This window comes from Talpa occidentalis, unplaced genomic scaffold (assembly GCF_014898055.3).
Source record: "Talpa occidentalis isolate TD23 unplaced genomic scaffold, MPIMG_talOcc4v2.1 talOcc4.10, whole genome shotgun sequence".
In the NCBI taxonomy this organism is placed as follows: Eukaryota; Metazoa; Chordata; class Mammalia; order Eulipotyphla; family Talpidae; genus Talpa; species Talpa occidentalis.
Window position 1 is genome coordinate 12244533 of NW_023600993.1, and position 62775 is coordinate 12307307.

General features: G+C 49.2%; 1 protein-coding gene across 2 annotated transcripts; it reads right to left on the reverse strand.

Moving 5' to 3' along the window:
• Positions 1 to 284: 284 nt before the first annotated feature.
• SH3BP5 (SH3 domain binding protein 5) lies at positions 285 to 48234 on the reverse strand. 2 transcript variants are annotated; one of them, XM_054689996.1, is made up of 9 exons: positions 48064 to 48234; positions 45384 to 45446; positions 24589 to 24717; positions 6953 to 7117; positions 5179 to 5309; positions 4286 to 4328; positions 3421 to 3640; positions 1421 to 1681; positions 285 to 996 (listed from the first exon to the last, which is right to left on the reverse strand). In XM_054689996.1, the coding sequence occupies exons 1-9, from the start codon at positions 48091 to 48093 to the stop codon at positions 785 to 787; spliced, it is 1254 nt and encodes a 417-aa protein (XP_054545971.1). In that variant the 5' UTR covers positions 48094 to 48234; the 3' UTR covers positions 285 to 784. The 2 variants fall into 2 exon arrangements, with proteins under 2 accessions (XP_054545971.1, XP_037380461.1); XM_037524564.1 differs by lacking the exon at positions 48064 to 48234 and adding an exon at positions 47157 to 47441.
• Positions 48235 to 62775: the final 14541 nt, after the last annotated feature.

Genomic DNA, 62775 nt, shown 5'->3' on the forward strand with positions numbered 1-62775 from the left:
CACTTCTCTTAGAATAAGTCCCCTTGGCTGGTAGAACAAGGTTTATGCTATAGAACCTTCTCTCCACAGCCCCAAGTCCCCCTCTATGATCTAGCCCTGCTACCCTGCCCCCCACCCCCACACTGGCATTCACCTTTCCCACCCCAAAAAGTGCAGTTCATGGTAGGTAACCTTTGTAGAAAATGGTTTTAGTCAGTATCCCAGTATACACACCTCTTTTTAATTTTTTTTTTAGAAGCTCCTCTGAACACCAGAGATGACGAAAAGGAACTGTGTTCTTGGAGTTTTTAAGCCTTCGCTGCACCAAAAAGGGTGTTCTGAATACTTGAGTTTTGTCTTGTGGTTTTGTTTTTGTTTTTTATTTAGATCCCTTAGGATATAAGGGCGGGAACACCCCTCTTTTCCCAAACTGAGGGGGCGAGAAGGGGAAGAGAAGCAAGCCATTGGCTGCCGTCTGGCTCAGCTTCCCAGCCCCTGTCCCGGCTCAGGTTCTTTCACCAGAACTAGTTATTGCTTCCATGTCACAGGTCTAGGTAACACTCCACACAGGGTGTGAGCCTGGTCCCACTCCATCTGCAACAGCTCCTCTGCTCTGAAAAACACCAGCCCAAGAGCGCTTACCCAGAAGAAAATTCTTCAACACTCAAGGTCACTGAAACATCATTAGTGCAGTTGAGAGGAAACGCTTACGATTTGGCATATAGTAAATGATTATTGGCACAATGTTCCCCAGACAGTTTTATGTATAAATAGTGATATGCACTCGGGCAGGGCCTTGGCTGCATCAGCCGATCTGCACCATTTTTATGTCAGCAGTGATCCCATCTCTTCCCTTCGAGCACTGCAGGGACAGCTGCTTCATCCTGTTCTCCAAGGCCTGGCCCTCCGGGGAGGCGCTGTTCTGGCTCTTCCCACCATCGCTGCTGCTGCTGTTGAGGACCCGGTTGTTGTTGGCTTTGTCACTCCTTTTATTCTCTGCCCCTTCTGCCCTGTCTCCTGTAGAAACGTAAAGCGTATTAAGTGAGCACTGACGTTTCCAACAGTCACCGGGCCGAAGCCAGTCCTCCAGCTCAGCCCTCTGGATCTCCCAGCTTTGCCCAACCATGCAGATCACAGGTCAGATTGCATCGGGTAGCTGCCTCCTGGTTTTATCCCTCGAGGCCTTTTATATCCTTGTCTTATTCATTTGATAGCTGCAAAACCGCCCTCCCCAAGCACTCGGTTAGCGGACTCCCGTGATGGGACACAGCCCCAGCTCAGCTTTAAGGACACTGGTCAGGAGCGGAGCCAGAAGCCAACAGAACAGCAGCATCTTGTTCAGAGGCCCAGAAGCCAGCATGGGCAAAAGGTCTAGAACGGCACAGACTCAGCCACAAAGGCAGTGTGAGTCACTGGGCATGGCGGAGGGGGCTGCACTCACCTCGTTCTACCTCACACTCCGGGGAGGAGGCCCCACTGCATTCACTGCGAGGGCCCAACACCGGAAACATCATCCCAAACTCTGACAGGGACACGGGGCTGGGCAGGTCCAGGCTGCCAGGCCTGGCGACGGCAGGGAACTGGTCAGGTATCTCAGACGGGCTCATGGGTCCCGAACTAAAGCTGGACACGGACTGGGTTTCCGAGTCATCTTCAGATACAAAGTTGCTGCAGTTGTCATCTTCAAAAGCCTCGGAGGCCACTAGGATGAGAGAAAACACCAGTCAGACCGCAACTGCCTTCTTTACACCTCCAGAAGGTTCCCTGCTGGAGGGCACAGACACAGCTCGGGGATCGCTGAATCCCTGCTGCTGTGGGCGCCTAGTGGAGGGGGTGTGAGCCTCACGGGCCTGCGTGACCAGATTGGAAGCAGCTTGAACGGAAGAAGCAGGCGGGACCTGTGGAGACGCCGCGTCCGTACAATAGCTTTCTGGCCCTGCCCTGGAAGTCCGTGTTTCTAGAAACATGCCCAACAGTGGAAGACACGCTCAGCCACAGATGGGGGCTTCTCTCCACCCCAGGCCCAGCGGCCCACACACGCACAGAGAGAGCCGGGCTGGCCCTCTGTAGTGCGTCCCAACGAGCCAGCCAGGCTTTAGGGCTTGCTTCTTCCTCAGCACAAGCAGAAGCTACCGCAAGAAAGGGCCCTGCTCATCGCTGGGACCTCTGCCATCCTGGGTAGCGCAGCGCCCTGTCTCCTAAGAGGCACAAGGAGGCAGAGTGGATGCGGGCACAGGAGGTGGAAGGTGAGTAAGAGCAAAACTGTAACCCCCAAATTAAAAACTACACGCTCTGAGCCTACCTAGATCACTGTGTGCTGCAAAAGAACAAAGTCCCTCACAGTGTTCTCCAGCTCGTTTATTTTGGGGAACCACCGAGGCGCGGAGACCTGTCATCCCCGTGGTATGAAAGCGGCTTCAGCCTTGAGCTGTTGCCCCTCAGCCTGCACGCAGTCCTGCTGCTGCTCTGCTCTGCTCTTTCCAGTGCCACTCCCCTTTCCGCCTCCCTCATCTTCGAAAACAGCCCTGCAGAGCCCAGACGGGAGGCCCCAAAATGAGAAGGCTGTAACATGGCGACAGAAAAGGGACCCGAATTCAAACCCCAGCTCCACCCCGTGGCACGGAGCCTCGGGCCAGGTGGCCTGACCCGTTGTTGCTTCGCGGGGCTCTCGATCTGGGCCCACGAGACGACACCCACTCAAGCCCCTCACACATCTGGGCTGCCGAGTGGTTGTTCTCCTTTGCCCCGGGCCTGCCACTGAGACATCTGTCGACTGCAGACTCCTGGGGAAGGAGCCCAGGGAAAATGCCAACAGGGATTACCCCACAGAAAAGGCAAAGAAAGGAAGGCGTGCGGGGTCTTCTTGCTTGGCATGAAGGGAGCACGTCAGACTTCTAGCGGGCTGGGGTAAGGGAGAGATTGGGGGAGAGGCCATGCGTGATCAGACATCAGTGAGAACCGCCACTCGAGTTGTTACGGCGTAGCAGGGTGATGTCACTTAACTCTCAGTGTCACCCACAGTGGATAGTAGGTGCCAGCCCGCTCCCCATTTTCCAGGGGAAGGAGTGAAGCTATAACGTCACGCCCTTGCCTACTCCATGACTATCACGATGGAAGGCCAGGATGTGGGTCCAGTCGGCGTCCAAAGTCCTGTTAGAAAATCCCTTTCTTCTAGGACGTCCAGAGCCTCGACTGTTCCCACACACTTTGAATGTCAGAGAGAGGGGTGAGAGTATATCATGTTACCTGACCACGGAATCCAGACCCTGGAGACCACTGAGGAGCTTCCTGATTGGCACAAGCATCCCACAAAATGTGGGGCGCCGCCAGAAGTAGCCCTCAGGCCTACCCGACTCAGGCCCGCCGGTGTGGGCCAGACAGTCCTGGAGGCAGATCACACCAGCTGTCACCTCCCCTCTTGCTCACGAGCCCCCGACTCACCGGAGACGGCATCTGGCTCGGGTTTGCTCCCCGACAGGTCCTCCACGGACGTGCTGCTGCCCTCGGCCCCGACACCGCAGCCCCGCGGCCCCATGGCGCTGGAGCGCCGCCGCTCGTGGATCTCGTCCGAGATCATCTCCAGGTTCTTCAGGGCCGTCTTGTACTCGCCTTTCGCCAGGGCCAGTTTGGTCTGCAGATCGTCCACGGTCTTCTTTAGTAGCTGCTCAAGAGAAGGGGAGGCTCGTCAGGGAAGGCCGCCCTACCGCCTGGCAGAGCTTCTGGTCACGCGCGCTTCACGCCATCGCCCCACACACTTCCCCAGCCCACTCGCGGTCACCTCCCTGCCCGTGCTTCGGAGGGCAAAGCAGCCATCACCACCCCAGTCCCCTGTGGGCAAGACACGCAAGCTCTGACACCCGGAACTGCCCGCTGGGAAGCAACACGAGTGTCAGACTCACAGAAGGCTCCCATTTTAGCCTCAGGTCCCCCCCAGACTGCAGTTCTCAAAGGTGAGCCTGCATCGGCTTGTTACAGCGTGCGGGCTGGGCTCTCCCCCAGGCTTCCTGGCTCAGCAGGTCTGGAGGCGCCAAGAACCTGCATGTCTAACAGGCTCCCTGTGACACTGAGCTGCTGGTCCTGGGAGTGTCCCGAGCACCACCGGCCACTACTCGACAGGACGGGACAGGTTCCGAGGGAGTCGGAGCTCGCTGAGACCCACCCAGGGTTCCTGTGAGGCCTGAGCACTCAGCAAGGAATATGTCTTTCTCCCCTCTGCCCCATGGCAGCACGAGGCCACTGGGAAGTCTGCCACACAGATAAGTGGGGCCGAGTGCAAAAAGAATCCCACCAAAAAGGCTACACGTACCTCCAGCTGCACGTAGTACTTTGCCTTGAGTTCAAAATAAGGCCTGTGGAAGACAGGAAGAAAAACCACATGAGGAACATAACACCGCGACCCGGGGTGTAGAGGAGACAGTCGCTGCAGCTGGCCAGCTCAGCCTTCCAGCTCAGTCAGCCCTGACACGGCTGTGAGATGGGGCCGGATGGGTACGGACACCAGTCAGGGCCCCCAGCTTCCCTCAGGGCCCACGACAGAGGCGCCTCTCAAGCGATGGGAATCCCATACCTAAACACAGCCAGGAGCCCCTGTACCCCAGTCCACCTTCTCCCCAAGGATGAGGAGCAGACACACCAGAGAAGTTGCCTCAAACTGTTCACCTCTGTGAAGCTCCAGGTCTGCCTGTGGCTGCTGGGGCTAGGCCATCCCAAGTCATCTCTTTTGCTGGGAAGTCCAGCAAGTATGAGTGAAAAGCAGGGGGTCTGCCCCCAAGATCATTACTGAATAAAAATACACAGCAGTGGCAGCGAGATGACCTTGGGAGAGACTGCCATCTAAACCAGCTTGCAGCGTTTCCTCAGCTTCTGGTCCACAGATGACGCGTGTGTGTGTGTACATAGCTCGCTCCTGTTAAGCTAACAGGTAAACTGAGGGACTGTTAAGCACAGTCAAGGGCACAAACAAGTTCCCCAAAGCCCTGCCTCAGGTCCCACCCAATGGCTACACACAGTTTGCTCTTGAAACCCCTTTTTCTGTCTCTCCCAGGTCAGTTCCATCTGGACACCCCTGCCCACCTACTGCCTCTGGAGGGTCTATAAGCCTTGGGGACCTTGAGATGGGACCCTAAATACCTGGTATGAAAGGGTAAGAAGAGGAGGCAGAGGACACCACAGCACCCAGGGCCGCACGCCCGGACTCACTTGGACTTGTTGATGGCGCGCTTGAGCTTCTTCTCCAGCTGCCGCATGCGGCCCATGGCGGCGGTGTACCGGGCTGCTGTCTCCTTGTGCACCAGCTCGCTCCTCGTCTTGGTCTGCTCCGCCTCCATGACCTTCAAGCGACAGCAGAGGTCAGCAGGGCCAAGTCCAGAACAGTCCCTTGTTGGGGCGTGACTCAAGACATTTAAAAAATACTCTGAGGGGCCTCCCTGGTGGCGCAGCGGTTGAGCGCTGGGTTGCAAAGCTGCCCGCAGCCTCTGCAGCGCCGGTTCGATCCCCGGCTGCTCCCCGGCCACCGGAGGAGGGTCCCACATGGCGCGCAGACCTCTCCTGCCGCCCGCTGCTCCCCTCAGCAGTGTACTTCGGTCCTTCTGCCTGCTCTGCTCCCCGCTCTGGCTCTGGTGAATTCTCTCTCACCCTCCCGCGCTTCTGACTGTACCCAGTGCTTGTACAAATAATTAAAAAACAAATAAATAAATAAATAAATAAATAATACTCTGAGGATACTAGTGAGCACTGGGATTAAACTAACTGCAAGCACAGTAGGATTGCTTTTCCCTACTTAGCTCGGAAAAATCTTGTCAGATGAGATTAAGGAGCCAAATTGGCTAAAACAAGGAAAAACACAATCAAAGGAAAACGCGTCGCGTCCACCAGGGGGCACGTGTCCACCAGGGGGCAGAGGCCTGGGGCCCACACAACCCGGCCTTCCCAGTTTGGGCGGAGGGGAACTGGGAGTCATCTGTGTCAAGCTTTCTATTTCAGGAAGCACAAGGTCGTCCTTAATTGTCAGATCCCGCAGGACTGGAGCCAGTGACAGGGGACACTGAGGGGGCAGAGCTGCTGGAGGCTCTTCTAGTCCAGCCCCACGGGCAGCCTCTCAAAAGGAGCCACCACGAGCAGGTTCAAACTCTATCCCCACTCCCTCATCCCTCCATCCAGGCCTTATGGGGAGCTCACTCCCCACCCCCGACCCGAAGGAGGGGCAGGCATCCACAACACTCTGCTTGAGCCGTCCTCCTAGGAAACGCAGTGGAGTTAGTGAGGGGGAACGGCCTAGCCGAGCCAAGCAGCTATCCCTTCACTTCTGATTCCGAGCAGAGGACAGAGGGCAGCAAAGGGGAGCTGGTCAGGAGCCAACCAAGGTCAAGGATCACAAGAGCGCACCTCTTGCTCACATGCCTCCCTCTCCCACCCCCAGCCCTGTCTCATCAGAAGGCCAGGCCCCTGTGCCTGCAGATTCTGACCTCATCTCCAAAGCCCCTGCCCTCCCACCAGTCCGGCCCAGCATGGTTTGGGCCGTTCACAAGATCTTCCACCTGGGATTCGAAGTCCAGCCAGGCCCAGGACTCAGAGGATGGGCCCTGCAAACAACCCAGCCCTACTGGGGAGCCCCATCCACAGGCAAGACCTTCAGAGAGGATCCGAACCACACAGACCTCAAGGGACACTGGTAAGGAGCGGCCCTACGTCCATCGCGGAAGACGGTGTCCCTGAGCCTGGCTTAGCACGCAGCCCAGCAGAGCCCACCGGGAGGACAGCCCACAGGCTGTCCTGGGAGTCTGCTTTCTGCTTGGGGAAACTGCACACAGAACTCACCCGAACCAGAGGGGAGCTGGGTCAGATAGACAAGGGAGGTGTGAAGGCCCTCCCGTCCACAGTGCCGAGCACCCCCAGACCAGACGCTCACACATGACAGATCCTTGCAGGCAGACGCACGCACACGCCCCACCGCACACTCGGCCGTGACTCATACCCTCTGGGTGGCGTGATTCAGCATCTCCTGCCAGGCCGAGTCGAACTGCCGCTTGTCATCCTCCAGCAGCCGCTGCTCGGCCAGAGAGATGGTCTCCTTGGCGGCCCGGAGCACCTCCGTGGCCCGCTGGAAGTCCTGCGTGGCTTTCTGAGCTTCCAGCTGAGCCTGCGCGAGAAAGAAGCCCCCGTGAGATCTCAGGAGAAGGCGGGGCTCCCGCGACCCATTCACCCACCAAGAGGTGCGTGTCCAGAGGTCCAGGACGAGGCCCGTCCATCTCTGTCAACCCACTTTGGACCAGGCCTGGGAGCAGGGGGTCCTGGTTAGGGCAGGACGGGGAAGGGGCACTGGATAGGTGATTTGCACGATCCACATCTGCAAGCCAGCTCTTGGTCAGAGTCTGCAGACCGGCCCGTCTCCTGACAGGCGACGCTTCTGTTCCCTGATGATGCCAAGGAGGCTACCGTGGTCCTCAGCACTGTCCTTGTCCAGATCCATAGCTCAATTTATGGCAGGTTACCACCAGGAAGGCCCCCCATGCCCTCCATAGGTGGGGCCGTGGTTCTCAGAGGCCAGACTGTCCTCAGACTCAAAGCTGGCGAGCAGCAGGGATGGGACTGGACTCCCAGTCCTGGAGTCCTCGTCTGGGCTGTCACGCTGCCAGGCAGGCCTGGACTCACACTCGCCGACACCAGCAGCGGGTGAAGGCCCATCACACACAGTCCTGTGCTCAAGGAACCTCAAGGGGCGAATCACCAGCAGCTGAGGCTACATGAGTCCAGTGCCAGGCGCGTGTCGGAGTGGGCATCAGAAATGGCATCTGCCCAAATTGAGTGGAAACACCCCAGCTTTAAAGACATACCGCATGTAAGAATGCTACCTATCTCCCTAATAATTGTTATGCCATTACATGATGAAATGATATTCTGGGTACACTGGATTAAATAAAATATATTTTAAAATTAATTTCACCAAAAAAAAATTAATTTTGCCTTTTTTTCTACCATGACTGCTAGAAAACTTACAATTACATCACACATTTTTTGTGGGTAGCAGATATGCCTCTCCCAAAAGTGGGCCACGTGACTGCATCAAAAAACAGCCATAAAGCCTCTGGCCCCCACTCCTGGCAGGTCTGACTTTGACACCCCACCTCAGCACAGGCTCGCCACTGCCAGATGCGGGTGCAGCAGCACCCTCCCCCCGCCATCCATGGCTGACCAGATCCCCACGTCAGTTATAGAAGCCAGGGGGATGCCATGGGGCAGCCCCTGGGATGCACAGGCCCCAGCCACCTCACATGACTTAGAGGAAGTCTTCAGAAACCACAGGCGAGGACTTTTCAAAGGCAGTTAAGGGGACACAGCAGGCCCAGGCCCAGGCGCCTGGTGACCCCTGGGGCCACTGTGTCCTTAGTGAACATGAGCTGTGTGTAGGCCAGGCTGACCCTCGGGCCACGACGCCCTGGGCAGGGAGGGGAAGCGGGCACAGGTGGACTCTCAGATGCCTGTCACACAGAGCGAGACATGGGGATGTGAGAATTACCTCCTTGCCTCTCACAGCCAACATCACATGCGCGACTGGAAAGAATTCCTCCCCCGAGCAGGAGTTGTGAAAAATGTCCCAGTTTCCTTTCTGAGCATCTGAGAGAGATCAAAACCTTTGAGAGAAGGTTCTAAAACACTGCTAGCCTCAGGGAGGGAGGGGCGTCCAGGGCGGACATCAAGGTGGCCAACGGGCAGGGCATCCCTTCTGGCTCGGTTCAAGCTCTAATTTTCTGCCTGTTTCTGGCGATCCTCAGTGTCAGCAGTTGCCAGAGAGACAGAGTCTTTCAGTTCTGCAAAATTCTTACCTTCTATACCCCTTTCAACTACTGAGGTTAACTTGAAGAGAGGCCCGAGATGGGTACCAGGCATGTTGACGCCATTTTGTCCCTGAGAACATTTGGGTACAAACACTTTAATTAGAATTATCCCAGAACAGACACATCTTCATTTGAAAGCATAGAGAGAATTCCATTAAGCCCATTTGGTTCCTTATTTTTCATATCCCGGGTTCCTAAAATTTTTATCTTTATTTAATCAAAATTATTTCCATTAAAGGTAGTTCTTTTCTATTTCAAATCAAAAGCTTTGAGCCATTGCACCATTTCCTCCACATCAAATCTTTCTAATTAAGGTTTGTGCCATGAAGTTTCTCATTATTTCTATCAAATTCTAGTTTCCTGGTTCAATTTTTTCACAGATCTAAAAATGTGTGCAACATTTGAACATCAATTTTTACTCAGGTCCAAATGTTACCATGTACAGTTCAGTCATTAGCAATCAACATTAAACTGCGTAATACACAATAGACTTAATGATACATATCATAATAAATCAAAGATTCACTGTGGGTATTTATGAGCAATAGAAAACCTTGCACGGTCTTTAGAGGTGAGCACAGTTGCTCAGACGGCGCACAAGCTCTTCAATACATCAGTGTCAGCAGAGCCTCCAGGGACTAGGAAAGCCAGGGTTAAACAGAAAACGCTCTGAGGTTAAAGATGAGCTGTTTAAAAATAAAATTTAAAAAGCCCTTCTCTGCTTCAAATAATATAGCCAGAACAAAACGGTTAGCCGAGAGTAAGACTGTCGTGGGTACATGTTGTAGAAACAGGCTGACGAGCATTTAGAGCTCATTATACTAGGCTCTCTGCTCTGTATGTATTTGAAAGTTTCTGTAATAAAAAGGAAAAGCAGGGGCCTCCTGGGTGGCTCAGGCGGTTGAGTGCTGCACTGTGAAGCTGTCTGCAGCCTCTGCAGCGCGGGTTCGATCCAGGCAGGCTGGGGACAAACCCACATGGAGCAGCAGACCCCTCCTGTCTCGCCCGCTGCTCCCCTCAGCAGTGTATTTCAGTTAATTCACCTGTTCTGTTCCCCACTCTGTCTCTGGTGAATCCTCTCACCCTCCCGCGCATCTGGCCTGTACCCCAGTTCTTGTATAGAAATAAATATCTCGGGGCCTCCCTGATGGCGCAGCAGTTGAGCGCTGGGCTGCGAAGCTGCCTGTAGCCTCTGCAGCACCGGTTTGATCCCCAGCTGCCAGCGAGGGTCCCACATGGCACATAGACCTCTCCTGTCTCGCCCGCTGCTCCCCTCAGCAGTGTATTTCTTCATCAGTTTGCCTGTTCTGTTCCCCGCTCTGGCTCTGGTGAATTCTCTCACCCTCCCGCGCTTCTGACTGTACCCAGTGCTTATATAAATAAATAAATTAATCTTCTTAAAAATAAATAAATATCTCTTTAAAAAAAATAAAAATAAAAAGTAAAAGCAGAAAAAGGTATTATCACGTGCGGCTACCTACTCAGGCTTCTCCGAAGCAGCCCTGTCTCACACAGAAGCCCCAGGCACAGGGCTGTTCCCCTGGGTGTTCATCGCAATGAGATAAACCGCGCGCTCAGTCTCCCGTTGCCTCAGCCAAGGCCAGGGGCTCGGGGCACCCGTGGCGAGTGCAGACATGCGCTGCCCGCTCCGCTCCTCTCCTGCTCAAGTGGCCTGATGGGAGCAGCTGCAGAGCGACACATTGATGGGCGCCCCACCGCCAAACCTGGTCGCCCAGCCAACGGCATCAAATAGAGTCGTCTCTGGGCTCAAGAAGATGCAGAAGCACCATTTAAATTAAAATGAAAGTTGAACAGCCTCAGAAGTCCCGAGGCCTGCTCACGGGACACATCTGGGTGTTCCAGTAACCCCAAGCCCGGGCAGGGTTCCCTTCTGCCTTGTTGGGAGCAAGTCCTCCCCCACAACCCACCCCCCGCCCTTTTCTCCACCTGACAAGACACACGCCACACCCCATCTCTAAGTTCTTCAAGGATGTGCTAAGTCAGAGAGCTTCTCCGCTGCTGAGGTTCCCCCCAAATCCAGCAGGGTGGCACCTTCCTCTCTGCGTGGGCTCCCCATGCTGTCAGTCCCAGGACAAGGAAGTCGCAGTTTCTCCCAGACTCAAGGTCAGAAAACATCCACACCAATCAGGGAAGCCATGTCACCCTTCCTGAGACACAGGCTGTGGACCCAGGGCCCAGCGGGTGGCCTGGTCGTCACCCCCCTTTGAGGGAAGGGGAGAATGTGCTTACATTGCAGACCAGGGAGACCTGGAATAAGCCACAAGCTCTGTAATTACGCCTCGTGACAGCTTTGCAGCTAATGAATAGCTGCTGGTTTCCCATGAGGAAGATGCAGCATAGCAGCAGAGACGTAGGTGTATGAAGAACTAGGGAGCCTGGGAATAGCCCTTCCCGCCCCTCCATCACCACGGGGAATCAAGGACCAGAAGGCTCGGATCCCTTCCTTCTCTCCCTCCTCTCCAGTGGACGGGCCAGGGTGGCTCTCGCCCCTGGTTCTGCCTCTGGGGACAGCCCCCTCTACTGGGGACTGTGAGCAGGGTAGCCCACATTTTGGGGAATAGTTTTCCAGAGAGCACCCGCCCCCAGCACCATACGGAGAAAGAGACCCCCTTGTAGCTTTCCAGCCACCAAGGACCCCAGCTCTTCACACACCATAGTGCCAACAAATGAAAATTCCAGTGCCCCACACAGAAGTGGCATTGACAGACAGGACAATGGGCCACTGTGAGGCAGCGAGCTGTGTCCAGGACTGAGAGCAACAGGGCATATTCCTGGCACCAACAATGACCATTGTCTTGGGTCGACAGCCTTGAAAAAGTCACCAGACATCTCCACTGCGAATGCCAGGCCTCTGCTACACCCGGGTATCATGAAGACTGGAAGGGTAGGATGCAGATTCCACCTTCAAGAAGTTCACATTCCAGCACTGGCACGTTAGCTCCTGGTGCAGAGGTCAGATCACAGACCTGGAGCTCAGGCTGCTGGGTCAAATCCTGGGCAGGCCACACATGAGCTCTGCGACCCTAAAGACTTAAACTGCTCCGTACCTCAATTTCCCCATCTGCAAAATGCAGACAACATCAAAGCTACTTCATGGGGTTGTTGTGAATATGAAGTGAGGTAACACACGTAAGGGGCTTAGAACACATGCACAGAAAGCAGTGAGGAAGTGTTGGCCGCTGTAACGCAGCGTTAGCTCGTGGTGCACAACCCACTGGACGTGCGTGACCTCTGCGGGGAGCGGATGAGCACCCTGACATTGTGTTTACAATGCACAAACATGTGCGTCTTCAGAGGATAACATCCATCGCGTTCATCAAATTCTGAAAGCAGCAGAGTTGAAGGAAAGCTCAGGGAGGTGGGGGCTGCAGCAAGCCTACAGAACTCACACCTCTGCCCCCCACACCTTCATTTTAAGCAGCCAAAGAGTAACACAGTAACGCTCATCTGTGGTGTCCAGTAGTTTTCTGCCCGAATAGAAATGTTCTCTGTCTGCCCGTCCCAAGATAGTTGCCATCCACCACACGTGGCTAGTGAGGCTGAAGAATTCACTTTCTGTTTTGTTTTACTGATTCATATTTACACAGCCCCGGGTGCTAGTGACGACCTCTGTGGGCATCATAGCTCGTCCAACTGGGGAGGAAAGCATCACAGGTGGACGACAGAATACGTAGCCACGTGGGGCATTCCATAAGTGAATAAATGACTGTCTTACCTGGCAATTTGAAGCAGGGGTGGGGCAGGCACAGCACAGAGCAGACACCAGAGGATGAAAGGGGGCCAGGCCTGACTGTGAAGGCATGTGCGCTGCCTCAGATTTGGGCTTGCAACACAAAAGTGCACGGTCAGCATTCTCCAGAAAAACAGAACCAAGAGGATACGTATCAGCCAGGCACCACATGGTGGTTCGATTAACGGAAGACCCTATAGACAGCCTAGTGTGGCAGGCGATACCATCTAGGCTTGTGAGATTGCGCTCTGTGACATTCACACAATGACAAAATCACCTAACGAGGCATTTCTCAGTATGTATACCCATTGTTACGCAATGCATGCCTGTACAGAGAGAGTAAGGCTTATAAGGAATCAGCTCCTATGATTGTGGAGGTAGGCAAGTCCAAGATCTGCTGGTGGGCTGTCAGGCTAGACACGCAAGGAACAGCCAGTGATACAGTTGAAGTCCAAAGGCTGTTGGCTACAGGATTCCCTCTTACTTAGTGGAGGACAGTCATTTATTCTAATCAGCCCTTCAACTGATTAGACAAGGCCCACCCATGCGATGCCGGGCAATCTGCTGTACTTAAAGTCCACGGATTTAAACTTTCATCCAACAAAAACCCGCAAAGAAACATTCAGAATAATCTTGTCCACACACCAGGGTACTGTGGACCAGTTAAGTTGACAGGAACTCATCAGATATAACAAAAATTTTAAGGAGGACAGGCAGCAGAATTAACAAGATTCAGCTGTGAGGCCATGGGGAGACTCCAAAAGGGGGCACTAGGAGTCAGGAATACCATTTGAAAGGCTATTTCAATAATTCAGGCGAGACATGAGGGTTCACACCAAAGATGTGGGAAGGGGAAATGAGTCACTTCACCAGTGTTTGTTAGAAGAAAGTATGAATGGATGTCGTAACTTGACATCACATACACATACATTTCACAGGAAGCTAGCCTTTCCTCATAGGTCACCAACCGGATAGAAGGGAAAAGTTGTTGTCCACACACCACTAATTGAAGTCACAGAGCGATTCAGGATTTGCAGTGTTTCCATAGTCAAAGGAGTCCTATGCTCTTTTGTGGATCACCTATGCCTACCTCTAATTCTTTCCAACCCGGAGTCTTTTTAGAAGACAGAAAACCCACAGTACAGATGTATTAGCATCTGTTAACTGCCCTTGGAATATCACAGAGATCACTGGTGTGGAGAGGACAACATGACAGGCGGAGAACAGACTGCGCAGTGACCTACAGTGAAACACTCAGACTCTGTGAGTGAAACGTCATATCCTCCCCTTCTGTCGAAGCATCCCTGCTTTAAAGAAAAAAAAAAAAAAATCAAGCCTCCCTTGTAGCTACCCATGACTACGTGGCTAGGTTCTGGCAGTGAAATGGAAGCAGTGTATTGTCTGGGACCTCCACATACACACTTTAACGTACAAAAGGCACATGTCAGTCACTTCCTCTTCCCATTTTACCCCTTCTGCCCTGAAATGCAGATGTGCTGGCTGGCGCTCTGCAGCTATCTTGACTTTGAGGATAGGACTCAAGCCATGGAGCAGTGAACAGGCCAGCGGGTCTTGGATGGCTGCTTCCAGGCTGCCTGTGTCAGGTCTTTTAGGTGAGAAAAGGTCTTCCTGTGTGCTCAAGGCACTATTTCTTGCAAATAAATGCAACTCCTAGTTGATAAAAGATGAGGCCACTGTTTTGTGTACAAGGCAATGTGGATTTAGAATTTCAGGCTGCAAAACTTCATCTGCATATTTTCTGATGGCCTTGGGTGCCAACATGGGGCCAGAGAGAAGAGGAAACTGCATAAACAAGTGCACATTTTCTTCCCAGAATGGCTCTCAAAAGAACCCACCACAGATGCCTTCCCCCACCTTGCTGAGTGCCCAGCCTACCCAGGTACAGTCTTCTCAGTCTAAAGAGAAACTTCGCTCATAGTCCAGAGACTGCAATCAAGAGATTTACATTCAGAGGATGAAAGAACCTTAGCAGATTTCCACATGCCACCATTTTTCAAAATCAAAAAGGTCCAGCGCTTTCTCTTTTTCTGTAGCAGGGCTCTTTGCTGAAGGACTAGGGAATCCACTTGAGGCTGGTAACGAATTGATGACCGAATGGTCTCGTTTCTGTACTTCCATTTAAATCACTTCTTCAAAGTGAGGCTTCCCAAATACAGCTGATCGTTGCCTTGCCAAAAGCAAGGAAGCACTCCGTACTCTGAGAACACAAGCTCCCTGGTACGAGAAAGTTTCCACGGAAAAAATATGAATAAACAAGTGAATAAACGAGCAAACAGTCTAATAAAGGCACCCAAGAATGAGGAAGGGGGGAAGCTGGAAGGAGGCGAATGCCAGCAGAGGCCAGAGAAGTCAGGGGAAAGACAGCTGGGCCCACATTCTAGATGGTTTTCAGAAGAGATCCAGTTGGCGTGGCCTCCCACGGAGCCTGGCAGCGCTCCACAATCAAACGAGCGCGCGTTAGGGGTAAATAGAAAAGAAAAATCTTCAGACGCAAGTCACTTATCGTAGAAATCCCCTTTCTTCCTAGAAATACCAGGCTTAAGAGTGGCTTGCACAGTGGGGTGAGCATGCTGAATGCTCTTGAGATGTGGGGTATGTCTGTTCACTCAGACCGGCCCAAGGCCACGGGCTAAGGAATGTGAGAAATGAGGAAAGGAGGATGAGGGCCCCCCACAGCCAGGCACGCTAGGAATTCTGAGCAGGGACAGCTGACTCCAAAATGACTTTCTCCATTTCTCCATCTGGCTGGTGACTCGACTCCACCATTGCCTGCGCTTCTAGGGCTGCCAATTTAGCAAATAAAAATATATGATTCCCAGTTTCATTAGGATTTCAGGTTAACAGCAAAACATTTTTTAAATTTTTCGATATTTTACAGCATTGTTTATTTTTGTGCAATGCATGCTTGTATGCTTTCCCCTTGTATTCCCCATAAATTCCCATCACCAATTTACCCGTGAACCATCACCCTAGTCCCCTATCTTGATCTGTTTTCCTCTCCCTCCCTCACAGAATGTCTCTGATTTATGGTTGCCTGCTAATTCTTTTATTAGTATTATTGTTATTTTTTTTCGTGATCCGTTATTTGATACTCCTATATTCCTCCTATAAGTGAAATCATCTGGTATTTTTCTATTTCCTTCTGGCTTATTTCACTGAGCATCATCCCTCCCACTCCATCCATGTTGCTGCAAATGGCATGATTTTACCCTTTTTGATTGCTGAGTAATATTCCATTGTGTATGCAGACCACATCTTCTTGATCCAGTCATCTATTTATGGGCATTTGGGTTGTTTCCATAGCTCACCTATTGTAGATAGTGCTGCAATAAACATAGGGTTGCAGGTATCTTTTTGAATTAATGTTTTTGTGTCCTTTGGGTAGATCCTTAGGAGTGGAATTGCTGGATCATATGATAGTTCCATCTTTAGCAGGTTGAGGAATCTCCACACAGCTTTTCATAGTGGTTGGACTAGTTTGCACTCCCACCAGCAGTGCAGGAGAGTTCCTTTTTCTCCACATCCTCGCCAGTATATGTTGTTGCCTGTTTTTTCTAATTTGTACCATTCTCACTGGTGTGAGGTGGTGTCTCATTGTGGCTTTGATTTGCATTTCCCCAATTATGAGGGATGTTGAACATTTTTTCAAATACTTGTTGGCCATCTGCATTTCCTCCTTGCAGAAGTGTCTTTTTAGCCCTTCTGCCCAATTTTTGACTGGATTGTTTACTTTGTTTTTGTTGACTCATGTAAGTTCTTTGTAGATCTTTGTCATCAGTTCCTCATCAGTTGTACTGTGTGCAAAAATTTTTTCCAATCAGTAAGATGTCTCTTTGTTTAGGTCAATGTCTCTTTAACAGCAAAAAAAAAAATTTTCAGTTAATTAAATCTCATATATTTCATGAGACTGATACTAAAATAATTATCTGAAGTTCAAATGTAACCGGGTGTCCTGTAGTCTATCTGTGAGTCCCAACTTGGCTAAAACTCCACCAGGATATTTGACCACACAGAAGTGCAAATGGCCATGACCTGTACTTCCAGGCCTTCCTTTGGTGTGATGGGTGTTGCTCCTTCGCATATGCATCAAGAGGTTGCTCAGTCCCTGAAGTGGGACTAAGCAGCCCCACCAGGTGGGAGCAGAGGATCCCAAGCTACGGAAACCTTTTCAAAGCTGAACAACCTAGGTCCAGCGAGACCAGTGATCTGTAAACCTCGCCAGTCACCAGCTGCTTCTCAGTGTGAAGAATCCATCAGATACTTAAGGGGAGATTTGCACAGAGTGGAAGGGGGCAGAAAATGAAGTCACAGCCAGAGGGGCAGGGAAGCCTAAATGTGGAAGGAAAACAGGGTAGGCAGAGGGCAGCCCCAAGGTGAGGAAAGGGAACAGGAACGGAAACCAAAGAGCTCAAGAGAAATGTCGCCATTTGGCCAGGGCCCTAACCCTGTTGCCTGGCAACACACAAAGACTTATCCATGTTGACAAACCCGGAGCAAGAATACAGCCCTTATCTGATTTTCTTCAGCTGAGAAATCAATCAACCTGCCCCTTCCTTCCAGAGGGGCAACACTGGGGTCTCCCCGGTCAAGGCAGTAATTTTAGTGAAGATGGCAAGGAAAAGAAAACAGAAACCTCCAAGGAGCCACGTGGTTTCTGATGCAGTGTGAAGTCCACACCCTGCTTCCCCTTAAACTACGGTGTGGTGACAAACCACATCTGTCAGCTTCAGGCCGCAGGTTGCCACAGCAGCCCTGACCAGGGATCAGTCATGCCTCAGGGACAGGCAAAGAGGACAAGGAAATAGTCCCTGACCGAGCGCCACGGACAACATGAGGATGAGTAGCGCCGCCGCTTACTCCTCAGCCTCGCTGAGTCCCTGCGTGCAGCCAGTGCCCTCCCCGGGCTTCCACTCACCTCCCTGACAGGAAGGGTCAAGTGCAAGAGGCCACTGCACTCCAGAAGAGGAGACCAAGGTCAGCAACACCAGCTGCTGCAGCCCCAGCAGAGGAAACCTGAGACATGGTGGCTGAGCGGGAGCTGCAGGGCTCCCAAAGTGGAGTTCTGAAGCCTCAAGACCCCCTTTATGTATGGAATCCTCCCCTAGGCCAGAAGCTGCCCATCATCTCCCCAGTGACTCCACTGCATTCAACAGACCAGGCTTCCAAAATGCAGCTGCTGCTTCTCCAGAATGGCCAAGCGAGAGGGCAAAGCAGGGCACCCTCGTCGAGGCAGGGGAGAGTTAACAGTCTTCCTTTCCTGCCATCAATCACCAGGAGCTCGGCCCTGGGACAGGTGCCCTGACTTCGCCGCCTCGATGACGCAGTTCCCAGGAACTGGCCTGTGGCCTCTCGGTGGGAACATGAGCAGGGCCTCCGAGACGGACGTCACTGACCCAGACCTCCTCACCCAAACCCCATGGTATAAATCGCCACCCAGGCAGGAGAGCGGCTCAGGGGAAACAACAGTGACCAGGGAGAGGCAGGACCAAGCTGCACTGAAGTCTCAAGCCTGGCACTGTTTAAGTTCCCTGACTGCTTGAAGGAAGCGCGTCACAGTCACCCCAGGGCAGAAAAGGCAGGGCCATGCAAGTGGAGCTTGGTCTGCCTTCAGCCCAACAGGTCAACTATTTTTCTTCCCTGTTCCCCTAAGACATGTTGGGGTGTAGTACAGACTTTTCATCAGTCACGCGCCTCCCAAAAGTCAAACCCAAGCAGCAGCCTGCACGAGGTAGACGTGGGTTTATAAATCTTGCTCCTCTCCTGCGGAGGCGCGTGTGTGGACGTGACTTTCTGCCCTGTGTGTGGGGGCCTGCATCCCTGCTGTGAGGACTCCCGAGATCATGTACAAAGGCTGGAACCCAGGAGAACCCCTACTAAATGATGACCATGGGGTGGTTCTTCGGTCTCTTTTTTTGCAAAGATTCTTAAATTGCCTTCTGCATGCAGAAAAGTGCCTGGCAAACAACAGGTGTCCCAACAACCCTCCGCCCTGAGTCTCTGGCTCAGTCCCCTCCACACACTCTCGTCCACAGCAGACTCTCAGCCCCCCACTGTCACTCGGCCCATGTCCCTGCCAACGGCATCCCCCTAGACGCACCAGTCACCACTTCCACATTATTTTCTCCCTTTTTTTGGTCTAGTCTTTTATTATAGTAATTTGTGAGATACATATTAAATCAGGTATCTTTAAATAGAAGCATACAACAAGGCTATGTAAGGCTCTGTTGAAAAGGTGGCTGGAGGCTCCAAACAGCCCAACTATCACATGAACGACAATGGACTATAGTGACCTACACCTTAAAACCCTGCCTGTCTGGGATGGGGTTCCTGGAGGATGCAGGACAGGCGTTATGCTCCACAATAGCAGGTGCCGACAAAGAGAAGCTGAGAAAATACTCTGACTTTCCTATGCCCATCTGCTAACTCACTGTAATCCTCTCATAAGCCCCACCTCTGCAGAACCCGCTCCACGTAACAGTGGGTCTTCCACAAACACAGTCCAAACAAAATCAACATCCAGCATTTCCCCAGGAAGGCCTACAGCATTTTGTTTTTCTATAATTAACATAACAATTCAGGGGATTATTTCACTTCACCTATTTCATTTCCTAGGAATCCTGACTGCCCACCCACTCAGGACCCTCCCCTCAGAGCATCCCTTTGGGCTTAGTGTGCTTTTCATTGAAAGTCAGCTGCTCCCTCCCTCATCACTTTCTGTTCTCTGGCACCTTCTATCCTCAGGAGGACCCGGCATGTCCCCAGCCTGCCTGGGTCACCCTTGTGTCCTCACAGCCTCCACGTCTTACAGATGCTGCCAGCCCGCAGTGGTGCGCTGCATCTACCCATAGGATTTGGTGGTGGTGGGGATGGCCCTTTATTTCTTTGAAGGCAGATGATTCACCATAGAGACACAATAATTGATAGAAAAACACCCTTGGAATAATTTACATTTTTTAATCTCTGATCCAAGTGAACTGCAAAAACGGTTTCAATATTGTGCAGGTGAAATTGCTTTTCTCCTACCTCTTGGAGTTGGACCAGTCCTGGAACTGACTTTACCCAATCACCCATTACAAAGGTGAAGCATGCAGAGGCTTGAAAGGGCTTTCCCTTTTTGTTCCTGGAATCCAAGCGCCATGTGAAGAAACCCACATGAGCCTGTTGGATGAGATGCGTGTGGTCCAGTCACCCTGACGCCCCAGCTGACAACCAGTCAACTGTACGGCACGCAGTCATCCGAGAGCCGCCCCCCTCCCCTCCCCGACTGAACATGCATCGGATTAGCCCAGCCTGAGATCAGAAAAATTGCCCAGCAAAATCACGAGCCAAAGGACTGCTTGGGGCCACTAAGTGTAGGTTGTTTGTTTCACAGCAAAAATGAATCACTATATAATTCCATTTTACAGATGAAGGAATTAAGGCAGAGATTATGTAACTGGTAAGGTCCCACAGCGATTACATGCTGAGCTGAGACTCAAAGTCCAGCAGTCTGGCTCAGATCGAAGTTTGGCCAGAAGTCCCACAGCTAAGCCATGCTACAAGCCCCAATGCCTCCCAATCATCTGCTTCCCCAGAGGAGGTGAAGTACAGGATATGGACTTACACGCCCCTAAATACCAAACAAGCAACTTTCAGTGCAGAATAATCCTCATTATTTTGCATTTATACTGCTGTTCAGTTTTGCAACGTCTTCAAATACATCCCAACCTTTTAAAAATAACAAGAATTGCCCAAAATTCCATGGAAGGATAAGTGAATAAACCAGAGGTAGTTTAGCCAGGCAATGGAATATCATACAGCCTTGAAAAGAGATGAAATTCTGACACATGCCACAACATGGATGACTCTTGGAGACATGATGCTGAGTGAAACAAACCAGGCAACAAAGGACAAAAACTGCATCGTTCCACCTGTAGGAGGGGGTAGAATAGTCAAAATCAGAGACAGAAAGTAGAATGATGGTGTCAAGAGTCTCTAGGGGAACGAGACTGGGCAATTATTAATGAGTGCAAGAGTTGAGGCATTAAGTTGGTGAGGGTTGCAATGCGAATGGACTTAATGCCATTGGCCTTCAAATACTTTAGAATGGTGAATTTTGTGTTATAGGTAGTTTACCACCATTTTCCAAAAGGAAAAAAATAACCAGGTTTGGGATGGGCAGCAATAAAATAATAAGCCCAGGGTCACCGTGAAACCAGCTAGAACCCAGAGAGCAAAGCAAGCAGGAAACACCCCTGCCATTCAGGCTCACTGAATCACAGGGGCTCCACCCCTGGCCAGAACGTCCCCTGTCCCACACTGAAGGCCGGCAGATATGTCAAAGCAGCTTTTTAAACAAGCCCTGGCTCAAGGACAAAAATCCTGAAATAAATCTGAGCCAGTTCCCCGCCCTCACCCCAGCTGGGCGGGGGGAGGGGGTGTAGGAGCTTGGAGATAGCCACGTTCTTACATCTCTTAGCAGAATTTGGACTGAGTTTCAAAATCACAGGATTGGATGTGACTCATAGGTAGGAGAATGAGTTGACATCAGAAACAACAAAGTTAATGCGAATTTTTGAATTGGGTAACACAATTTCTACCAGCTTGACAACTACAAATCTTACAGAGTTTACATCCTTTGGACGCCCTCTGACAATCTATGCTGGTCCAGTGAGACTCTGCTGGGTAGACATGAGCTTTCCAACACATTATAAAATCACCACGGTAAGATTTATTTAAAAAAAAAAAAAGGATAGGAGATATATATCACTGTTAAAAGACGGTACGGGGGCTTATTTTCTCCATTTTGTCTATTTTCTAAATTTCTTGTGACTTTTTTCTTTTTTTAATGAAGTCAAAACCTAAGCTTGGCAGGGATTCTCTCGCCAAAGACACCATCTCATGTAAGACCTCCTGAGAGAGCTGGAGCCGGCCCTGGACTGTCCTGGCTCCAAGGATGAGGATGCAGAGGCTCCAGGAATGGGGGGCCTGTTTCTACGCCCTGGCAGGGTCAGGCGGGTGTGTAAATATAGAAAGGATGGGGGTAGGGAGAGGACCAGAGGAAAAAAACAGGAAGGCCCGCTTGGCAGCAGCCGAACCCTGCCCCCTTCACCACCATCAGAGGCCAGAGGAGCGAGGCATGAACGGTCCAGCCACCTGGCCACCACCGCCGCCACAGAGGCCAACGAGACATCTTGTGCTGGTCTCGGTTTTTGAGCATCCTTCCGGTTCTTCTACCACAGTCAACAAGGTCCCCTGGGGTGCGGGAGGGAAGGGTCTCTCTGAGCCTGCTCTGCCCTCTTCTTCCTGTGCCGCCTGCAGGGAAGCGGGGGAGGGCTGGCAGGCGCAAAGCCTGGGGGCTAGGGCTCTCCCTGGGTTCTGCTGGCTGAGCGAGTCAGCCAAGTCAGCCACCCCTTGGATCTGGGCACCAGCTGATGAGGCCTGGTGACTCAGGAGCTGGCCCACGGGACCCAGCGATCGTCACGGTCATTGTCCTTGCTGGCCAAGAGAAGGCATGAGAGGAAGGAGGTGCCACAATGCCCTGCTGCCCAGCAGGGGGCTCTCCCACCCAGCTCCCTCCCACCTCCTGTCCCATCAAAGGGGGTTGGGGCACAGAAGAGAAGATGGGATGAAATCTACTCCAGATGTGTCACAGCCCATTGGGGAACCACCCACCAAATTAGATTTGAATGAACCCAACCCAGGTGAAGCTGGATTTGTCACCAACTTTCTTCTTCTGCTGCTTATCTAAATTGAGAGTCAGGGGACAAAGGAGGAAAAGCTCAAAATCTCCCCGAGGGAGGGGCAAGGGGAAGGCCTGGTCACTGACGGTGAGCCCGGCTCACCATTCGCTCGTCGGCTCAGTTACCCATCTGTTCAATGCTTGGCCCCTTTGGCATGTGGGCATTGCAGACACGGCTATGAACCAGACAGAACAAACTCCCTGTCCCCAGGAGCTTCACTGCTGTAAACGAGAACAAGTCAGGGAGAGGAGTGCCATGGAGAAGCAGCAATTCAGGAACAGGGGCTGGGAGTTAACATTTAATGTCAGCCCAGGAAGATCTGGCTGGTAAGGTGACATCTGAGCAGAAAGCTAAAGGAGACGAGGGACCGGACCGCTGAGGGTTAAGACAATGACAGAGGGAAGGACAAACGGGGGGAGCTTTTGAAAGGCAATTTCAAAGGCTCAGAGAGGGAAGCCCACTGTCAGCACAGCCAAAGGTCAGCATCCATCAGCTGGGCACAGGGACTTGAGAGCCAACCTCCAGCACCCTGGGCACAAAGGTCCCTTTAGCCAGCTCTGCCCCAAAACCTGGCAGGCTCAGGGAGCAGGTGGAGAAACCCCAAGGCCTGGCTTTTCCTTCAAGCCAATGCTTTAGCAGACCACGCAAGCAACCCACCGCACAGGTGCAGGGGATGGAGCATTATGGGCTCAAAAGAATCAGAGGACAATAAATTCAGGTGTTGAAGCTTTTCTGAAATAGCTTTCATCACCTCCTTGGTACTGATCCAATGTTCATACTGAGTCACCAGAAATTTGCCCTCTCATGAGACCCAACTCCGGCAACAGTAGGTCAAGAATTCGAGCCACTGGCTCCCCATCTGCCACATGGGGGGCCCTGAAGGTTGGCTCACAAGGAGCTCTGGAGGGAGGGTGCTGGGGTCTGGAGCTTCTGGGATCTAGCAAGTAGCTTTAGGAGGTTTCTGCTCCTTGGAAATCTAGAGGCTTGGGTGGGGTCCAGAAGGAGGAGGAAAACGGGAGTGGCTGTTCAGGGCGTGTTAGAGGAGGAGTAGTTGGCACTTTGAGCTTGTTCTGGCCAGGGAGGGCGGGAAGCTTTCAGGCAGGCAGTTTATTCTGTCTAGGAATAAAAGCAACATAGCTGCCATCTCCCAGCCAGAAAGCTCAGCTTGGGGTTCAGGGTGTAAAACTCAATTCCACAATCAAGATCTCGGCAGAATTGCCCAAATATCAATAGTATCCCCTGACGAGACATTTGAGAGGTGCCTGGAGGCCCACCAAAGACAGGGAATGCGCAATTCTGGCCCTTTACCCTCTTTGGGTTCAATCTCAGCATGCTCCTAGATTTCTGGGTCCACCCTGCCGTGATCGTCTCGATTATGCCCAATACACTGTGCACACGGTAGGTGCTCAAGTACCTGCCACTCACTGAACATGTTCTCACACAGAGACTTTCGGAAGCAGCATCGTCCATCACGGAAACACAGCCCAGGGACAGGAACCGCGATTTGGACCAGCCATAGAGGCCTCAGGCCATGCTGGAGACACCCCAAAGCAAACCAGAGAGGGCCGAGGGGTGGGGTGACAAGCCCCCAGCCTAGGCCTGGCACACAGCAGGCACTGAAACATTGGGGTACCTTCCTGTCCCCATTCCCAGCTTGGGTTCTCAGCCGGAGGAGGTGACACCAGCAGTGCCTCTGTGCCCATCCAAGGAAGACACCCCCGAGCCCAGAACCCACTTCCATGAGTCCCAGCGGCTGCCTGGCCACAGCCCCCCTGCTCCCCTTCTCAGGCCTTGGCTCCTCAGTTGCTTCTTTGGGCCTCAGAGCAAGAAACTGATGTTTCCAGAGAAGCAAAGCAAACATCTAATTGTCGCCGCACACAGGGAGAATGGGGTGGGGTGAGGCGAACCTCCTCCTGCCCCCTGATGGGCGGTCACCAGGATGGCACGGGGGCAGCCTGCTGCTTCGGACACAGCCTCTCACACGCACCAGCGGGCCTCGCTGCCTGGGAAGGGGGCCTGGGCACCGCCTCGGGGGCAAGGCGGCCCTGCTCCCAGCCTCCTCCAGGTGCCAGCCCCACCCCTACTAATAGCATCAAGGCAGGAAGATTGTGGGGGAAGGCGTCTAAGAGGCCAGCTCCAAATGCCGCTGTTCACAAAGCCAGGGCTACCCTGCGCAGCGCAGGTCTGACCTCCGAAGCGTTCGCCGGGAACAGAAGTGAGGAGGTGTCTCCCGAACCCCCGGGGGGTTGGGCAGCCAGGGAGCCGGCTGCAGGGCTCCTACCTGCCTCGCCACCCTCCGCGCCTCCCAGTAGGGCTTCGAGTCTTCCACAGCTTTGCCGATCTTCTTCACCAGCTCGTCCAGCTTCACCGTGGCCTCCACCAGCACAGAGCGGAACTTCTGACGAGCGTCCTGCAGCCGGGGAGACCAGGAAACAGTTCAGGCTTCAGCAGCAAAAATCTACCCGAAACCCACGGAGGCCCCCACCATCTACAAGCCCCTGGTGGCACCTCCACAGGAGGGTCCCCAGCAGCACAGCCAGCCAGGCTTTCCATGATGCTGGACTGTTCTCTCCCCCGTGCTGGCCAGGCCAGCAGCCCCTGGCCACATGTGGCTACTAAGCACTTGAAATTGGCAAATGAGACTGAGTTTTCCATTTATTTAATTTGTATTCAGTATGTTTAAGTTTACAAGGTTAAGTCAGCCAGTGGCGACCATACCGGACAACGCAGGCTGGTTTTAAGAGCTCGTTCGGGTTCTAGGGGGGAGATGTCCAGTGTGGCAGCCCCGGCAGCTCCAGCCCAGAGGCACCGTTTCCTACACTCCTGCAAAGGCCTCACCGCGTGTTGGGGCTGACATGGAAAGGAGTGCAATCTCCTCGGGGCCAGGCCTGTGCTGCCAGACCCTGTGCTGGGCCTCGCATGGCCCTGCCTTCAGGGCGCTTCCAGTCTGGTGGGCCCATTCGAGAGATGTCAGAAGAGGGAGGGTGGACATGCCTTGGGACCCAGTGGTGGAGAGCTTAGCTGGCCAGGCCAGGCTGGGGTTTATTAGGAGACTACTGGAAACTTCCAGAGGGGCCATACCTAAACAGAAGCCGGAAGCATGAGCCAGCACTTGTTGGAGGGAGAGGAAATACCAAGTTCCAAACAGGCAGCAGAGCCGGGCTCAGCAAGAGGGGAGGGGAAGCGACCTATGTTTGTAAGAGACTGGAGGGAGCCGCAAGGCTGGAGTGTGGGGGTGACAAGGCGAAAGGGTGGCCATCCACTTGGAGATAGTGACAGCAAGGTCACCCAGGAGGCTGGGTCATGCCTGGCCTAACCACGCAGCACAAGTCAAAAAATCCGATCCACAAAGAGAAAAAAAATCAAAATTAGAAACTTAGGCCCGGGCCTTGGAGGACACATGGGAAGGCCAGGCACGTACTCACACCTGCTCTGCTCCCTTTTTCCTTTTTCCCTTTGCCTGCTGCAGCCACCCCTCGGGGTGCGTGTGCGTGCACGTACCTCTGAGAAAGGGGAACCAGATACTTCCTCGGAGAAGACGGAACAACACATGATCAGCAGCCGTGGGGCTGCCCAGAGACGGAATAGCCACTTGGGTGTGTCCAGAGGTGGCAAAGGGTCTGGCACACAGTAACGATCTAAAAGGCTGTTTTTAAGTATCAGTGACAGGGGCCTCTGGGTGGCGTGAGGTGGGGGGAGGGCGGCTCTGGCCTGCTGTCATGACCCTGGGCTCACCATATACCATACCATGGGCTCACCAGGTGGGTTTGGAAATGATGCCAGCAGCCCAGCCCACCAGGGTTTGGCCTTCGCCTTCTCTGGGAGTGCCTCACGCTGGGCCAGACCCTACTTCTGAGCCAAGCCGTGGTCCCACTCTCGTACCCTACCACAGTTTCCTCTGCCTTCTCTCCTCTCCGGCCAGGTCCACAGTCACCTGCCACAGCTTCCGAACAAGGCGAGGCTTGCTCTGCAATGAACTGCCGCAGGCAGACCCCAGGACCAGGAAAGTCCCACTGAGCTCTTGCCACACTTGACTTCAAGTATGAGGAAGGGAGTACGTTGTCCAAAGCCAGGGAATTCCAGCAGAGAAATGGCCCCCACCCTGGCTAAACCTTCTGTGAGAACCTAATCAGGGAGCTTCTCTAGGAATCACTCATCACCTATAAATGTCACTTTCCATCTCACAGGGAGGACACCTCATCTTTCCTGGGCACACAGTAGGTGCTCAGCAAACACACACACTTTTCCCAGCATGAAAAGGCACCTGTGACTGTCAGAAATCCCCGAGAGGTCTGTCGAGACTGGGTAACTGACATGACAGATGTAACCACCCATTAGGCTGTGTAGACAGCGGCTTTTGCAAATACACTCACACGCATGACCGAACCCTCCAAGTCACCCCCGTGGGAGGCAGCACCGGTTCTCACTATACCCAGACCGCAAACGAGAAAGCTAAGAGCCAGGTTAGGTCCCATGCGGTACAGGCAGGTCACACCCATGGGAAACTGGGCCACAAATGGGAACTGGGTCCCAAACCAGTGGCCTGTAGGTCAACAGGCTTAGTACCTTTGCCCTATATGCTGTGTACCAACTGCCAGGAAAATCCTTTTTTTTTTTAAATGGATTCTCAAATTTCTCATTAAAAAAAAATAAAAATCAGATAATTGGGCAATACTGGGCCCCCTTCCTACGTGGCCACAGCTGGCCAGAAGTAGAGAAGATGCCCCCATCAACAGGGATAGCCCTTCCTGGTCCCCTCACCCACCCCACACACACACCCAGTGCCTGAACCACACCAGCCCACTTCTCTCATTTAGGTTCCCTGCCCAGCCCCCGGGGGCTTCTGATTTGCCAGGAGCTATTCTGGGCACTGGTGACTATAACCCACCAACTCTGGAGCAGACGGACAGCTTACATTCTAAATGCTTTTATTGCATCAATGCATGCAACTGCCAAACAGCCTCAGCAGGGAGGTGCTACCGTCACTACATACGACACACAGAGAAATTGAGACACAGAGAGGGTAACCGCCCACGGTCCCAGAACGGAGAACAGGCACAGCCAAGATCCAAACTCAAGCAGCAAATAATTAAAGGCCATGTAGTGTGACCAGCAGACACACACACACACACACACACACGTAAGGCCACCCAAAGTGTCATCCAAGCCAGGCCTGGAAGAAAGGGGGATTTCACCAGACAGAGTCGAGAAGAGTCTTTAGAGGCTGAAGGACTTGGGAAGACATGGTGGATTTTATAAACGTGAATCTTGATGTACCGCCCATCAGAAACAGCTGAGGAGGCCGTTCTGCCCCAGAATGCCAAGGCGGTCCTGGTTTCCTGGATGGCTCCACTGTGAAGAGCTCGTCTACAGCCAGGGCACGTGAACGAAGGTCCTTGGGCAGAGAAGAAAGGGGGTGGGGAAGTGGGTGTGTAGTGGGGACAGAGAGGAAAGACTCTACAATTGCACCCAAGACTCTACAATCTTCTACAGCAGGACGTTGACAGGTTAGAGCTGAGATCAGGAAGCAGCCACACAAAGCACCATTCTTAGAGGCACAGAAGTAACTACGTAAACAAACAGTTAATAAGATGTGTTAATCTACTGAGCAGGAGAAAGTAAAGCTGGAGTGGGAGGATGGAATACTAGTGGCTTTGGTTTTCTCTTCCTTTTGGGGTAACTGTGGTCAAGCACAGTGGTGGATTTTTAAGCAGAGGTGTCACCTGATCAGCTTGGGGTTTCACTGAGCAATGGAACTGAGCTGCTCAGTGATTCTGATGGGCAGCCCAGCAGCCTGGGTAAGTGTGTGACCATCCAAAGGTAGTGAGCCCCAGAGACCGGATTCGACACCAGTGCTGCACTCAGTCAGTGGGGCTGTGCTGCCTGGATCAGCTCGACTGGCTGACATCCAGCCGCCACCAGGCCTCTTCACCCAAGACAAGTTACAAGTGCAAACCAAAGCTAGTCTTCTCCCCGATAAGAAGGACCCAGTTCTTTTCTTATTCCACAGAGGATCATGGCTAGTTGAGTAACAATTCTCCACTAATACTGAAGTACGGGAGCCTACAAATTAAAACCTTTCCTGCTGCCCAATATCATAGCTCCAGTTTCCTTCACCCTTGTCCCAGAAGTGGTAACATGCATCGGGTCTGGCCAATCAGACATGGATATTCCTAGCCTCAGTGATTACTGAGAGGTCATGTGACCCACCAGAACCAATGAAACTTCTGGGGCTTTTGTAAAATTTTTTGAAGAACTTTTCCCCATTGAGATGGCTGAGAGGATGGAATGAAAGCCTAGAGGAGTAGGCAGCCATCTTGGCATTATGAGGAGAGAGCCTGGCCAAGAGAGAGGAGAGGGGCAGGGAGGGACATCCCATTAACACCTGAGTTTCTGAACCAAGCAATGCTTCACTGCTTGTTCTAACCCCATACTACACTTTCCTGGATCCTGCACAGCACAACCCCCTCACCTATCACCACTGCTTTCTGGTTTATTGATACCAGCTGGAATTGGATTTCTATCACTTGCAATTGAATGAAGCCTTAAAAAACTGATTGAAAAAAGTCTGAAGGTATAGGAATGCAGATGGGGAGGGGAGAGTCAGCCCACAGTGCACCCCACGGGGAAGCGCCGTAGCTCACAGGTTAATGCTAGAGGGCCTTTGCCCCTGCCAACCACGCCACATTTGCAAGGCGTAGAGACCACGGAACTTAATTCAGCCAAACCTACAAAACCCATTTCTTTGAATCCATCTTAAAGCCAGTTTGCCACAGCTTAAAGTCAGTTTACCTCAATTGATCCTGTGCTTTTTGCCTTATTTCCTAGTTTAGGGAAATATTTGACCACAGTTCTAGGTCTCCTACAAACACAAGCAAATATGTCTCCCAAGATTAGAGTGCAGGTTGCTTCCAGGGATGTCTGGGGCAGAGAAAACCAACTGTTATCTCTGCAGTCAATGACCCATGGAGGGGAGCAGTTTAGAAGTACAAACTCACCTTGGGAGAACAAGCAGATCTTTTACTAGTCAGGAAAAACAAGCCATTTTCCATCCAAGGCTGTTTACCAGAATTTTTTTTGGATCAGCACTTGAAGGCGTTCTAAAAGAGCTCCCTCTGCTTGCATGATGCCTCAGATGTTCAAATCAGAAAACTGTGTCGCATCCATTAGGTGACTCAGACTGAGGGCAACGTATTCAAGTAAAGAAAGGCTGAATGTAGCATAGTCTCCCATTTGAATGTGTCAGTGTGTCAAAAATACAGGCCTGGATCTGATACGCAGCCCAGATAAGCCAAAGCCACCAGCACACCGTGGAAACACCCAGTGTCACCACATGGGGGGCAAGTGTCTCTCTTTAGGGTTTTCTGGTCAATCAGTCACCCAAGTGTCCATGATCTCCCTTGGAAGCGGAGCAAGATGGCCTGTCCCTTCACAGAGACCACCCCAGAAGCAAGGGAGATTAGAACAGGGTGTCAGTTTTTTAAATAACTTCCCTACAAATTAAAGATGACGCCATACTTCAAAAGCCCTTGCAAAGCACCGTGCTTTCGGTCTGCAGAAAGATCTCACAGGTACAACCTGGGCCGCCTAACAACCCCGTGAGACAGGCTCAGCAAGAACCACCAATGACTCCCCAGTCTCCAGATAAGAGGGTGGGGGCAGGGAGAGAGGTGCTCGCTCTACTGAGGTCACACTTGACAGTACTGAACTTCAGACAAAAAAAAAAAAAAAGCAAAAAACCGAGTCTGTAGTCCATTGTAGCTTTACTGACACCAATGGTTCTCAAAGTGTGGTCCAAGGGACCACAGGGTGGCACTGGGGGTGGCAGTGGGGGTGGTCCTGAAACCTTTTCTAGGAGTGCACAAAGTCAAAACCATTTTCATAATCAAGTCAGTCTTATTTTTCTCTTTCATCCTCATTCTCTCATGAGTGTTCAGTGGACTTTTCCAGAGGTCATTCGACATATGACATTGCAAGAAACAGAATACAGAGCAGCTATGGGAACAAGGCTCTGCGAAGCCCGAGCTGAAAGAGACTCACAAAAGAGACAACTACTTTCTTCTTGTGAATTACTTCGTTTGGGAAAAAATTTTTTTCATAAAATGTATTGTTTTGACGTGCAATCGGTTTATTATTGTAATTCTAATGAGTGAAACAAGTTTTTAAACTTCGTAGTTTTCATTTCCAACATGGTAAATATTAATGGATTTGACCCACAAAGGCAAAAGCTCCCTGGGGCAGTCAGTGGTTACAGAGTATGCAGGGACAAAGGCCAAAGTCTCGATGCTGCTGGGACTCCCCCAGGCCCTCTGGGCCTGCCCACAGGCCTCTCAAAGGAGAAATACCCATGTATTTTCAGTAACTCCCATCTTTCTTTAATCCTTTGAGTGTGCCAAGGAGAATGCCTCATCTCTTCACAGCACCTTCAGTCCTTCTTTATATTAGCTAATCTTGTTTTTAAGAAAGGGGGAGCTGGTCCAGGCAAAGTGCCTTCCACCATGGGAGCATCTGCTAGAATTTGATAAGCAAAACAATAAATTGACTGGTTACAGAACAGCATTGCTTTGAAAGTTACCAAGCACCCTATGAGTTGGGCACATTCCCTTCTGTACATATTATTCTTCAATAAAAAACTTGCTTTGATAAACGTGATGGTTTTCCACTTGTGCGCAAGAATTCTCCTTCTCAAAGAAAGTGTGAGTCAATGTGAAGGAAAAGACAGAATAAATAGTATGTACAGAAGGTGTTTGTTCTTAAATGGCTGTAGCATTGGGTGTAGCACTGAAACTGTCATAATTTTTACTTTCTTTAATTGAAGTCACATTGCATTATAAATTCATATAAGTTCATTAAAAATCAATATGTGGGGCCTCCTTGGTGGCACAATGGGTGAGACGCAACCTATGAAGCTATCCACAGCTACTGCAGCTTGAGTTCGCTCCCTAGCCTGCCAGGGAGCAACACACATGGCGCAGCAGACCTCTCCTGTCTTGCCCGCTGCTCCCCTCAGCAGTGTATTTCAGTCAGTCTGCCTGTTCTGCTCCCCACTTTGTCTCTGGTGACTCCTCTCACCCCCCAACACCTCTGGCCTGTACCCCAGTTCTTATATGCATAAATAAATCTTTTAAAAAATCAGTATGTGTATTTACTACAATAAGTTCACCACCAAAGATGCAACTATCCTTCACCATACAATTGACTCCCTTTGCCCAATTTACCCTCTTTCCCCTTCCCTTCCAGCAACCACTAATTGGTCTAATAGTCCAAGAGTTTATTTTGTTTTATTAATCTGCATGTTTGGCTCCTCTATATACCAGACCTAGGTGAATCATATGGTGTCTGTCTGCCAAGGCACTCCTGACAGCAAGGAGGGGCACTGTGAGCAGTGGACACTGTGAGCCTGGACAACAGGCATAAACCAGGCCAGTCAGAGCAAACTGGGACGTGTCGTCTGCCTGTGAGGAAGGCTCCCAACACTTCCCTTTTGGGTTCCATGAAAGATTCCTGCAACCTGTCAGAAAATGATCTCTCTTGTTTAAGTTGTTTGAGTAGTTGTGAAACAAAGCAGAAGGGTTGAACCCCAGTTGGGACACTGCCCAGCTCCAGGCCCAGGGGCACACCTATGCAGCCACAGTCCCAGTGACAAGGCCAGATCCTTTCCCCCTCCTCTCCTCACATTGTACCACAGTCTGTCTGGTTCTGAACCATCTAGAGAGCCCCCCCCCCACTGAGAGGGAAAAAAGCATAGTTAGCCAAGATGGCGGCCAACATGGTTTCCTCCCGCAAGTTTCCCTCTTCTAAGGTTAATAAAGGCCATGGAGCTCCTTTCGGTCCAAGTGATTCACTTGGATAGAAGGGCTCTGGCTGAGACTCTGATTTGACAACAGAATGTTTCTAAATAAGGAGGGAGCGCCCAGTCTCATCTCCCAGAACATTACAGCCTGTCTCAGCTGTCCTGCCACAAGGGACTTTGCAGCTTCCTTTGGAGCTCCAGCCTAGGAAGCCCTTAATGACTCTCACCTGAAACTTGTACATTGTTAGACTGCAAGGTGACTTCAAGGGAAAAATAGAAAACAAAACAGAGTCCATTGGCAGGGGGGTGGCGGGGGGGCACTGCCATTTGGAGGCTGAGTTAAGGCAGCTGGTAGGTCTGGGAATGAAGACTTTCTTTTTCATTTAAAATAATTTCAGAATTGGAAAAAATGAAGGTAAACTGTAAACAGGAAGCCCCTTGACTCTGAAACAGCTGACTGCATATTTCCTAAACATGAGGACTTTCTCTTACATAAGCAGGGTACAATGATCAAAACCAGAACGTTAACACTGATACGATGCTATTCATTTGGCCTGAAACCCGCATTCAAGTTGCATCAACTCCCCCACTAATGTCTTTTACAGGAAAGGGGAAAAATTATCTCCCTGGCCCAGGATTGACACCTTGCATTTAGCTGTTCTGTCTCTCTGGTCTATAACATGAAACAGTTATTCTGTCTTTGTCTTTCATGGCCTTGATATTTTTGAATCATAGGAGCCAGTTATTCTGTAGAACATCTGTCAGTTTGGAAAAGACTCCTGTTCATCCTTTTTTTTTTTTGTTAATGTTACATAAACACTAGCTGCTAGAGTGAAATTTAACCAATTACAAAAAAAGAAGTTTCAATAGTCCAAGGTTCGAAGCACCACAAGGGAAAAAGCCTGTTAAGCTCTTTAAACCTTTGGGTACAAGGGTCAGTCCTACGAGGTAAGAGGCCCTGGAGGAGGGACTGAAGTTAGATAACAATCCTACATGTGTGTCCATGTGCACGTGCGCGCGCACACACACCCTGGAAAGACAGATAGGACCCAAAGATTTTCATTGATGGCCAACCATGTTTTTAAACCCAAAGGATTCTTTATGCAGAGAAAGCAAATTTCTGAAACCACAGCATTTCACTGAATTTAATCACAAATGAACTATTTCCATGTTTACACCAAGAGGCCTACTATAGTTCCTCAAACTCAAGACCCGTTAAAAAAAAAACAAACTTGCCACTGCATGGAACAGCAGCATGGAAGGACCTTGAGGGGGTTATGCTCGGTGGATAAATCAGGCAGAGAAGGACAAACACCGTGTGATTTCACTCACATGTAGGAGGATAAGAAACAAAGCAAGAAGATATATAAAAACAAACCCTTCGATTCTGACAACAGAATGGTGGTTACCAGGGGAAAGGGGCAGAAGGTGGGTGGGAAGGGCAGACCCGGTGATGGCAGACCTTTGGTGTAAGTGTGGCGTGGTATGGGCAGATGGCAAGGTGAGAAACTGCACACCTGAAGCTTATACAGCACTGTTACCCAACGTTAACAGACACCACACTTTTTTCAAAAATCAGCAAATATTGGACTTCGGATGGATTGCACAACTGGTACATGTGTCGCGGGGTAGTGTTTCAACTACCACCCACATGACATCCATTTTAAAATAAATAAGAGCTTTAGAATCAGAGCAACAAGAGCCCAGCCCAGCCCTGGAAGGCTCCGGAGCTCACTAGCGTGACCTCTGTTGGAAGCCTGTAAGCGTCCACCATGGCGTTCCAGGCAAGCTGGCCGTCTCACCTCTGCTGGCCTTTGTCTAACCATCCTCCTGACTGCAGCTAATCAACACAGAAGGGAAGGAGGGCACAGGGTGCAAAAGAACCAGAGTCAAAACCCGATCCTCTAACTTGAGAGACAAGAAACCAGACGAAATGACTAGAAATGTTACATGGGGCTGCTTACAGGAGCAGAACTGGGGGTAGGAGGGAATGAGACAGAGGTCTCTCATTTCCATTAAAATGATTAAAACTTCTCAGGGACCTTTTAAAAAGCTATGTGCAAGTATTGCCTCAATAACAATAAAATGTTAGCTCTAATGCACAGATTGACCAAAGAGCCTTTGTATTTCCTGTATCATCCAGAAAACAGAGTGATTCACAATTCATTCAGCATAGAGTTAGATTAAATAAAAACCTCAGTCAGATGATAGCAGGGCTGGAAAATAATTTGTCCTTCCTTTAGCTCAGTTGCTCCCACTTATCAGATGAGGTAACTGAGACCTCATAAGGTCAAGTTACTCTCTCAAGGATGTAACCATAAGTGCCAAAGATTGAAAACCGGGTTCCTTAAATCCTAGACCAGCTTTTTTCCAATCTTATCAGCCTCATCCAGGGTCTCAGAACAAGTCTCCTCCACACTCATAAACATCCCAAATCCATTGAAGGGCATGGGCTCCAGCCTGGGACTCCTGGGTTCTGATTTTGGCTTCCCTCCCCACTAGCCACATGAGCTGGGAGAACTAATTCAAATCTTTCAGAGCCTCCATTTCTCATCAATGTCTTCAAGAGCTGTTTTGAGAATACCGTATAAAACACTTAGCACAATACTTAGCATGTAATAAACTTTTGAAAAACAGCAAAGAGGCGGAGGAGGATTCAAACCAAGCTCTCCTGACCCCCAAAGCCCAGTTCCATGAAGCTTAGGTCTCTATTGGCTCCAAAACAAATTTTCGTATGCTTCTGCGACCCAGCATTTCAAAGCATTAAAGTGTGATTTGCTTCAGCAAGTCCCAACTTGCGGAGCAGATCCACGTTCTAGCAAAATGCATGCAATTCCGGGATTCTATTCCCCCAGTGAAGATGCTAGCAAAGCAGGTGGCAGAAAAGAAAACAGCATGTCACGACTTGCCCGTGGAGACTTAGAACCTTTCCCCAGAATTTGTAAAGTGTCTGCCCAGCTATTGTACTTCTGGCTCCAGGTTGGCTCCACTAATTGATTCTGACAGGCCTTTGAAGCCAGGTGATAATGTCTCTCAAAGTTTTGAAGAAATGGGCAAAGCGACAAAGAATCCCCTAGAAGATGACTTACAGCAAAAACTAAGCTTCTTCCCTCCCTCTTGCTGTTAATGTAGCCGGCTCTCAAGAGGGTCACCAGCAGTGCTAGCCAAAGTCCACGCTTTGCTGGCCCACTAATCATGAAAGCGACTCCAGACATGCTGTGGTTGTTTACGGAGAGAATGAAAATGCTGTCTTGCAGGCCTCACACAAGCCCATCTCTCCATCCCTGCCCTGAAGTAGCCCTTCTGAAACAGGGCTCCAAAGTCTTTGGCATTGCTTCCATCAAGAGATGGCGTCTATCCCCTCCTCTGGAGTGGGGGTGGGCTTGTGACTGCCTGAAACAGAACTCAAGCGCTGCCACAGGACATCCAGGCTAGGGCAGAAAGGACTGCCGTGCTTCCACCTGAGAGGGAAGCCAGACCCAAGAGGTCAGAGTACCTGAGACCACCACACTAGAAAGACCACCCTCTTACATGAGCACTATGGTTAGGCCCAGCAAAGCTCCCAGCCCAGAGCCAGCGTCCTCTGAAGGATGGGGTGTGGGAACCTCCTCAGACGACCAATCCAATCGTGAAGGCTTCAGGTGACCAAGCCCCCAAATGATACCTGATCGTTACTGCCTGTGAACCACCCAGCTGAGCCCTCTCCAAATTCCTGACCTGCCTAGCATGGGCAAAATAAAGCAGTTATTTCAAGCTGTGAACTTTTGGGGTAAATTTCTAGGTAGATAGTAATCAGTACAACAAAGAACGTCACCTCCATTTCACCTCTTCTTCCAATAAAGCCACAAACTGCAGGAGAGACCACTAAATCCACAGGCTTCAAAGCTCTCTAAATAAAGCGGGAGTCTGTTTGCTTACTGGAAACAACAGGGAAGGCTGGATGAAAACAACCAAACCCCAATTCATCATGCTTTGGTCGAATTTGATGGTAAACAATAACAGTTTACATTAAGTGGGCTTGGCTGCAGTAAACAGAGGCTATTCCTCTCATTGTCTCCCCGGGGCTGTGTCTATCAGGGCAAACAATATCTTTTAGATAATCCAGTGAAACAGAGGAAAGGAAAAAACTGGGCAACGAAAACATAAAATTTGTTCCCATCTTCCCGTAAGGAAATGGAAGAGGCCGGTTCTCTGAGCTCCGTAAGAGCTGCTTTGCAAATCATGCAGGACGCTTGGTTAACATGTGTTGCATAAAAGCAATAAAGTCTTACCAGTCTCGAAGAGGAGGGCTGGGCAAAGATAACTGGGCTGTCTGCCAAAGGATGAGGTTCAATAGATATTTAATTCATCCAGCCAAAACACACATAGACCGCCATGCTAAAAGTCCCCACAACAAACACTCAGAAGGAAACAGAACAGCTCGATATTAAAAGGCTGCATTCCACAGGGACCACAGGTCTGTCTCCCACCTTGGGGACTGGAAGATTCTATCAACCACCAGAACAAGGGCTCTAGCAACACTGACGGCCTTTCTTCTCTTGAGGTGGTGACACCCGTGAACATCTCAGAGTGAGAGAGAAGGCCCCTTGGATAAACCTGGGGATGCAGGTGCTATGTGCTACCGTCACAGACACCCACAGCTCCACAATGGATTCCAGCAGAGGGGCAGGGAATTTCAAGTATTATTTCACTGCTTTTCAGAGTTTAAAAAGAAGACACAGCCAGTTTTGTTTTGTTTTTAAACAACAGAGTCCATTTCAAGATTAGATAGCAATTGCTCCATTCTCACCAACAGCCCATACAATATCATTTTGCTAATGTGGCTGTAACAGTGCGTGAGACTGGGCAGTAGCATCCGCCTGTACCTGGGGGTCTTCCTCCACTTAGAAATCATGCTTGTCCTCAAATACACACAGCAATTAAGTTTGAATAGCTTAATAGTCTTATTATTTGGAATGTTTTCCACAATTAAATTTGGGTGATTTTTCAAAATTTTCTAAGTGAGGGTTTCTTGGCTGTAGACAATCCTAAAATTGTATTTTCATCCTTCTATCTATGAATTACCACAAAGAGCTTAACAATACAGTAATTCACCAAGCAAACCCACCCACATCAGGGTTTATTTACAATTAAGGCTGGGACTACCAATCTGAATATTTTCCTCCACCAGCCTTCCTAGTTCCTAAAATTCCTTCCATTGGAGTTCATTTCTTTGATTCATAAAGACATCTTTTTATAATAGTGCTGCGTCTCCACCCCCATACCCTGACTATAAAGGTGATAAAATATGGTCACTGTAGTTGATTCAGAAAACACAGAAATGAAAAATCACCAGCATTCTTAGCAACGAGTAGTGACTACTCATAACATCTGAGGGTACATTTTTCTAGAGCCCTGCTTCTCAAATGGTGTGGTCATGGATCTTTTCCTCTCCAGCCCACTGCAAATCAACACTTCCATGAAACACAACAAAAACAAATGTCACACTGCTTTAAAAAAATTTTCTAAAGTCTTGCTCTTGATTTCTGTACTTACTATTGGACTTAATGAGCAACACGTGGGTCATAGCCTGCAAACCATACTGTGAATCACTCTGTTCTAGACCTTTCCTCCCTCGTATGCATATACTCTGCATGGTTTTACAGACTCTCCATATTTTAGATATTCTTTATAGTTTTATTACCTAACACTTCCCTGCTAAATAGATTTTGTCCACATCCACACACACCATCCTTTTTTCAATGTAAGAAGTCACTTTCAAAACACCAGCATTTCCAACCAAGAGGGAAATTTCTGCCATCAAGATCTAAGACTCTGCGAGAGAGGGACTTTGGGGAGGGCAGGGAGGAAACAGGTGACACTTTATCAATGTCACAACTGTGCCCTGGGGTTGGCTTGGCATTAAGAACACAAAGCCAGAGCAGGCAGTGGGTAAAGGGACCTGCCTGCTGGGACACGATCTGACGACGCTGTGAGCCACGTGTCCACGGGGGCCTTGATGACCCATACAGTAACATGCCCTCACTTCCACATTCACCACATCCCTCGTGCAGGTGCTGCATGCAACGCTGCGGACACGTAGACTGGGAGGCCCAGCCCCGCCCTGTAGGGCCCAGGTCGAGTCGGGCAGCCAGACAAGTTCACAAGTCAACAAATGGCTGTGGTACAGCTGAATAAGCGCAAGGAGCAAGGGTGCTGCGAAGGGCATGAAACAGGCAGTGCTGGTTCAGATGGAGGCCTGAAAGCCACCCTAGGGATTCCCATTCAGTAGTTCTGGGTGGGGCCCAAGGTACTGCAATTCTACCCAGTTCCCACGTCCTCCTGAGGCTGCTGTGCCCGGGACCACGCTGGATGGCAGTGCTCTAGGGCAGTGTTTCCAACTGGGCACAAGTTTGTACCCCAGGGGACACTTGCTGGTCTGGAAAGGTGCTTGGTTGTCAGGCACATCAAGGGGATGAGGCTTGGGGAGGGGGTGGTTTGGGGTTACTGGCATCTAGACAGCAGATGCTGCTGAGTGCCCTCCGAAGCACAGGACCGCCCCTCACGTACATCCGGCCCACATATCAACAGAGCCAAAGCTGAGCGCCTGCCCTGGAACAAGGCCCTTGAACTCTCTAGGCCTCTGTTTTGTTCTCAGCAAAATGAAGATGATGCCATGATGATCTCATGTATGCCCAGGGCTTGGAGCAGGGCCTGCATAGAGCAGACACAAAAATGAGGGCATGTCCTCCTGCTTGTACTGCATGCTGCAGCCTTGCTATCCTGCTCCGGTAACGGTGGCAGTAGTGCTCACCCGTGGCCTGACAGGCGGCATCACTGGAATAAAGAAACTGAGGTCCGGAGACAGTAAGTAACTTGCCCGAGTTCCCCCAACCATGGGGAGCAGGCGTTAGTGACTCATTCACTCAACGATAGTCTATTGTCTCTTAACCACATTTTGCCACAACAGACCAACAGCACAACAAGGGACTGTGTGTGCAACAGTGGTCCTAAGAGGCTAACCTGCTCGGCCCACGTCTACAGTAGGCTGGGCCGTCCAGCTTCAGGTCATTACCCTCTGCGACGCTCGCACTTGGATGAAGTCCTCTAAAGACCGATTTCTCGGAACAGAGCTCTACTGTTAAGGACCAGTGGCAGCATCTTTGCGCTCCTATCTTGTGCCAGGCAAAGCCGGGCTCACTCAGAGAAACAAACTTATCTCCACCTCCCAGCAGAGTAGCCACAGAGGGGCGGCCGGCTGCTCCAGTGACTGAAAGTCCATCCTGCCACCTCCCTGGCTTGCATGCTCCCGCTCACTGGCCCTTCGCCCAGAACCAATCTCTAAAAAAGAGACATCATGGCGAGGCCTTTGGGGAAAGGGGAGCCATCGCCAAGCCCACAGCAGGTCTGGCCCTGACATTGGACATCTGGCTGGGGCTTCTCCACACCAGCTCCCCGCGTGCAGGCAGGCCCTGCTTCCCCCAGGCCTGCGCTCTCAAAGCCCTCCCTCACACAGCGCGTCCTCCGGTCCTCCTGGTTCCCCGGGGTGGGGTAAGAATCACAACCCCAAGTCCTAGAGGAGGGGAATCAGTCCCCAAGGGGTCAAGAGCCCCCACTGTCAGCAGACCTCAGATTCTAACCCAGTCAACTGACACCAAAACCCTGTCTCCTACCCTTCCCTAGGATTGGGGTTTTGGTCTTTTTTTCTCTCTAACAATAAATACAAATTCAATACAAGTAAGGAAAGAAAGGAAAATACAGACAATTCACACATTGCTCACCTCTCAGCAGACTAACAATGGGCCTGGGCATTTGGAGGCATTCCTCTGCCATGAAACACGTTCTGGAGAATAGCACTTACTACACGCTCTTCCAGACCCTGCTTTTTCACACTGATGTGCTTTTTACGCTAAGCTATGGCGTCCTCTGAAGTCTAGAGTCTAGCAGTCATTGCCTGGGCCTAGTATTTATTTTTAATCCCCTATTGATAGTCATTTAGATTTAAAGATTTCCCAAGATTTAAAACCATGCTTCCACAGGCACTCGGGGGCCTGCAGCCCTGCCCAGTTACTGCTTTAGGATAAATTCCCACAAGTATAATTGCTGGAACAAAGTCACTCTCCCCTGACAGCCAGCAGCAGTGGGGGTCGGGGAGGATGGTCTCTGAAGCAGGAAGCCTGAGTCCCACCTTACCCACCGCCAGCAAGAGTCAGCTCCTGGGACCAGCTCCCGGGGTCAGAACTGCACAGAATTATAATCTTTGCAGAGACTTATTCTTTCCATTCACATCACATTTTTATTAACTATCTAGATTGCTTGTCATTGACGTTCCTTCATTTTTAAATAATTAAATAAAACAAAATGTAGTAGACTAACATTTTTTTTAAAAAGGGACTTTGAGTACGTTTATCTTTACAACTAGTCAGCCAATGGCCAAGGCAGCAACAGCGCCCACCACCCCCCCTACACCCCCCACTGCCCAGGGCAATGCAGGTGACATCTGGACTGTCACTGTTGCTCTCCTACATCCACACTGTTATCCTACCATCTCCAATCACTTGGGGTGTCCAGGCCCCAACTCTGATGCCTGGCTTAGTTGGACCAGATCTCACCTGGCTACAAAGAGGTCTGGTCCCAGCTCCTGCCTGCCACCAGGCCAGCTTCAAGAAGCACTTATGTCTGGCTTCCCCTTGTTGGGGTGTCCTTCAAGCATTCCCCAGCACGTTCTTCAAGTCTCAAAGAGCCCAGGGCACAACCTCTCACCGCCCCCATGCCCACTCCCACACACAGAAAGTGCCAGGACGTCAGAAAAGAATTTTCTCTCCCCCTGACTTGAGCTAATAATCCATTACAGAAAAGAGGGGCTGCTCCAAATTATCCCACCTTCTCTCTTCTATTGAATTTCAAAACAGTTTTTACTTTTCCCCCAAAGAGAAATGTTTCAGGGGGGCAGAGGAGTAGTTTCTGGGTGCAGACTTTTTGCAAGTTTGAGGAACAGATGTCAGAATCAATGCCTTTTCCAAACATCCTATAAAGGCTGCCCTAGACCCATCTCCACCCAAGCAGAAGGGCAAGAGCAGGAACATTTACAATTAGCTGCTTTTGCCTCCCTGAGGAAGGGCAGGCAGGAAAAGTCAGATTTTAATTACACGGAGTCAGAAAAGCTGTGTGGGGGTAGGAGGCCTGGCTGTGTCCTTCCTTGCCCTCCTCCATTTGACCATTTCACTGTCCTAGAACAGCCGGTCTTTACAGCAAGCCAGGGAAATGATGAAAACATTGTGGTAAAAAATAATAATAATAATTGGCAAGGAATATTGCCAACCTTGATTACAATGAGATTTAGAAATTCTCTGCGCTGCCATCTTGTCTTAACAAACATTTGAAAAAGACAGTTCAATGTGATGTGCATTTTTAAATTACATTAGCAATTTCCTTGTATTGCCTCACCAGGCAGGGTTACTGCTCATTGAATGACCCAGTTCCCCCAACCTTCCTCCATCCATCATTCAGCACACGACCCCCTCCCCACCTTAGCAGTGGCTGTTCCTTCTGTCCGGAATGCTTATCCCCTCATGGCTCTCTTCCCCTATGGCATGCTTTCACGGGAGCCTTTCACACCCACTTTATGCAAGCCTGCATCCCCTCACTCATGCCCAAACGCCCACACTGCTCAGGTCCCTTCCCACTTTGCCCTTCTCTTAGCACAGTTCACCCTGTCACCTGCTGTGTATTTAATTGCCTACTGCATTTCTCCCTCTCTGTAATGTAAGTCTCAGGAACACATGGAGTCCCCTCCACCCTCTTCGCTGCTCTTTCCCCATCACCTAAAACTGTCCTCAGCACATATTAGGTGATCAATAAATACTCGAAGAATGAATCATTAAAGCTGACTAAACAATGTGTCTATGGGAAAATACATTTTCTTAATTTGCAACATCAGGCTGATAGCCAAGGGCCTCTCTGCTTGAAAGGTTATTCCCTTCAATAGTCTGAGAAGGCTGGTCCCAGCACTTGATAGAAATCAGAGTACAAAGGGGACTCAACACCCTTCAAACCAGGCCAGAGGCTAACAGGGGTCCAGGAAGGGGCAGCTGTCCAGCTGACCACAGGGCTGGTGGCTGGCAGCCAGCTGTCTTTTGATAATCTCCGACTTGAACAGCCGAGAAGGAAGGGGACTAAAGGTGAATCCCACCTTGGCCTATGGCTCCCCAGGGACAAGGGTGCCAAGTTCCATGAGTAAATTAGCAGCCCCCACAAACCTGGTCACCAATTCGGCTTCATCAGCATCGGACAAAATGAGGGCACTCCAAGTCATAGAAGGGCAAAGGGAAAGGAAATGGGAAGAGCAAAGACATTCTCCAAGAGGCTCCCAAATTGCACACTGGGTGCAGTCTAGTGCCCAAGCCCCAGGAGGCCGAGATGTGCATTATGGAGAAAATGCACAGAAGCGTCGCTCAGCATGAATTGTCATACTGTCGGCCATGTGTTCAACATTAATAAATCAAAATATATATTAAATTTATCTATATATATATTAAATAAGGTGTTTTGCAACAGAAACACACACAAGGACATGCATGGGTGGGTTGACAGAGGCTCGTGGGACTAGGATACAGGGTTAACAGGGACCCAATATAGGGCCAGTGTCCTGTGAGCTCCTGGTCACAATGCATCCCTGGGACAATGGCTGAGCCTTCACTCACTCAAAGTTCACAGCAGCTGGATGGAAAATAACTCCCACGAAGAACAAGAATTGAGTCAACTCTATGCAATGACTGCTCCCTGCCCCACACCCCCGGGGCACGTGCCCCTCAGATGCCCCCATGCTCACTCCCTCTGCTGCTCCTTGCACATGGACTCTCTCCCTCTGCAGGTTCTGCCCGGGTATCTTCCAGAGACTCTCCTCCACTGCCTCTGCCACACTGCTTTTATGGTAATTATCACCCTCGGCAGTTGTCACCCGCCTTTCCGCCTCACTGTCAACTAAAAGGTGAACTCCTTAAGGGTGAGGTCCTGTGATCTTGTTCACCCACAAATCTGCAGTGGACAACAGAGTCCTCCCCGGATATTGGTGGCCAGTGTTACCTCGAGGAACACAGCCCGTGAGACACGCACTGCCACCCGCTCCTCCAGGCTCTGCAACACAAGCACCCAGCTGCACTGAGGGTCAAACCCCAGGCCCTCTGCAAGTCTGACAGGAGACACAGATTGGCCTTGGGCTGCCGGGTGCTGTGCCAAGTGTGGCTACACAGCCCCGAACGTGGCCTGTCTAAACTGAGGTGTGCTCCCACAATATGCACAAGGTTCTGCAGACTTAGCACAAAAACACATGTAAAATCTCTCATGATCTTTGCTGATTTCATGTTGCAGTTATATTCTCTTGAATATTTTGGGCTACACCACATGTATTAAAATTAATTCCAATTGTTATTTGTTTGTTTTTGTTGTTATTTTTTTTTTTTTTTTTTTTTTTACCTTTTATCGTGGCTACAAGGCAAGGTACAGAGACTTCTGTCATTGGTGTTCCATGTCTCCAGGCCCAGCTGGGATATCGGAGCACATGAAAGGTCAGCCATGGCACCGGCCGGTTCTGACCACCTCTCTCTTTGCCTCTGCCAAGTGCTGTTCAGAGCAAGGCAGGAAACACCTGACCTGGGGTTTCCTGTGACACACAACTAGCTAAGTGTATTCAGAAAGAGGATTCGGAAATTAGGGCTAAAATAAGGTTCACAGATGGCCTGCATTTACCCTCAGGAAGGCAAGCGCTCTGAGGACTAAGACGTGGAATCTTCTTGTTCTGTGCCCAGAATACCGGCTGGCTGGGACAGAGTAGGCAGACGAATGTTTGTGTAATCAATAAATCAACACTTTGCCCCCCAAAGACTACTTTTCAACGTGTCTATTTATATTTGGGATGACAGAATGGAAGAGCTGGGGCTTGGCCTGGCTCTGTCCTAGGCAATACTGCAACCTGAGTGCCTCTTGGCCAGTAGAACTTTCTATAACAATGGAATCAGTCTATCTAATTTTAATTAAACTTAAATTCTAATAACCATTATGTGGCTAATGGCTACCAAATTGGACAGTGCTGTTCTTTAGACCCTTGTGACAGGATGGAATCAGACAGAGACATGGCAACCTCTAAACTCCTAGGGTTTAGGGCTTTTGTCTGTAGGGTTTTTCTTGTTGTTCAATGTATTAAAATTGAGATTCTGAGAGATTAACTGCCCAAAGATACTTGATTCATAAGTGAAAAATGTATTTATGCAGATTTTACTTCATCTGAGAGAAAAAAACAACAGTGTTCATTATCTGTTAATTGGAATAGAGGGATTAGCAATAATCCTTCATTAACAACTCAAGAGCAACAAACTTTGACTCCCCATTGCCACCTCCATATTTGATATTGGCAGGGCCAAGACACTCAGTCAGAAATCAAGGCGGCCTGGCAGATTAAATCTCTACCCCCCTCCACACACTCATTCTTGGGGTGTTCTTTGCCTCTTCAGCTGACACCACCCCTGCTATTTCTCCTACTACTAGAAACAGACCCTTCCAAGAGCTCCCATCTACTTTCTGATAACCAGTCGCAGGCTCTGGGGTAGATATGGGGTGTTCACATTTGCCGATGGAGGGTAAGACCAACCGCTCCTGAGAAGCATGGGGACTAATTGGTAGCTGTGAAGAATACTAATCTGTTTACACTCAGGTGAGAAGATGCTCATGAAATTCAAATCAAGCTCTAGTCTCCCAAGATTTTTCCCAGCAGGAAAGCCCTTCCTGGTCTAAACAGCTTTTAGTTACCATTAAGATAATTGTATTCTACACACAAGCAGACAATAAAGAAAAGATCAGGGAAGTGGTAGGGGATGAGTTATTGGGAGGACAGTCCAAAATAAATCAGACCAGTCTGAAGAAACACAGTATTTCCAAGTACAAATGTAAGAAATTTTGTGAGCTGACTTGTTATTCTCTATTAAAGGACAAGTTCCCCTCCCCACCCGTGCTTTCAGCTTTTCCACAGACACACTAAGTTGAGGCCTGAAGTGTGTCCACATTGCCCTTGCTTTGGGCCCCACGGAGCTTTCAGCATGAAAAACATGTGAAATTGGATCCACATGTGTTCCACCCACAAGCTGGGCTTGGCGGTGTACTTTATTCTTTTGGACAATCAGCTATTGCTCAACTCTGAGGAGGGAAGAGACGCCAGGAATAATCCACCAGCCATTAAAACAAAATTAACCAGCCTCATGTCAGCAGGACACACACTCCTTCATCCTGAAAAGGCACCCAGCTTTGCGTACCTCGAGTTCTGTCTCCCGTCTGTTGATATCATCCGTGGATTGATTTAACTTCTCCAGCTCCCCCTGATGAAGAGGGAGAAAAGGTGTAAGGGATTCATCTTTTGTTTCCAGTATGACTCAGCCCACTATCTGAAAATTAACTCAAGCAAAATTTCTAGGAAGAGGGACAGGTCAGTATTAATTCTCAAAGAAAATAGTGGAGCCTTGGCTAGAAAAGCAAATGTCAGGATTTCTGAAATCCTTTTCTGGATGACATCCCTCTTGAAATACATAGGATTCTAAGAATTTGTTTTTTCTTAGAAAGGCAAATATTTATTCTAGGTATGTGGCTTCAGGTAAACCCACTTGTTACAAATGGTCAAATCAAAATGGAACTTTCAGCTTTTGGCAAGAACTTTGCAGAGGAGACAATAAACAAATCCAAGCCAAAAGTATAAACCCAATGAAATCATTAAAATCAAAGGCAAAATTCTGGCATTAACCCATCAGTGGTGAGAATGTTTCTATAAAGAGCTGAAAACCTTTTCAAACTATCAATTACTCAACCTACCTAACTAGGTTGGTGTTTTGTTGTTTTGTTTTTTTAAAAAAAACAACTAGTTTTAATCCTGATCCTTTCAATAAACATTCAGACTGGCATTTTGTTAAAAGTACCCAGCATATGTGAACTCATTTTACTCTGCAAACAAAGAATCCTGTTCACAGAATTCTGTACGAAGAACACAAACGGATGTTTTTAATTAATAGAATAATTCCTAACGCAGACATGTTTCCACCTGATCTTTATCTTGCTAATCTGCCAAAACAATCCATTTTAAACTCCAACCGCTGAGTTAAATGAGCTTTTAATTGATCTGTGCACTGAAACACCAATTAGGGTTCCAGAAATTGCAAAGCACGCTTAAAAACAATATTTTTAAAAAATGATTTATGGAAAGGGTGGAAAAACAGGTCCTGGCAGAGGAACCAACTGGGCTTTTTTGCTCAGAGGGTGAGGAGGTGAGGCTGTCACCCCACATCTCGGCTTGGGAATTATTTTTCAATCATCCGCCTTCGAAATGGAGGCACAGAAAGCCAGGCCAATCCGCTGGCCTTCTCTGCGCGTCAGCTTCGCGCTTCAGTTGCCCTGATTTCTCTTCAGGCCGGACCCCAAAACAAGGAGAAGCTGCGTCTGAAGCCACTGGAGGCCAAGCGCAGGGTTGAGCCATCGGTGACAATAAACCCTTTAGTTTGCTCACAATGAATCAAAAAAGGAGGAAGATGGCTCAGGCCGGGCACCTTCGCCAGGTGAGGGCTGCGAAGCCGGGGCTCGGGTGCCAGGGCTCGGGTGCCAGCCCACGCCGCAGGGGCGGGCGACGCCCACCTGGCCGGGCCCGCCGACGCGCCCCCGTGCCCAGCCACCCCCCAGCGGCCCAGCCGAGCCCCCCCCAAGGCCCGGGAGCTATGCAGTGCCCGCCGCGGTACCCCCAGACCCGCATGGCGCCCCCGCCCCCCTTTTTCTCTTTGTTGCACATCCTCCTGATGTGCAACATCAGGAGGGGGTCTGCGGGCACCCCCCCCCCACAGCCAGGACGCATCCACGCGGGACTGCGGTCCCCCCTGGGAGGGTGGGGGAGCCGCGTCCCCAACCCTCTGTTCTCGCCCGAGGACCGCCGCGGCCACCAGCCCCCCGGACCGCAGGCGCGGGGGGCTGCGAAGCCGGGTCTGCGCAGGGCCGAGCTCCGCGGCAGCGCTCCCGGACCCCGGGCGCGGGGCGCCCCCCGCGCGCCCTACCTGGATCCTGGGGTCCACCTCTTCTTCTTCCTCCAGCCCCTGTTCCATTCCCTCTTCCTCCTCCTCTTCCAGGTCCCGGGCGGACGGCAGGACCTCGGGGGGCTCCTCCGAGCGGCTCCGCTTCAGCGCCGCGTCCATGCGGGCAGCGGGGCGCCCACCGCGCGGGGCCTCGGCGCGTCCGGGGAGGTGCCGGCGCCGCAGGCTCGGCCGGGGCTGGGTCGCTAGCGCCGGGCACGGCCGGCACCCGGGAGGCGCAGCTCGCGGATGCGGATCGCTCCGGCCCAGGCCGAGGAAGTGGGTGCGGCCGCCCCCTTTCTGCCGCGGCGGTCAGCGCAGCTGCGCCCGCTCCGCCCCAGCCCCGCCAGGGCCGCCCCCCAGGCTGTCCTGACGCTTCCCAGGCCAGACTCCTTACCCACGTCGCCGTCACAAAACCCCAGCTCCCTGTAAACCTCTAGAGGGGTGAGATGAGGGTGCCCCCCCCGCTTTTAACTTAGCACCCCAATAGATCACAAACCCCCCCCACATTGGCCGCCTATTTTCGGGACACCCCCCCTCCCCCTGAGCCAAGGCACATTCAATGTATGGCCCGGAATTGGGGTATTTCCACTCTGAAGTCACCTTTGGAATCTTGTATTCAGTGATCTTGGCCTGCTTTGAACACTCGCTCAGCCCACTGTATACACCCAAAGCACGTGTTTCCCCCTTGGGGTGAAGTCTGGGAATTGTAACGACTTCAAGATTCCCCCAAAGAGGGAAGTGAAACCTATGCTCACATCCATGCAAAAGCAGAGGGAAGCTAGCTGCAGCTCCCCGCAGGGAGCCCATAGCAAGGCCCCGGCCTCACCCAGCAGAGCCCAAGCCCCAGCCCCAGACACCTGGGTTCACTTAGTTCCCCCCAAGGTCCTACCTGAATGGTCAGGAAGCGCAGAGGACCCATCGAGCAGGATGTGAGTGGATGAACCGACTCTTCAAGGAGATGCCAAGGTCAGCCCTGTTAGTGGGCACCCTATGTACAAGGACTTGTGACATGGTGAGGTCTCCTGCCCCCCTGAAAAAGCAGGGTGCCTGAGCTGTCTCTCCAACTCAACATCACAAAAGACCAAAGAAAGAAGGGGCATATCTATGCTGTTATGAAATCTCTGGGCCACTGTGATGTCAGGGGAGCACAAGGTCACAGACCTTAGCCAAGCAGGGAAGGACATCGCGGCTGCCTGTCTCCTTCAGGACAGGAATGAATGCAGGGTGCTCTTTCTGCACCGTGACACAGCCCGTCGGCTCTGAGTCCTGCAGACACGCTCCCTTGAGAAAGGAGCAGCTTTTTGTAGAGCCTGTTTGTAGGGTAAACGGAAGTCATCGGAATTTTTCTGTCCTCCCATTAGCATCAATGGCAGAGACCTGGAGTGTGGTGTGTAAGTGGACACACCTGAGCCAGAGAGGCACTTATAAGGGCAGCAGCAGAAGAGCAGAGAACACAGAATAGCAGCAGGGGGCAGGGTGTGGGGTGCAGCAGAGAGCATTAGAGAACTCCAGAGAGCCCAGTGAAGATCAGTGGGGGCTGGGAGGCCTGCCAACTTCCGGCCCCCCAGCCCGCCCTGTACCTGGCTGCCTCACCACAAATGGTGTAGAAAGATCTTTAAAAGCCTGAAAAGCCACTGAGGGCTCCAGGACTCCTCCTTTACCCATGTGCCCAGATCATAGAAACCCTGCTCTGTGCCTTGCTGGCACTACACTGTTGTAAAAGCCTCCCCAGAAAGCCTCTTCTGACGGGTTAGGGGTTGCCTCTTGGATGAGGTACTACCCTAACACACTGGCTGTGGTCCATTGTCAAAGGAGACTCCTCTCGCCTCTCCAAGGTCATACAGGTGAACCACACGCAAAGGCTGGTTTCTGAAAAGCTCTGCCTGTTCATTGCTCTTTAAATCAAGGGAGAGTCGGCAATTCTTTGAGAGCTGTGCTGAAGCCCCTTTCGAAGGGCGCATACATTTTCCAGTGAGGGAGGAAGGCAGAGACAAGGCGGCCACGAGGGGCCACTTAGGGCAAGAGTCACCAGTGTTTCCCTAGTAGCTCTGAATGGAACCTATAACCGAGCAACTTCCTCCTGGCTGCAAAGTAACGGAGGCTGGAGACAAGAACTGTGCCGTCCGCAAACACTCTAAATGCGTTTCAGCTGGCGGAAGCCCAGTCTCCCCAAATACATTCCTGTTCAAGCTGTGATCCAAAAATGGTGGTAGAGTGGTTCAGCAGGCCGCAGGGGCCACCGGGAAACTGCTCTAGAACATCACGTCGTACTTCTGTTGCGTGGTGGGCCAGCGATCGTGTGAATCTGAACAGTGTTCTGAAGTTAAGGAAAATAAACCACATGCTACTATGTTTTCTATTGATATATACAGATACATGCACATGAATGCTAGAAAAGTCTGGAAGGAAGGATTGATACCCAAAAGAGTGGCTACCTCTGGGGCAGGGAGAGGCCATGATTGGCTAGGAGGAGTGTGTGGGGATCAAAGGGAAAATTTCATCTTTTGATGATGTTTTCATATTTTATAGGCAAATGTATTTCTGATGGTGTAATTTAAAATAATACACACTGGCCCTCCCTGTTGGCACAGGGGTTAAAGACGGCGCTATCAAGCTATCGCCAGCCACTGCAGCATGAGTTCAATCCCCGGCTAGGGAGCTGACCCACATGGCACAGCAGACCTCTCCTGTCTCACCCGCTGCTCCCCTCAGCAGTGTATTTCAGTAGCTCTGACTGTTCTGCTCCCCACTCTGTCTCGGGTGAATCTTCTCACCCTCACACCTCTGGCCTGTACCCCAGTTCTTATATTCATAAATAAATAAATCTTTAAAAAAATCCACACTGTATTCGCTTTCTATTGCAGTTCAGCAAATTAGCACAAATCTAGTGGCTTAAAGCCGCCCTCACCCTGACCACAGTTCTGTCGGTATGACGTTCAGGGGCGCTATGCCTAGGTTCTCAGCTTAGGATGTGTATGCCACACAAGCTCAATCAGGAAGTACGGGCATGAGGGAGTGAAAAAGGGAATGTTAAAATAGTTCCAAGGAGCAATGTTAAATGGCTGAATCAAGGATAGAAAACCGGGAATGAATTTGAGAATGTGTACGGTTGGTGACTGATAAGATCTGGAGGAAGGGAGAAGAGTCAAAGATGATTTCAGAGGTTGTACTTTTAAAAACACACGCGTAAAAGGAAAAACAAAACAAAAAGAAAGCAAAAAGTAATAAAAAATTAAAAAAAAAAAACCAGACTTTGTAGTTTGAGTGACTGGATGGCACCAATCATTAGGATGTCTACTATAGAAGTTTTGGTTGGGAAGACAAATTCATTTCTAGAACAGACCGATTTTAAAGGGAAACCCCTGAAAGTTCAATTGTCTGTTGTACTTGGAAATAGGTATTGAGATTTTTGGAATGCCTTCCTCCCTTAGCAAGTGCGTTACAGTTCATCCAAACTTTGAGAACAATGTGGGTTTTATTTCTGATACTTCCTGGCCTCCAGGAAACAGAGGCAAAGTGGAAATCTGTTTTGGTGGAGCTCATGGAGAGTTACAGTGACAAGAATTACATTTGAACTGGGTTCCAATCCCAGCTGGGCCATTTGTAAGCTGACTTTAGACAAGCTATTTATTCTCTCTGACCCTTCACTATCCTGACTTGTAAAAATAAAGATAATGAGCCAGTGTCTCCCTGTCAGAGACATTATAAAGATTAAATAATATTTATAAAATTGCTGACACAGGACAAAAGTTAATTCATGCTTTTCCCTTATCTTTGTTCTCCTCTGCCCAATGACCTAAACCTAAGGGAATAAGGTATTTCACACAGAAGTTTGTTTTTTTAAGTGAAATGTGCAAGCTACAAGTGATCAGCAGCAGGAATGCAAACATTTTTGAGCACCTACTACATGCATGCACTATTCCAGGTACAGTCTGTGGACCCCAAACATATAGGAGGACAAAGTCAGAGGGTCTTTCTACTTGGAGATATATGTCCCCATAAAAGTTGTGTCCCAAGGCAGCAGTTACAAGAGTCAACACTGTGAGGTGAAGGCTCTTTCTGTCAAACTTCACCACTTCAGTGAGGTTGCAGCACAACATCAATTGTTTAAAAATGCTTTGCATCTGCTTATTAACTCCTGTAAAATAGAAACTGCTTTTCTGGACTAAGAAAGAATGAACCTGCATGCACAACATGTTCCGGTGGCAGTGACTGAAGAGACAGACCAGCAGCACCTTCTCCAGGCCCACCTGAAGGCTATGTGGTGCCTGAGGCCAGAGGCTATAAGCAAGGCGCCACTGACTGGATGGGTTCCCGAGGGCAAGTGTTGTCTGACTGACACTGGGCTTTATACATTTGAGGAAGTAGTTAAAACTTAGGCAACACATGAAAATCCAGACTTCTCTTGGCGAGAGTCCGAAGTAGATGTGAGGAATGACTGAGCCTCTAGAAAGGCCATGTGCTCTCAAGTTAACCTTCACACAGGCCTCTCACACCTGTTGTCAGGCTACACACAGGTGAACACCCCATCTCCTCAGCACCCCATGGTGAGGTGAGGAGGGGAAGCTGGTTCCTCTGCCTTTCTCCCTCTCTCTTCTCCTCCCACGGATCTCAAAGGACCACGGCATGGCACAAGATGGACGAGAATTTTAAAGTAGACTTCAAACCCTTCAGCGATACGTTTCAACTCAGAACTCAATTTGCCATGGACGCCAGTTCTTGAAAGGGACCAGAGCCTCACATTAAAGAGACATCTGTGAATTCAGTGATTCAGTGACATCACTGTGTTGCCAAATTGTCTTGCACTGTGGCTGCTCCCTCTAATGAGAACTGGATTTTTGTCCTAAATGGAATTACATGCCAGTCTCTTGACCCAGATGAACTGCAGGCCAGAGTACTTGGAGACCCCAGGAAAGAGATGTTCTGGGTTTATCTGTGGTCTTTGAGGACCAGCAGACATTTAAAATGGTGACGGAATCATGGAGACGCCATGCTCCATGAAAGAGAGCCATCTCTACACACCCTGACCCAGTGAACACAGCTGAGGGTACATGTCATTCTAGAATGGGGTTTAAAGGGAAAAGGGCGTTTCTGTGCCTCTGGGTGAAAAATGATTGATCATGGTGTCCCAGCCTGGGATAACCAAGAACAAATCGTGTCAGCCTCGCCCTTACTTCCTTATTCCACGGGTTTATTAGTCAAGTCAAGGAAGGAAATACGCAAAACATGAGCTCTTCATTGTTCAAAGATAATTGGTACAGGAAAAGGACACTTAAATAAATTTACTTAGAAAGAAAACAAAAAATTTCATCTTGAAAATGGAAAAAGGGTTTCTATGGGGACTTAACCTTGCAAAATGATACTTAAAATTTTAAAACTCAGTTTCTCTGTGAGAGATATGCTGGTTACTACAGGGGGAGGGGGAGAGGGTAAGAGAGTAGGGGGTCAGTGTGTCAGTGTGATCACACTAGAGCTGTGAGGGTGGTGAGGGTGTAAGGGTGGTGACCGATAGAAAGGTTATGAACTTTACCCCCTAAATTAAAAATTAAATAGTTTTATAAGCAAATGGTAAATCAATGAAATTTGATTTAAAATAAATAAAAGGAAAAACAAGATTTGACTTTTACAGTACAGTCATAAGCAGTATAATTTTGGAAAGAATATATGAGGTGTTTGGTCATTTCCCCAGGTATCTCTTACCTGTTTGATATTCAAAGCATTCTCACATGAAGTGTCTTTTTGGTTTCTCAACCTTGTAGATTTCCTCTGATCTAATACTGCCATTTCTTCATTTGTCAATGGCTTTGCCAATGTTTAGGACAGTTCCCCAAAGCTGCTTTCCTAATCTCGAAATCTTGCTTATTTTGCAAGGTCAATGGTTTCACTTTGCCATCGACTTTATGTTGTTTACACTGCATTGTAGCCTGACAATTATAGAAGGAATAATGGACAAAGACTTTGACCCAGTAGACAGGATTTGATTTTAAAAGGAAGGGGTGTGTTTAGTGATTAATTTTGCTTCCTAATGATGTTAGTTGCCTACAGTTAAGACCACTAGCTATTCACCAAATCCATTCCCCACTTCTTGAAGCATGTAGCTAAATACCACTTCCCTACCTACCATTTGGCTTTGTGGTTCATTGAGTAGCAGTGAAATGTCATTTTCAGGCCTGTCCCACAAAAATTTCCTAGTATGTTCCTTTCTGCTTGCCAATTTCTTTTTTTTTTTTTAAGATTTATTTTATTTATGCATACAAGAGCAGGGGTACAGACCAGAGAGGTGGGGGATGAGAGGATTCACCAGAGACAGAGTGGGGTGCAGAACAGGCAGACTGACTGAAATACACTGCTGAGGGGAGCAGCGGGCGAGACAGGAGAGGTCTGCTGTGCCATGTGGGTTGCTCCCTGGGCAGCCGGGTATCGAACTCATGCTGCAGAGGCTGCGATTGCTTCATGGTGCGGTGCTTATTAACCCCTTGCACCACCAGGCAGGTCCTCTGCTTGTCCACCTCTGTGGCTAAGTGCAGATGACAGCCAAGGCCTGGAGAGCGGCAGCTCCACCAGGTGGACAGAACCTAGACCCCTGAGCGAATGCACCACCGCCAACCTGAACTGTAATTTAAGCTACAAATAAAATTCCATTGTGCTTAGCTAGTAAACATTTGAGTCGTTTTGTTACTAGGGCTTAACCTAACTTAAGTAACACACTGCTCTACTTAGCTTCAGGAATGGGCTAATGAGTACCCCATAATGAGGAACCCTGTATTTCAGCAAGATATGTAGCTGATTTCACAGGACTTCCCATGGCCAAGGCTGAGAACCACAGGTGGTTGCTAGCCCAAGCCAGAGATGCAGGGACAGAGGAGACAACCAGGCCTAAAAGTCAATGAATCACCATCCAACCTTACACATTCCTTTTGGCTTGATTCTCTGTTCTACCCTTTTCCACAATTGTAACAAGGCCTCAAATATAGAGAAAGCATGTTTCTCAAATTGTCAGAGAATACAATACTGGAAGGGTATCCCAGATACACAAACGTGATTTGTAAAGATCTTGACTTTGGACTTTCTGATGTTGCACTGTGACAACTATAGAGAAAAGGACTGACAAAGACCTTGACCCAATGGGAAGGAGCATTACCCTTTAAAGAAAGAGCCAGTGCACCAAACAGAACACAGTGAATTTCATTGGAGCTAAGTATAAGAATCTGTACTTGATCTGAAATAAATTAGAAAAAGATGAAGACACGGCTTAGAACACATTTTAAAAATTTTTTTTTTGATGTTTTAGACTATTACTAAAAGTGCTATGTTGCAAACAAAGAGGTGATAATCTCTCTAAGGGAGATTCCCTCCTGGATTTTTGCAGTTAAATACTAGCTAGATATGAGATATGTTCAGAGAATACCCAAGACTCTCATGGGACAGGGATATGGGTTTTAGAAAAATAACTTTGTTGTTTAAATCTGTCCAATTTTTAATTGAGCTGCCACGTCAAAGAGGTAGTGAGCTCCCTGTCTCTGGAGGTGTTCAGTTAAGGCAGCCATATGAAATTACTGATATTCAGTGACTTCTGACCTACCAGAATAGCAATCTCATGTAGCGCAACCTAACACTTGGTAGAAATTATAGAGGGTGAGTCAAGCAATTAGTGATGTTTTAAGAGCAAGTGATAGCTCAAACTGGCGTAAGTAAAGGAAGCGATAGTGGAATGGAAGATGTATCGACTCATGTACCTTAAAAGTCTGAGACAGGGCCTCCCTGGTGGTGCAAGGGTTTAAGCACAGCACTGTGAAGCTATCCACAGCCTCTGCAGCATGAGTTCAATTCCCAGCCTGGGCAGGTAGCTACCCACATGGCGCAGCAGACCTCTCCTGACTCGCCCACTGCTCCCCTCAGCAGTGTATTTCAGTGAATCTGCCTGTTTTGTTCCCTACTCTGTCTTTGGTGAATCCTCTCACCCCCCAGCCCCACACCTCTGGCCTGTACCCCAGTTCTAGTATGCATAAATAAATAAATCTTGGGGAAAAAAAAAAGCCTCAGACAATGTTAGGTCGAGTATGGCTAGATCCAGGAGTCTACCTCACCTTTTCCAATTCTGTTCCCTGCTCTCTTCCATGGACTGGAGTAAAGAAAGGCTGGTAGTTTTCTAGAAAACAAAACTGAGGTGCAATATGTCGACCTGAATGATGAAAAGGCCCAGTCAAGGGAAGACCCGGGGGGAGGCAGGCTCTAGGCAGATGTAATAGCTGGCACTGTAGGAAATAGCTGGCACTGTAGGAGAAGTGAGTCAGGTGGGTTTAAGGAACAGAAAGAAAGTCAAATGTTTCAGTGATCTATTGTTGCAAAACAAAGCATGAAACTTAATGACTTAAGGCAATAACTGTTTTGCCCCTCATAGCTCTGTGACATGTCATGACTCAGCTAGACAGTTCTCTGTTCATGTAATCCAATGACCAGAAGTCCTCTGGAGGCCTGACTCAGCTGGAACATCCAAGATTGCTCACTCACATGGCTGGCCATCGACAATACAGGCTGGGGCTCATCTGGAACCATGGCCTCTCTAGTGGCTTTTGTTTTCTCACAGCATGGTGGCTGGATTCTAAGAAAGGAAGCTGAAGTTGCTAATGTTACTAAGGCCTTGGCTCAGAAGCCCCAGAATATCCATTCTGCCACATTTCATTGGCCAAAGGAGGCACAGGGCCAGAATATTCAAAAGATGTGCTGCTCAGTGGTGGTCTAGTGGTCAGAACGCAGTACTCTCAAAAGGTGTGATATTAATACGAAGAAATGGGTGGAAGCCATCTTGGGAAGCCAGTTACCCAGCCAATGTGGCTGGGCCAGAGTAGAGGGCAGAGTGGTATGTGGTAGAGCTGGAAAAGAAGAAAGGGACAAGATCAGGGGTCAGCAAGCTGCACCCCAACCCACTGCTTATTTTGTAAATAATACTTTATTGGAACACAACCATATTGTCCATGGCTGCGATCTTGTTCCAAAAGCAAAACTGAGTAGTTGTAACAGAAATCACAAGTCTAAAATATTTACTATCTGGCCTTTTACAGAAAAGTTTGCTGATCCCTGAGTAAAGTCATGAGTTGCCTTATAAGCCTTGTTGAGGCACAAAGTGATGAGAAGCCATTGGAGGGTTTTGTGAACAAATGAGTCACAATATAGGCCTCCATTTTTAAAAGATCCGCTCTGGGAATGGATCATAGGAGGACAAGAATAAAGCAGGGAGACCAGCAGTGGCTACGGCAATCATCCCATGACAGATGACACAGCAGAAGACCAAAGAAGTAAGTGAACCAGGCACATGCGTCAAGAAGAGGAAGCCCCAGAACTTGCTGGGAATATGGGATGTGAGGACGAGGAATCAAGCATGATCCTAAGTTTTGGGCTTGACCAACTGGGTTAATGGTGGCACCATTAGCTGAAAAGAGAGAGACCCAGGCAGGAACAGGTTAAGAGAAATGAGCTTCAAGAGTTATGTTTTGTATATAATAAGTTTGAGATGTTGGTCAGGCAGCAAGAGGCAAAGTAAAGTAAGCAGTTTAATACTTGAGTCTGGGGCTCAGGGTATAAATTTGGCAATCAGCAGAAAATAGAGAGTCTTGAAAGTCAGAGGCCTGGAAGAAATATCTCCAGGGAAATGGTGTGCAGAGGACCTCCAGAAGGGCAAAAACTAGAGGCCATCAGCTGCAGGGAAGTCAATAAATAAGAGAGATTAAGGAGTGGCTGGTAAGACAGAGGGGAGCCAGGAAACTGGGTTCATGAAAGCCTGCAAGATATTTCAAGTTGGAAGAAGTGGGCCACTGTGTTGAATGCTCCTGGGACTTGGAGAAACAGGTGAACAGAGAAGGGAAACCTTGACGAGAGCCATTTTAGTGAGTAGGGGGAACTGAACATTGGCTGAGGGGTGTTTTGAGAAAAGCAGGATATGGGCAAACAGAGACAGCAAATACATGGAAAAATTTTTTGAGATGGATGGATGGGTGGGTGGATGGGTGGGTGGGTGGATGGATGGATGGGTGGATGGATGGATGGATGGATGGATGGATGATTCAGAACTAATGGGACCAAACCTTAGATGTTCACTGCAAGTTCATGACCTTTAAAAAAGTCCCTTTCAATGGTAAGGATCTCTGACCCCATAGAGCACCTACTATGTGCCTGGTCATTCCTCATCAATAATGAGAAATTTCTTCCTAATGGTTCATTGGGAGGTTTGATAGAGCACAACAGAAATCCATACCTACAGCCTCAAGAAAAAGCAAAATGAATAAAGAAAGTGCAGCCACACAAGCATAACATCTCAGACAGGTTTTTCCCATGTCAGAGAAAGACCTGCAAACCCATAAAGCCAGCAGTTTCATTTCTGCTGGGCGAGTACACAAACTCTTCCTTCTATACTTTTACAAGGAAACTTGTTCATGCAAATTTCTAAAATTTGCTGCTACATGAAAATGCACAGTCCAAAGAATAAGCAGATTTCTGAAATCAGGACAAAAATGCATCTTGTAGAAGGACACAAAGTGTCACTTTTGTTCCATAATTTTTTCTAAAATATTTAGTTTCTCATGACAAATATCAAAGACAAAACCTACACATTCATGCACACAGAACCTATTGTTATTCTTTGAAATTATATTTAATCAGACTGCAAGGAAGATATGGAGATAATTCTGTATCTGGTTCTTTCCCTGGTCATCTGACCCCAAAAAAGATCATCTGACCCCAAGGTCTGAGCTCTGACCCAATTTGAGATTTTGGAGGTGCAGGCTGACCTATCTCCTGGATCTATAAGAAGGAGTACATAATCATAACAGGAGCCATATAGAAATATGGCTTTTCCCATGATGTAGTTTAGAACCTCAGATCTGATCCTTACAAAGCTGTACAGTCCTGAGTGAGTCCTTAATCTCTCTGAGCCACCATCGCCTCGTTTGTCAATTGGCAATAGATACCATAGCCATGAAGTCTATCAAACAAGCTAATATAAGTAAAGATCGGTGCATGTATTCTGAGTACCATAAATGGTAGCTACCATGAAGGAGATCCATAAACACAGGTAACAAACCCAAATCTTATTGAAAAATCAAGCCATATGAACTATTAAGAAGGGTCCCAGATTTCCTGGATTATCCTACCTCAGAGTCTAGATTTTCTGTCTGTCTCTTTTCAGGATGACCTTGGTGCTCTGGAAAGCCTATAGTTGTCAGAGTAAATTTAAGTAAGTGGCTTCAAGAGTCCCAGGCTTGAGAAGGTTATCTATTGACATGAAGAATCTCCCAAGAGAGACATCCCAAGGGTTCCCTGCAAAGCACCCATCCCTTCCTCCGCCCCATCCCACAGCTCTCGGCAGTCACCTAGACTTGCTCCAGGAGCCTCAAGGGGGAGAATTTCTACCCTCCTTTTCTCTAGCACTGACACATCACCGCTGGGGAAGTGCTCTGTGGCACCCACTTGGGCCAGTGTGCAGTGTGGTTCTGAAAGTTGCCAAAGCCTCAACTCACCAGGCAGGGAAAGGTTCAGTCCCCAAGCTCTGCATGCGTCTGGGCCAATCTCCTTAAAGACTCCGGTGAAGGGAGACATCTCGGGGATGGCCGTCTCTCTGGCCTCACTTAAGCTAGGGAGACACGGCTTACGTAGGAACCCACAGGAACTAGACAACAAGGGATGCCAATGAAAGGGTGCCTCGCTGTCAATGAGTATTCTACCTCCTGGACATGAAGAAGCAGTGGCAGAAGTTACAGCAGGTGTTGGAGATGTTTCCATGTAAAGACGTTTTGTTTTTGTTTGTTGAGGGAGGTGAAGAGGATAGTTCGCGATGAGCATTCTCAAATTGTGAATAGTAGTCATTGTTTTTTGTGTTCCACCCCTCGTCGGACCATCTGGGATGCCACGTGGAGACTCTCCATGCACAGGGGAGTGCCCACCTCCAGCACCTATGAAGTCCCTTCACTTTTCCACCTAGGGGCTTTTTTGAAGCTTTTTTCATTTAACCCCTACACAGGCAGCCTGAAGCAGTGGGGTGGGAGGGGGATTAATACTGCCAGGGCAACCCTCAACTATTGGAGGACTAGAAAGTCACATGGGAAAAGGTTAGTCTCTGGTTTTTCAGAGATATATTTCTGGGGTAATGTCTGCACCATTCTCTGGAAAGTACCCAAAAGGAGTGAACCCCAGTTGCCCAGAAAAGCAACCAGAGGATTACTTTTTCTCCCTATACCCTCACTCCTGCATCTTAAGTTCCTCTCCCCAAAAGGTTACCTATACCTAAGCCTAGGCCCATCCGAGGTTTTGTTTTAGGGAGAGCGAAACTAAAATATGCATCAAGGAGCATGATGAGAATTGCTTCTCCACCTCCCTCTGCCCCCACCCCCTCCCAGATTGAGAATGCTGTTCCTTAGATAAGTAAGAACAGAAAAAGATACTTATCACCATCAGGGAAAATGAGCTGTCCTTGAAAAGTGGGAACTCAGTTCTGACTACCGGTAACAAAGTTAAGCCACAAAGCTGACTGTAAATACAAGCCAGGATCTGCTGGCTGGGGGAGGAGCAGCCTGGCTGGTTCTGGGTGCGGAAGTTTTCCTGATTCCCATACCTAGTGCTAAGAGCTGGAGGCAGAATGTGAGAATGGGGAAAGGTTGTGGGTTTAGGCAGAGACATGTGTTCACAGCATAGCAGACAGGCCTGGAATGCCCCAACCAAGGTCAGTGTCAAAGGACAAAGGGGATAAAGCAGATTTAGGAAACAAAGGTGGATTCAATTAATGCAGGGACCAAGATAAAAGTTTCTATCCCTTCCTGACATTTGACATTGTGTGAAGCATCTGCCATAAAACAATAACCCTATAATCCCAGCAGAGCTAATAACAACACCGTGGGTCTATTTATACAGGAGGGGGGAAAAAAGGAAAGGAAGAAAAGTAGACAAAGATAAAAGGCAAGCTGGGCCCAATAGGGACACCTGCATCCCAAGGACATGGTTTTTACCCCTGGAAAGGAAGAATAAAACAAAAGTTCACCATTACCTAAGGGGGATTTCCAAGAACAATCAACAATAACTGAGCAATCACCTGCCTTCCTTCCTGATTTCATGAGGTTGCTTTTTTTCTTATTTGGATTTGTGGGTCTAAAGAGACAATATAGTAATAGTTTCTCGGGGAAAGTACTATTTTTCCAGGTGCTGCAGCTGCAGAACAATTTCAGTTCCACAAGAAAGCTGGGTGGCCAGCCACGAGTACAGCAGACAGTCGGACAGCGAATATTGTGGGCTGAATCCAATTCCCCTGTAATGCATGGCGAATCAGAACTCACCCACAAATCTACAAAATAGAATCTTGACAGTTCTATGGTTGTATTATCCAAAAACTAGACAATTTTTATTCCAGCTCCATTCAAATCAAACCAAAAAAAGCCATCTGAGACCCCAAAAGCACAGGTCTTTATCTGTGAGGCTATAATTTCTAGGTATTTGTTAGCTTTAGGTCAATGGAATGATCAGGAAGACCTATGACTGTAGCTTGCCAAGTTACCCCTTGGCAAGGACAGGATGCAGTTTCCTGATAAAGGATACACCCTTTCTTCTAACTAAAATCCTTGCTTCTTAATTTCCAGTCTCAAAATGGCTCCTCCACAATGTGAACGCCAAACCCTGTTGTATGTGCTGACCGCTGAGCTTCAACCGCAGGACCAAAAAATGAAATTCACTGAGTAAATTGAAAAATTCCTTGGGACCATGTGAAAAATAATTTTAAAAAATGAGGGTCACAGTTTGCTTTAACAGAACACGATTCAACATGTCTCTTACTTTTTTTTTTTAAATTAGCAGTGAATTGCATGAAAACTGTCCTCTCTTTACAAATAATCTCTAAGTCTTTGGCAAATCATCCATAAGCAGCTCCTATTCCATCTTGTTAAACATGTTCAGGCCCATCAGATTTACATAAGCAGCCTGTTTTCTCCCCAGCTCAGATTCATAGCCTTCATTCCATCTCTGACCACACACACACACACACACACACACACACAAACTGCCATCATTCTCTAGCCCACTCCCCAGCTTTGTTTCCCAAGCACCTATCACCTGCACTATTGCATATATGTTGCATGTAAGTTGCACATATGTTGCACATGACCACTCTGTCTTTTCCCCACAGGATGCAGCTCCTAGAGAGGTGCCCCAGTCCATCTCAGAGCTGCCCTCTTCTCACTTGCTCCAGGGCAGATCCCTGCCAGGCGTGGGACTCTGATAGGCTACTGATTCCCATCATTCAATACAGACCTGCCTGTCATATCTGACTCACACTATTCATTATGTCTAGATAGTAGGTGCACAACCCAACCTCTAGCTCCACCAAAAAGCAAACAGACAAAATGGATATTTCTAGCTTGTGCTGTCCACTACGGCAGCCAGTGTGGTTATTTACTCGAAAATGTAGTCAGTCTGTAATGTAAGACATCAGATTGTCAGAATTTAGTATGAAAAAAAGAGAATGGAAAAGTCTCTTTTTATTTATCTATATTGATTTTTATTTTATCTATATTGATAAAATATAGATTTTATTATTAAAATAATATTATAAATAATATTAATAAAATAATATTATTTATAATATTATTATTAAATAAATAATTTACTAATAATTTAATTATTATTAAAATTAAATTCATCTGTTTTCTTTCCCATTTGTACTGTGCCTATAGAAAAGGTAAAGGTACAGGTGGGGGTTCCCATTGTATTTTGTCAGCAGTGTGGCTCTACCTGTGCGTAAGGCGGGGCCTGGGGGGGGCCATATGTCAGGGGGGAGGCAGGCTTGTCTTGGAGCTCCTGTGCAGAGCCGTGTGGCTTTCCCCTAGACAGGGTTTCTGGGGAGGCTTTGGTGGGGCTACTGGAGGATGCTTCCTGTGTTGGTGAGCTTGTCTGTCCCACAGTGACCAGGTCCTGTCTCCTAACATTGCACAAATGTGTGATGGGGCACACTTCACAGTGTTTCTCTCTCCAGAAGCTTCGTGTACACTTGACACATCACAGAGTTCAGAGTGTGATGAATTTTACACATTTACACAATTGGACAACCTTATCACGAAAATTCAGTTTGAGGACAATTCTCCCACCCTAAAAATCTCCTCGTGCCCATTTGGTTTCAATGCCTATCCCCAGCAAGCACCAGGAAACCACTGACCTGCTTCCTATAGCTATAGTTTTGCCATTTTAAAGAAAGTTTATGGAAGTGGCATCAGACAGCATGTGGTCTTTTGTGTCTTACTTATTCATTTAATACTGTTTTTGAGGTTCATCCCCTTTCATGGGGCTCCTCTTGCCAGTTCGTTTTTCTGCCTGCTTTCAGAGGAGGCAAAAACGGGTGGCAGGTAATTTGGGGAAATTCCTCAGTAACTAGGTTGGAGCCTAGAAAAGCTGTCAAGGGTAACTAAAAGCACACTGGAAAGTTTCGCATCAAGCTGGGATGTGATTGTAGGATACTACGAACCCCTCTTTCCTATCTGTTTTTTTTTTTTAAGATTTATTTATTTATTTATACAAGCACTGGGTACAGTCAGAAGCGCGGGAGGGTGAGAGAATTCACCAGAGCCAGAGC

Coding starts and splice junctions, on each gene's coding strand:
- SH3BP5 (XM_037524564.1), bottom strand. CDS start 47,294: ATGGACGCGGCGCTGAAGCGGAGCCGCTCGGAGGAGCCCCCCGAGGTC. Junction 45,447..47,156: donor AGGTGGACCCCAGGATCCAG/GTAGGGCGCGCG, acceptor CCTCTTCATCAG/GGGGAGCTGGAGAAGTTAAA. Junction 1,682..3,420: donor CGAGCCAGATGCCGTCTCCG/GTGAGTCGGGGG, acceptor CTCTCATCCTAG/TGGCCTCCGAGGCTTTTGAA.